General features: G+C 35.8%; 3 protein-coding genes across 3 annotated transcripts in view; all 3 read right to left on the bottom strand.

Moving 5' to 3' along the window:
• Positions 1-27,094: 27,094 nt before the first annotated feature.
• LOC145029766 (uncharacterized) lies at positions 27,095-27,586 on the bottom strand. The gene has a single exon (XM_078978233.1). It carries the CDS (start codon positions 27,584-27,586, stop codon positions 27,095-27,097), a length of 492 nt encoding a protein of 163 aa, XP_078834359.1.
• A 1,691-nt stretch (positions 27,587-29,277) lies between these two features.
• On the bottom strand, positions 29,278-29,937 carry LOC145029763 (uncharacterized). The gene has a single exon (XM_078978232.1). It carries the CDS (start codon positions 29,935-29,937, stop codon positions 29,278-29,280), a length of 660 nt encoding a protein of 219 aa, XP_078834358.1.
• Positions 29,938-69,162: 39,225 nt separating this feature from the next.
• The window catches only part of LOC145031023 (ABC transporter G family member 15-like), a 4,082-nt gene continuing 1,155 nt past the window's right edge, over positions 69,163-72,089 (bottom strand). Inside the window, exons 3-8 of the mRNA XM_078979474.1 lie at positions 71,885-72,089; positions 70,963-71,094; positions 70,589-70,873; positions 70,178-70,450; positions 69,977-70,084; positions 69,163-69,732 (exon numbers count right to left, since the gene is read on the bottom strand). The exon at positions 71,885-72,089 is cut by the window's right edge and continues 380 nt beyond it. Of these exons, the coding sequence (XP_078835600.1) occupies positions 69,382-69,732; positions 69,977-70,084; positions 70,178-70,450; positions 70,589-70,873; positions 70,963-71,094; positions 71,885-72,089 (1,354 nt within the window). The 3' untranslated portion in view covers positions 69,163-69,381. The remainder of the gene's footprint in view (positions 69,733-69,976; positions 70,085-70,177; positions 70,451-70,588; positions 70,874-70,962; positions 71,095-71,884) is intronic.

Below are 72,089 nucleotides of genomic sequence, written 5' to 3'. Positions count from 1 at the left end.
TGAGATTTGTCAGACAACATCCTCCATAAACACAACACATGAAATAAATTATGGATACCATCTAGTTAACTTACTAGTTAAAAGTGATATGCAGCCCTTCCAACTTTATGTAAAATTTCGAATGGTCTGATAAAACGGGGACTTAATTTTCCTATTTTCGCAAAACCGAATATACTTTTCCATGGGGATACTTTTAACATCACCATATCCCAACTTAGAGCTCTATTGATTTTTTGCATTAATTTGCATACTACTTTTGACAGTCTTGAGAAATTCTCATGTTTTCTTGAATCTTTTTAATCTATCTTTCTATTTCTGCCACAACATCAAGTTTGGAAAGTGGTTTCTCTCCAGATTCAGTTCAACTAGTGGGAGTCTTGATTAATAATCCATATAAAGCCTCATATGGTGCCATTTGAGTACTCGAATGGTAATTGTTATTATATGAAAATTCTACCAAAGTTAAGTGATCGTCCCAACTGCCTTAAAAATCTATTATAGATGTTCGCAACATATCCTTTAGCATCTGGATAGTTTTCTCACCTTGATTATGTGTTTTGTGGGTGGTATGCAGTACTCATCAACACTTTTGAGCCAATTTGTTCTTCAAAACTTTGCCAAAATTGTGATGTAAATATATTATCTATGTCTGAAATGTTAGAGATAGGAACTACGTGTTGTATAACTACTTCATCAATATACATTTTAGCTAATTTCTTTGTAGTATAACTAAAACCCAAATAGAATCATACCAATGCGAATTCAACTTCATAATGAAATCCATAGTAATATCATCCCATTTTCATCTTGGAATAGGTAGTGGTTTTACTTCACCTTAAGGCTTTTGATGACTTGACTTCGCTTGTAAACATGTCAAACATTGTTCCCCATACTTTTCTACTTCTATTTTCATTCTTGGTCACTGATACATAGATTTTAAAGTACAATATACTTTTGTACTCCCACGGTGAACCAAATACCAAGTACAATGTGCGTCATCTGGTAGCATCTTTCATACATCACTAAATTTAAGGACCAAAATTCTTCTGATAAATTTTCTCAAACCTCTTGCATCACTTTCTAGTATGAAAATATATCCCTTTACTTTTTTATCTTTTTATTTGTTTGGGGTTTTCAGCTTCCTTTTTGTCTTCTTGTATCGAATTGGTCACTTTACTAGAAATCCCTATTTGAGTAGGCTTTACTCGTATTTTTTCCTTTTTTTAGCTTAAAGCATCTGCTACTACATTGGCTTTTCTGAACTGATATAATCTTTCACATTCATAGTTTTTCAGTAATTCCATCCACCTTCGTTGTCTCATAATTATTGCTTTTGATCGAACATGTATTTTAAACTCTTATGGTCGGTAAATATTTTAAATTTGACACCATAAAGATAATGTGTCCATATTTTCAACACAAACACCACTACTGATATTTCTTAATCATGTATTGGATAAACCTTCTCTGCTAGTCTCAGTTTCCTTGAAGCATATGCAAAGAATCTTCCTCTTTTCATCAAAACACATCCTAACCTAATACATGAGGCATCATTATAAACAACAAAATCTTCTCCACCTAGTGGTATGGCTAATATCAGGGCTTCACACAATACTTTTTTGAGATGTATAAAGTCTTGTTGTTGCAATTTTGTCCTAAATAAAATTTTCAGTTTTTCATGTCAACTTCGTTAATAGAGTGGCTATACTATAAAAACCTTATATAAATCAACAATAGTATCCTACCAATCCCAAAAAGCTATGTGTTTATGTTGGGTTTTACACCTGTTCCTAGTCCATAATGACATTGATTTTTGTATGGTCTACTTTAACACCTCCTTCGTAAATAGCATGCTCGAGAAATTAAACCTCTTTCATCCAAAATTCACATTACAAAAGTTAGCATATAATTTCTCTTTTTGAAGAAGCACCAATATTTGTAGTAAATGAATCTTCTGATCATCTCAACTCTTTTCAAAAAATAAGAATATCATCTATAAATACGATAACGAAATTTTCTAAAATTGACGACATACTCTATTCACTAGATCCATGAAAGCAGCAAGTTCATTTGTCAATCGGCATGACACTACTAAAAATTCATAGTGGCCGTAAAGGGTATGAAAAGATGTTTTTGGTACATCACCTTCTTGTAATTTTAACTAATGATACCCTAATCGTCGATCAATTTGTGAAAGGTCGTCCCTTGTAATTGATCAAATGAGTCATCTAATCTCGCTAAAGTATAATGATTATGTATTATGATTTTGTTCTACTCTTGGTAGTTAATACACGTACTTATTTATCTATCTTTCTTCTTTACAAACAAAATGGGAGCACCACAAATAGATGAACTAGGTTGTAGAAACCCATGATCAACGAAAAACTCTACTTGTTATTCTTGTAATTGCATCTTTAACTTTCCCATTTCTGATAGGGCCAACTGATAACGCGTACGAGTTATAAGAGTTGCTTCGAGTATTAGATCAATGAAAAATTCTACTTGTCGGTCAGGCGGTACCCCCGATAACTCATCCATAAATACTTCTCGATATTCTTTTTACCACTTCCACTTTACATACTTTTTGTTTCTCTGAACTTAATTATATCACGTGTGTAAAATATAATGTCCTACCTTTACTAACATCATTTCAAACTTTTTCCATTGAAATCATAGGAATTATTTCACAATGTTATTCACCACGTATTATACTTTGCAAACCGTCCAGAGATTTAATAACCAAATCCTTTTGATCACAAAGAATATGTCCATGATTGTATGATTACCGATCCATTCCTACAATCAAATCAAATTCTCAGGTAGTGATCAATTTTAAATCAATAGGAAAAATGGTCCCATAAATTTCTAATTGACACATTTTAAAATTTTCTCTAATAATAACTTTATTCATATTTATCATTTCTTGTAGAAACTCTCAGTTAACAGAGTTAAAGAAGTAGCTAATTTTTGAACAATGCAAAAACGAAAAAGTTGTCCCTAAATCAAATAGTACAAGTACATATATCGAGTTCATAATGAATATACCTGACACAACATCCGGTTCCTCTTTTGCTTCCTCAAAATTCATTGGAAAATCATGGCTTCTTACAAGTCCTCCTTCATTTCTTCGTTCATCAAGAATATTTCCCTGACTAGCTCACCACCTACTACTTTGGTATTTAATTTTCACTTTTGCAACATGGGGGCTATTTGGGTGAATATATCCTTTAACTTTGCAATTAAAACAAGTAACGCCGATTTCAGGATAGTCCCTCACCATTTGCCTAGATTTTCCACACTGATAATATTTAAAACTCGTAACCTATGTAACACATTTTCCGGTATGATTTTTGCAACACTTTTCAAACCATTTCCACCTCCGTTTTTGTAAGTCTACATGGGACTGCAGCTTAAACCTTTTCTTATTACTTCTTCCTATCTTTCCCTGCTATTTTCTTTTAGATTGACCCTCACTTCTCTCAACTCCCCCAATTTCTCCTATCGGTATAACTCAATTTCTCATTTCACATATTCGGGTTCTCAATCCCCATAAGTAACAATCGATTTTCTTATATTCAATATCCACTTGATGATGTGCAAACCTTGCTTTCTAATTAAACCCAACTTTATATGCTTGATCTGACTTTGTTCCCTATTATGGATGCATAAATTCCTCCTCCATTTGTTTTATACTAAATTATAACAATAGTCTTTAGTGAATTTAACTTTAAATAGTTCCCAAGTTACCATTCGTGCCAAATTTTCTCCAAATGTACTACAAACCATCTCCACTAGAATTGAGCTTCTCCTTTAAAAAGATTTGTGGCATAGTTTACCATATCTCCCTCCAAACATTTACAGGTCAAACACATATTCTCATAATGTGTCGGTCAAGTCATGGCTATAACCGGATTAGTAGTTCCTAAAAATTCAATATCTTTACAGTCTATAAACTCTTTATAAGTGCATCCAATCTTCATTCTAGTAGACATACGCTATCCACCTCAAGATTCACCATGTCCTTTTGATGTGAACTTTATATACCTATCTACCTTTAAATTTATAAACCTAACTATTTATCTTAATTATGCACTTATAGGCAGTCTACCTAGTCATATTATAAAATCGCTTAGATAAGTCAATTGTTGATCACTAGAAGTGGGGGTTTTATCTGACTGTTCAAGTTCAGATTAACTTAATTAAAATACTAAACTAAACACTAAAGTAAACAACTAGAAAGACTATTTTAAATCAAGAATACATGTTACTTTCATTTAGCTTCAAACCCCTCTTGTTTTCTATGGTTGAATTCAAGACAAAGGATTAATTCTGTTAGTTTCCAAATAAAAGTTACTAGTCATCATGATTAGACTAACTAACATAAGACAATTCAATACTTTAACCCCAATGATCTTGCAAATTAAGGACACTAAATTGATTTTAAAGGTAATTTGGATTCTGAGTTATAGAATCTACATACTACTATTCTTTGGTCATGTATAGTATTCAAGCAAATATTATGATCAAATACTACTCTCTAACACAGTTAAGCAACAAACTTATCACCTATACTAGGATATGACTAATCAGTAGTTCTAACAATTTAATGATCATAAATAGCTAGGTAAATCAATTTCATGCAATTAACTGCAGTTTAACAACATAATCTTGAGACAAGGAAAAAAAGATAGAAACTTTAACAACCTAGGTTTTGATTTATAGAAAAACATCTAAAGAAAAAACCAACTTTAATCAAATAAGAAATCAACACAACATTTAGGAGTTCATTTAATCTAAATGATATCAAGGGTTATTAGCCCATAATCTCAAGTGGAAAACACATAAACAAAAGGAAAACTAAGCTAAACATGATTAAACTAGGAAAACCGAATGAATATATGTGAATCCTTGCTCCAATATCTTTATCCCTTGTTCTCTAATTGATTTCCACCTTCCAAGGGTTCTTGGAGGTTTTTTCTTCGTGAATAATCGTAGCCCTAAGGCTTCTACCCTCTTGGAATTGACCTAATGTTCAGAATATATATACTTGCTAAATTTTGGCCACCATGATGTGGTTAACTACCACTGCATCGCGGTCCTTGAGTTTAACTCATATTCTCCATGTCAATGTATTTGGTTAGGAACCTTCTTCCATCACATCACAGTAGGTTCATCACGATGTAGTCTTCTATCATCAAGCTTTCCTTTTCTTCTTTCCTATTTTAGCTCATCCATTCATGCTTCAAGCTTCCTCATTTGATTCCTTTTTGTCCCAAGCATGTTTTTGCTACTATAAAACATATTTCAAAAAAACTTCAAACATAATAAGCACATTTTCTACCATATTAAGCATAATTGTATCTAAAGGTATTATAAATATGCATGAATTATATGACTAAATATACACATATCACCCTCTATAATTAATGGTCGACCATGTATGACTTTAGCAGTTGCTTCTATCTGCGACCAATCACGGTAGCCAGTATTTCTCTTAAAGCTTTTGCCACTTCTTTAGCAATTGTTTGTCAGAGATCGGGTGGTTGTTTGGGTGGTCCTTCTTGTGTAGCTTGTCAAACTGAGCTTTCTGATATTGCTAAACCAACTCTCTGACCACCACCACCACCTCATATATTTCTAGTGTTCACCATCTTCAAAATAACCAAGTTAATTAATCCTTCTCTAGTATAATATACCTCAAGTATATAACTATATCTACTTAAAATTTATTTTATTACTTATAATCATACTTTATTCTAATGCATAAGGTTGTCAATATTTTGTCAAACATGGTTCAAGTCTAGAATCCATACTCAAGGATTTAGTTCACTTGAACTATATCTCTAATACCAACTTCTAACAACCAGAACTTTCTCAAATTCTTTAATTAAAATATGCCCAAAATTTTGAACTATTATCGAGCAAAACCATTGAGTATAGTTCAATATTTACAAACATAAGTAGGTATAAACAAATATATACTAAAACTACACCCAGGGTCTATTTGGCATCATAAAGTTTTATACAAAATATGCTAGTTATTTTAATGCCTTGTGTATTATAATTTATACAAAACATAAGTAGGTAAAAAAAATACACTCACAAAATAAGCATAAGCTTAATGACTAATCTAATTATAACATAATCTTATAACCATATTCTCCTTTTTTAAAATTTATATTCTACAAAGTATTTACGACCTATAACTCATTAGGATGCTTCCATCATATTTGAAATTATTCATAATACTCATACATGACTTCAAAAATATATGCACCATTCTTTTGGTATGCTTTTAATATAATAGATTTATACTCTTTATAAGCCATGCTATAATACTCATATCAATATCTCAATGTAACCATTTATAACAACATAGATACAATTATAAAATTCTAAATCATATAACACAATACATAATGTGACTTAAAGTTAAACTACTCACCTTGCCTTGGTTGAAAAGAACTTGTTCTAATTCTATAATGCCCACATTTCTCACTAGCCACTAGTTATAAAACACGTAGTTACATCAGTCGATGATTGTAACCTTTTTATTAACAAAATGAAAAAGATTTATTTGAATATATGTGATTTATGTGTATATAACATTTATATAATAAGCTAGTAAATAGGGATAAAATAAACGTTAAAAATAAAATATTTAATAGAATAAATAAACTTAATGAAAGTTGAAGTAGTTGTAATGATGATCTTGGGGATATAAAGAACGGTTGAATCAGACTTCGTATGAAAAAGTTATGATCCATTGAAGTTTCACGTTCAACCTATACAACAAAGTGTGTCACAAATAGTGAATTGGAGATAGATTTCTTATTAGTCTGATTAATCTAAACGGAAGTCATAGTAATCATAAAAGCGAAAGTGTTCATATAGAGAACGTCTGAATCTCACTTCATATGATGAAGTTATGATTTTTCTAAGTTTCAGAGCATCAGTATGGACACAGAAATCGAAAGTCAAATCGGTTGCTTGTTAGCCAACACAATCTAAACGAGAGTTAAAGATCTCATGAATAGTATTCCATCAGCATAAAGGCAGTCGAGAATGGAATTTGTATGAAAGGTTTATCATTTTTATATAGGTTTTAAAAGCTTAAGCTCTTTAAAAATATAAAATCAAAAATAAATTGAGAATTAGCCAACAACCTAAATGAAAGTAGTAGTTGTTGTCAATAACTACGCCTGTATATAAAGAACATCAAAAACGGAGCTCATATTAACCATTTTAAAATTTATATTCAACAAAATATGATCCACCTATAACTCATTAAGAGGCTTCCACCATATTTGAAATTTTTCATAATACTCATATATTACTTCAACAATATATGCACCATTCTCTTGGTATGTTTTTAACATAAGAGACATGTACACCTTATAACCCATGTTACAATACTCATATCAATATCTCCATGTTACCATTTACAACAACGTAGATATAATTAAAAAAAATCCTAAATCATATAACACAATATATAACGTGAGTTAAAGTTAAAGTATTCACTTTGACTTGGTTGAAAAGAACTTGTTCCGATTATGAAATGTCCATGTTTCTCGCTATCCATTAGTTACAAAATATGTAATTACGTCAGTTAATGATTTGTAACCGTTTTATGAATAAATAAAAAAGAATTATTTGAATATATATAATTTGTGTGTATAGCATTTATATAATATGTTAATAAATAGGGATTAAATAAAGGTAAAAAATAAAATCTTTATTAGGATAAATATACTTGATGAACGTTGAAGTAGTCGTGATGATGATCTCGAAGATATAGGTAACACTTGAATCTGACTTCGTATGAAGAAATTATGATCCATTGAACTTTTGTGTTCAACCCTATACGAAAAAGTGTTTCATAAATAGTGAATCGGAGATAGGTTGCTTATTAGTCTAAGAAATATAAATAAATTCATAGTAAGCATAAAAGTGAGAGCGTTCATATAGAGAACGCATTAGTCTGACTTCATATGAGTAAGTTATGAGTTTTTTGAAGTTTCAGTGCATTAGTACGGATACATAAATTGAAATTTAAATCAGTTGATTATTAGCTTAAACAAACAAACAAGACTTGGAGATCTCATAAATAGGATTTCATCGACATAAAGACAGTCAAGAACGCAATTTTTATGAAAGGATTATGATTTTTATATGGGTTTTAACAGTTTAATCCCTTTAAAAATAGAAAATAAAAAATAAAATGATAATTATCCGATGTAGTCTAAAAGAAAGTTATAGTACTAGTCGATAGCTATGCGTTGATATAAAGAACGTTGAAAACAAAGCTTGTATGAGAAAGATATGATTTTTTGAAGTTTTTTGGAAAGCACGGTGTAGGGTAGGTGGGCATGACACGCACTTTTAGTAGGGGCAATGCGGACCAGGGAAAACATAAAACATGGAAACATTCGAGAGGGTCAGTGTCACCATAGGGAGCATCGTACCTATAGAAATGACACGCCATGCCTCCTACTTCCCTTATATATATATATATATATATATATATATATATATATATATATATATATATATATTGTGACAACCCGATATTTCAACTACATGTAAACGACCTAAAAAGTCAAGTATTGTAACCACGTTAGTGTAATAAAAATTACTTCGAAAATAAAATATACAAAAATTACTAATTAAATTACCTTTGATGATAGATGTCATTAAACCATGATCGTATGTAAAAAGAACGCTCGAATCCGACTTCGTATAAGAAAGTTAGAAAATTTTCAAGTTCGGATTAACGGCAGACGACTAAAAACTCGAATCAGAGATCGAGCGACTTTTGGCCGGAATGACCTAAACAAGAATCGAAGGTCTCATCAATGGTATTTCAGCGGTAAAAAGTCTGGCAAAAACCGACGTCAGATAAAGGAGTTATGAATTTCTAAAGAAATTTACTTACCGCGACCTTTTAAAAATAAATAATAAAAATAATTTTGGAATTTGCCGACGGAATCTAAACGAAAGTTGTAGAGTATGGTCTCACCTTCGCGGGGATATAAAGAACGTCGAAAACGGAGTTCGTATGAAGAAGATATGAATTTTTGAAGTTTATTAAATAAACTATATATAAATTTAAATCAAAAATTCGGTATTATCCGAAGAGGGAGTCAGCGTGCTCATCCGAGTTACGCGCCGTGTAACCCCGTACGCCCCGCGTACGCGAAGGCCTTGGTCTCGGTTCGTCCACGTCGCCCCTATGCGAGCTGTCCGACCCGTCCCATCCGAAGCGAGGCAGTCGAGGACTCGGTCACGGGTGACGCACGAGTACGCCCCGCGTACCGAGGCTTCTCAGAACCCTATAAATAGAGATGTGAGGGTTCCGGGAAAAACACCCCATCTCTCTCATTTCTCTCACGATATTGCCTCGATTTCCGTGCCCGCACTACCCCAAAGCCCCGATTACTTTGCTCGAGTCCTGAAGGTCGTTCGTGCCCCCGAGATTCCCGAGAATCCCGAGGAAATCCACTTTCGCAAGCCGAAATTCTGTCCGGTTTTTCATCTCGCAACCTCCGATTTTACAAGTGAGTTCATACCCCTATAATTCACGTTTTTAAATGTTCTATGAGTACTTTTACATGCTTTTAAGGCGGGGAATACAAGTAAAACACTCGGTTATTATCGGGTGTTATATAAACTTTCACTTTACACGTTTTATCAAAGGAATCATATGTGATTTGAAACTATTAAAGGAAATTTTTTATATGCAAAGTATAACACGACAACATTTTATCTTTTGAAATGAGAAACGATTTAGGTATTTATATAAATCAGATACTTTGCTTATGTTACATTCGGTGTGTCGGTTTTGGCACTACAAAAACTACACTTTTCATAACAAGTGAACATTTTCACTAAGGGTTTATTTAACAAACGAAACACACTTCTAGGAAACTATAATAGGTATAGTTTTACGAGAATACTACGAACTTTACATACATGGAAATACTATTACAATAAGCTACTTTCATATACAATAACTAACGAACATTTTCACACGTAAATCTGTTTTATACTAAGTTTTGTGAGGCATTAACTTCACGTACGTTCGAGTACACATTTCAAGTCCTGTATTATATACCAGAATCCCTTGGAGGGGGAGCATGGTGTTTGTGTATAGATCTATACGGGCTTGACAACCCGCACCCTAACTGTTAGCCACAGTCCACCTTTTGGGGTGACAAACGTCAGAACATTCCAACGCCTGAAGAATGTTGTGTATAGGCATTCCTTGTCAATAGCATGGTTATAAAACTCACATGGGGTATTAAAAACACAATGATTTATGGAGTTTTTCAGACAAATTGAAATCTTTATACTTACATACATTTACTAGGAACAAGCATTTGTCGTGAAAGAAGGTTACAATTATACTAGTAGAAAATATAGGATTTTCTAGGAACATGCAAACAAAGAACAAAAACATTTCATTCCATACAAACATTGTCATTAAATACTTATGAAACTCACCAGCTTAAATGCTGATCTACTCTTTCAAAACTACTTGTATGTCCAGGGATTCAGTAATTACAGGTAACAAACGGATTTTGAAGAAGGGACATTGCGGTGCGAGTTTAATTTCATATTTTGACATCATTATGTAATTGATTTTGAACATGTACACTTTTAAACAATGTAAACTTTTAATTATATATATGATGGTTGTATTGCTTTCTTTACTATGTATTCATTTGTTACGTTACCACATGAAGTCATCCGCCCCCGAACATTTCCGCCGTTCTGGTTTGGGGGTGTGATAGATTGGTATCAGAGCAATGTTTATAGTGAACTAAGTATATCGAACCTCATAAGATATACAAACTATAAATGCTTAGGGAGTCAAAGTCTCTGACAAAAGTTTTTGTACCTAAAATTTTTATTTCACATAAATAGATTATTTTAGGTTATAAAAATCTGAAATACATGCATACAACGACACATTTTTATGATAACAACTATACAAAAAGTATTAAGACAAGTTGGACACTACGATTAGTTCTCGAGATATGTAATCAAATTTGGGACGAATATAGCCTGATCAACTAGGCTTATCTGAAATTTGACTAACGTATGTCAAGGAATGATCGTAGTGAGCAACAAGTCAAAACTTAACAAAATAGAAACTAGTATCTAACGTATAATTTAAATACTATAGGAGTATTTGGTGCATACATTAGAGTAATTAGTATTACATGTCTCAAGTTTTGTTCAAATCTTATAACCCTATTCTCGTATAGTCAAATGGCTAGATTTCACCTGAATGGAGACCCCTACTACCCACAACAAGGCAACAGAGGATGGATTGAAGAGGATCCGGAGGAGGACGAAGAGCCCATTGAGTTGGATGGAGGGGAAGACTCCGGGACAGACTCGGAACCGGAAATAATCAACCCTCCACCCATTAGGAGGAACTTTCTAGGACCGACTCCCGTTTGGGGAAGTCACCTCATCCACTGGAGCCAACAACAAGGGATACACTCTCCCTACGGTGTGTCGAGACTTCTACGACATCAGGGACGGAGGTTCAGCCGACCGAGCACTTCCAGCAATGGTAGGTAAACTGGCCAACCAGTCCTACCAATCGGGGGTTCAAGCAAACCGAATCCGAGAGGTCAACGTGGAAGTACAAGTCTACGCGGCCGATATCCGTCGCCTGGATATGTTGCAAAACGACGTCCACCTCCGCGCCGAAGCATTCCAAGCACAAGCGAATGCAGCCTTCGCAGAGTTGAGGGAACAACAAGCCGCCTTCGACAGGCATCTTATGGAGTCAAAGCAATCAGATGCAGAATCGAGCTCCAAGCGCAACACACGTCGCAAGTAGTACTTGCGAAAACCTCAAATTTTGTTATAAGATAGGACTTCGGCTAAAAGTTTTTACTTCCTTTAAATTCATGTAATCGGAGACCCGTTTAAGGGTCAAATTTTCGTGATCGTTGTATCATCTATTATATTAATATAATCCGCACGCTATTACTACTACGTTGAGTATCGCATTCAATCTTTAAAATACTATGGAAAAACAATACGCTTGTTCACATATTCGGATTTACGAAGAACCTTCGCTCTTCTATTTGTAAAACTCATACTATCATCTGTTGTTGAACTATAGCAATTTAGTTCATGAGACACATTCATTATTCACTTATTCTCATCCATATCATCATCTTTTAAACGTATAGTTAAAGATGCCGCCACGCAGGAATACCAGACGTAACCCTAACAACGAAACACCGATACCACCAGCACCTCCACCTCCTCAATTTGATGTTGTCATGTTCCAGGCAACAGTCACTGCAGCTGTGACAGTTGCCATGTCACAGATCAATACTCCTATTACTAGGGGTTCAGGAATTGGCATGCATCCTTCCAACCATGGCGATAGTCATGGACAATCCCCGGGAGTGCACCTACAAAGACTTCAAGAATGCTAATCCCCGGATGTTTAATGGAACGGGTGGTGTGAAGGTTTTAAGGCAGTGGATTGAAAGAACAGAATCAGTGTTTGAAATCTGCTCCTGACCCGAGCACAGCAAGGTCAAGTTCGCAACTTACACATTTACTGATAGGGCTTTAACTTGGTGGAATGGCCACGTTAAGGTACTTACCCTGATAGTGGCAAACTCGATAAGCTGGGAGAGCTTGAAAATCATGTTGATGAGGGAGTATTGTCCACGAGGAAAGATTCAAAAACTCGAGCACGAACTCTGGACTCTAGGAATGATTGGTACCGACATAGCAACTTATACCAATAGATTCTACGAGCTGGAAATCCTTTTCCCGGATATGATTGCTCCCGAGAGCAAGAAGATAGAGCGATACATTTGGGGACTGTCGCCCCAAATTCAGTCAAGCGTGTTAGCTTCCAAACCTGACACCTTTGAAAGTGTCAAAGAGCTGGCACAATCGCTCATTGATTACGGAAATCATCAACACTCAGCAACTTCTGCACCAGAACCACACAAGGGAAACAACAATAACAACAACAGGAAGAGAGGGTGGAATAAGGGGAAGGGTGGATCTTCCCAACAATCCTCGAAGAAACAACAACTGGTTGCCGTGAACGCTGCGACGGTACCTACTACCGTTCCTACAAGTCTCTACCCAACAAAGCCTTATGAAGGCAACCTCCCAAAGTGCACCAAGTGCAACTACCACCACCACGGACCATGTCGGGAAATGTAATGCTCCAACTACAAAAGAAAGGGGCACACTGCCCGTTTCTGCAAGGCCCCCGCAAAACCGATCACTCAAGTTCCCGGTGTTGGTGTAGGCCAAGCCTGCTACGGTTGTGGCGAGGTGGGCCACTACAAAATAAACTGCCCAAAGGCAGCAAATACTGGCGGAGTGGGACGGGTATTAGCTATTGGTCACGAGGAAGTCATAGCTGATCCTACAGTAGTTGCGGGTACATTTCTTCTTGATAATTCATATGCATGCATCCTATTCGATACCGGAGCGGAGAGAAGCTTTGTGAGCCAAAACTTTATTCACTTACTTACATGTAAACCTAGCATGTTAGAAGAATCATTCAGTGTAGAAATGACAAATGGGAAAACGGAAAACACTAATTGCATATACATGGGTTGTTGTGACACCCAAATTTTTTTTTTTGCAAAAATTTTAAACTTTTAAAACGCATCTTAAATTAAATTAAAACAACTGAAATAGTCATAACATAATGCATCAACTTAATAATCATATAAAATAAGTGCGGAAGTGATAATAATAATAAGGTCCCAACAAAATAACTAGTAGCGATGTCCCGATGCTCCATGTCAAGCCTTAGCCTTTTTAATCTTAACACCTGAAAAGTTATAAGGGAAAAACGTAAGCACGAAGCTTAGTGAATTCAAACACAGACATTGTACTAACATTCATATTTACTAGCCCTAATCCATTTTCCAATTATAATGATAAAGGCAAAGAACGAATCAATGTCTATATTACGAGAAGGACTTGTAGGTTTGAACCGCACCGGGAAGATCCCGTATCATTTGGCCCTAATCATCGCACCTCACGAAGAGTATTACGTTGGTGATCTTACCTACCCACCGCACCGGTAAATCCGTATCCTTTGGTGGTGTCCCCATATCCATAATTAGTTACATATAGTGCACATGTACGAATTAAAACAATACTTATATAGCATGCTTTTATAATAAATTCAAATAATCACACACGAGCTAACTAGCAAACACAATCATCAATACAACGGTGTGAGAGAACTCACCTTGAGTGAGTATTAAGGATGGATAACAATTAAATAATGCTACCAAGCTTGAGCAAACTTCAAAACCTCACCTAAGAAGGACTAAAGGTTAGAATGGAGAAGTAATGAAGCTATGAGTTGAGAAAAGAGTGATCACAGCAAGGTCTCTAAAACAGACCTGCTGTTCAAAACGGATTTACTCCAAAATATAAAACAGAAACATAGCTTTAACTAAATTTTATAGGAAACTATGATTGCCTAGGATTCCACAAATATAAACAACTCATTCTAACTCCAAAAGATGAATTAAATATGAATTTTACAAAATGGTGTATCACTTCTGTCTCCAACAATACAGTCAAGTGATGTTGGCCAATTCTACCCAACTTGTGACTAGAATTCGTCCAAAAAAAAATTATTAGAATTAAAGGACATACAAGTGAAAGTATCAGAGTTGGAATTGAATGAAAAGCATCTCTCAAACTCCAGATATAAAATTCACATTGTGGACAATCACAGCACTAGCAAAAGCTGGTGACTGCCCACTGACCTGGAGTGTGGATCCATTCTAACCAATTTATAATTGGAAATAACACCCCATATTCTCCAGATCTTAAACTAATAATATAAGGAACATATAGAAACTTGGAATCACTCTGGATCCTTTTCCAAAACTTAGAAATGATGAAAACAAAATGACATATCAGAACAGACCCGGATCAGACCTAACAGCAAAGATGCCATTATTTCACATAGATAAAGCCGTTATCAGTGAGGTTGGTCTGCTTAAGAAAGTTAGCCAACTCAATTTGTGAACTTTTGGAACTGGTTTGGGGTCCGTTTGAGTTATAGAGCTCCAGATATGATTTTTACAAAATGACTACAGATCTGATGGAAAACAGAATCGTAGCCACCTGTGATTCCTTTTTGGCTTATCCATCCTTCTCCTTTTGAAACACATTTTAAGATGTGTTCATCATCCCAATTCAGTCCCCATGATAATGGTGGTACTAAAAAGGGTTAGGGATCATTAGGATTTCATTTAGCCACACGGATATAATAATAATCAACATGAAAATAAACATAAGCACATAAAATCATCATTCTCCCTTTTAGGGTTTCCATGATCTTTTGCCACATGTAATCCCCTAGATCCATCATCCACCATATATGGGGTGAAGATAGGATCTTGAGATGATGTATAACATACAATTACAAATAAAATAAGAAGGAGAAGAAGTGAAGATGAAATCATAAAACTAGAACAAGGTTATGAATCAAGTTGTAAGAAAGGATAAGGAGGTTCATACCAATACGAATCCAGGCTGGAAATGAACAAGAATTAAGCTCCAAACAGCCCCTTGGCTGCTCTTGATCCCAAAGAGAGAGAGAGAGGGACGATTTTTGAGAGAGAGGGAGGGTTTAGAGTGTTTTCCTTGTGTGTGTTCCAAATGATTCAATTTACACATTAAGTACTATTTACTAGATGGACTTTACAAATAGGCCCATAGTCCATGGACTTCAATAAAAAGAGTTTACAAGATGATCAAAAGAGTCCAATAACATAAGAAATCAGACATTGGTTAAATAAATTAACCCAAGGTTACAAGGATAATTAAATTAAATTAATCAAACATACCGAGAAAACCCGGGGCGTTACAGTTGTACATTAACTTTAGACGGTCACTCTTTCACAATTAACCTTATGCCAGTCCACATAAAAAGTTTCGACGTTATAGTTGGCATGGATTGGTTAAGCCCTCTTCGCGCCGACATCATGTGCTTTGAAAAAGCCGTTCTGCTAAATCTTCCTAACCATGAAACAATAGTGATCTACGGTGACAAATCAAGTACAAACCTTCGCATCATTTCGTGCATCCAGGCTCGAAAGTGTTTGCGGAAGGATTATCAGGCATTTCTCGCACACATCATCGATACGAGTCAAGAGGTAACAGATATAAACAACATCCCAGAGGTACGGGATTTCCCCGATATCTTCCCAGAAGAACTACCGGGATTACCACCACAACGCCAAGTCGAGTTCAGAATCGACTTAATTCCAGGGGCTACCCCTGTAGCAAAATCGCCTTATCGTCTGGCACCAGCAGAGATGCAAGAACTTTCCAGTCATCTTAACGAACTACACTAAAAAGGATTCATCAGACCAAGTTTCTCACCTTGGGGAGCACCGGTCTTGTTTATAAAGAAGAAAGACGGATCGTTCCAGATGTGCATCGACTACCGAGAGCTGAACAAACTCACTGTCAAGAATCGTTACCCTCTACCCCGCATTGACGACCTATTTGATCAACTTCAAGGAGCGAGCTACTTCTCAAAGATAGATCTACAATCTGTATATCACCAATTACGAGTGCTAGAAGAAGACATTCCCAAGACAGCCTTCCGAACCCGTTATGGACACTACGAACTTGTAGTAATGCCGTTCGGATTAACCAACGCACCGGCAGTATTCATGGATCTAATGAATAGAGTGTTTCATCCTTACTTGGATCAATTTGTCATTGTATTCATTGATGATATACTTATCTACTCCCGAAGTAAGGAAGAACATAGTTAACACCTACGGAAGGTCTTAGAAACACTACGATCAGAGAAGCTCTATGCGAAGTTCTCTAAATGTAAATTTTGGATTCGAAGAGTCGAATTCTTGGGCCACGTTGTTAGCGAAAAAGGGATACATGTGGACCCCTCCAAAATTAAGGCCATTGAGAACTGTTCGGCACCAAAGACACCCACTGAGATTCGTCAATTTCTAGGTCTAGTTGGTTACTATCGCCGATTCATAAAGAACTTCTCTAGCACCGCGAAACCTCTTACTACGTTAACCCAGAAAGGCGTGCTCTTTGACTGGGAAACAAAACAAGAAAAGGCGTTCCAAACTCTGAAGCAAGCCTTATGCACCGCACCAATACTATCCCTCCCCGAAGGGATAGAGGATTTTGTGGTGTATTGCGATGCATCGAACCAAGGGCTTGGTTGTGTTCTTATGCAACGAGGGAAGGTTATTGCTTATGCCTCCGGTCAGCTTAAAACCCACGAAGTAAACTATACGATACACGATCTAGAGTTAGGAGCAGTGGTATTTGCTTTGAAGATCTGGAGACACTACCTGTATGGAACAAAGAGTACTATTTACACCGACCACAAGAGCCTTCAACACTTTTTCGATCAGAAGGAGCTCAACATGTGACAACGACGATGGTCGAGTTGCTCAATGATTACGAATGCGAGATTCGTTATCATCCTGGCAAGGCCAATGTAGAAGCTGACGCCCTCAATCGAAAAGAATACACTGGTCGGAGAGTCAAATCTCTGAATATGACCATCCATTCCCACTTATCCACACAAATTAAAGAGGCTCAACTGGAAGCTTTACAACCCGAGCATGTGACGGGTGAATCCTTGAGCGGAATGGAAAAGAATCTAGAAGTCAAGGGTGGCGGAGCCTATTATCTCATGGATCACATCTGGACCCCAAGACATGGTGGTTTCAGGGATGTGGTCATGACTGAAGTGCACAACACGAGGTATTCCGTTCACCCAGGTTCAGATAAAATGTATTTGGATCTTAAGAAACTGTATTGGTGGCCTAACATGAAAGGAGAGATTGATACCTTTGTAAGTAAATGTCTTACTTGCGCTAAGGTTAAGGTCGAATACCAGAAACCTTCAGGATTACTACAACAACCAGAGATACCGGAATGGAAATGGGAACGGATCACTATGGATTTCATAACCAAGTTGCCCAAGACAACGGGGGGACTTGATACCATATGGGTCATCGTCGACAGATTAACCAAATCCGCGCATTTTCTGCCAATCAAGGAGACTGACAAGATGGAAAGGCTTACAAGAACTTACATAAGGGAAATAGTACGATTGCATGGGGTTCCAATGTCCATTATCTCCAATAGAGATAGTAGATTTACATCAAGGTTCTGGCAGTCACTACAAATTTCCCTAGGGACTAAACGGGACATGAGTACAGCCTACCATCCACAAACAGACGGGCAAAGTGAGAGAACGATACAAACTTTGGAGGATATGTTGAGAGCCTGTGTGATTGACTTTGGAAAGGCATGGGATATCCACTTACCTCTTGTTGAATTCTCATACAACAATAGTTATCATACGAGCATAAAGGTTGCTCCATTCGAAGCCCTCTATGGCTGCAAGTGCAGATCCCCTCTGTGCTGGACCGAAGTTGGCGACACACAATTAGCTAAAGGATGAGATACTGAAAGCACTCTCACCAATCAGGAAATCATACGAGAAACAACAGAGAAGATCGTTCAGATTCGTGAACGGATGAAAGCATCTAGAGACCGACAGAAAAGCTACGCTGATCAGCGGAGAAAACCTTTGGAATTCCAAGTAGGAGACCATGTTCTATTGAAAGTCTCGCCATGGAAAGGCTTGATACGCTTTGGAAAGCATGGAAAGCTAAACCCAAGGTACATAGGACCTTTCGAGATTCTTGCCAGAATCGGCCCTGTAGCTTACAAACTTAATCTACCAAGTGAACTTAGTCACATACACCCAACCTTCCACGTATCGAATTTGAAAAGTGTCTGTCCGATAAGACTCTTATTATCCCACTCGACGAGATCGAGATCAACGAGAGCCTAAACTTCGTGGAAGAACCAGTAGAAATCATGGACCGAGAGGTCAAACAAACAAAACAAAGTCGCATACCCATTGTGAAAGTCCGCTGGAACGCCAAGCGAGGACTTGAATTCACATGGGAACGCAAGGATCAGATGAAACAAAAGTACCTGCATCTTTTTCTACGATTCACTTGTATCTTTCTTGCTTTAAATTTCGGGATGAAATTCCCTCTAACGGGGGGATGATGTGACAACCCGATATTTCAACTACATGTAAAGACCTAAAAAGTCAAGTATTGTAACCACGTTAGTGTAATAAAAATTACTTCGAAAATAAAATATCCAAAAATCACTAATTAAATTACCTTTTATGATAGATGTCATTAAACCATGATCGTATGTAAAAAGAACGCTCGAATCCGACTTCGTATAAGAAAGTTAGGAATTTTTCAAGTTCGGATTAACGGCAGACGACTAAAAACTCGAATCAGAGATCGAGTGACTTTTGACCGGAATGACCTAAATGAGAATCGAAGGTCTCATCAATGGTATTTCAGCGTCAAAAAGTCTGGCAAAAACCGACATCAGATAAAGGAGTTATGAATTTCTAAAGAAATTTTCTTACCGCGAACTTTTAAAAATAAATAATACAAATAATTTCGGAATTTTCCGATGGAATCTAAACGAAAGTTGTTGAGTATGGTCTCACCTTCGCGAGGATATAAAGAACGTCGAAAACGGAGTTCGTATGAAGAAGATATGAATTTTTGAAGTTTATTAAATAAATTATATATAAATTTAAATCAAAAATCCGGTATTATCCGAAGAGGGAGTCAGCGCTGTGTAACCCCGTACGCCCCGCGTACGCGAAGGCCTTGGTCTCGGTTCGTCCACGTCGCCCCTATGCGAGCTGTCCGACCCGTCCCATCCGAAACGAGGCAGTCGAGGACTCGGTCACGGGTGACGCACGAGTACGCCCCGCGTACCGAGGCTTCTCAGAACCCTATAAATAGAGATGTGAGGGTTCCGGGAAAAACACCCCATCTCTCTCATTTCTCTCACGATATTGCCTCGATTTCCGTGCCCGCACTACCCCGAAGCCCCGATCACTTTGCTCGAGTCCTGAAGGTCGTTCGTGCCCCCGAGATTCCCGAGAATCCCGAGGAAATCCACTTTCGCCAGCCGAAATTCTATCCAGTTTTTCATCTCACAACCTCCGATTTTACAAGTGAGTTGATACCCCTATAATTCACGTTTATAAATGTTTTATGAGTACTTTTACATGCTTTTAAGGGGGGGGGGGGGAATACAAGTAAAACACTCGGTTATTATCGAGTGTTATATAAACTTTCACTTTACGTGTTTTATCAAAGGAATCATATGTGATGTGAAACTATCAAAGGAAATCTTTTATATGCAAAGTATAACACGACAACATTTTATCTTTTGAAATGAGAAATGATTTAGGTATTTATATAAATCAGATACTTTGCTTATGTTACATTCGGTGTGCCGGTCTTGGCACTACAAAAACTACACTTTTCATAACAAGTGAACATTTTCACTAAGGGTTTATTTAACAAACGAAACACACTTCTAGGAAACTATAATAGGTATAGTTTTACGAGAATACTACGAACTTTACATACATGGAAATACTATTACAATAAGCTACTTTCATATACAATAACTAACGAACATTTTCACACGTAAATCTGTTTTATACTAAGTTTTGTGAGGCATTAACTTCACGTACGTTCGAGTACACATTTCAAGTCCTGTATTATATACCAGAATCCCTTGGAGGGGGAGCATGGTGTTTGTGTATAGATCTATACGGGCTTGACAACCCGCGCCCTGACTGTTAGCTACAGTCCACCTTTTGGGGTGACAAACGTCAGAACATTCCAACGCCTGAAGAACGTTGTGTATAGGCATTCCTTGTCAATATCATGGTTATAAAACTCACATGGAGTATTAAAAACACAATGATTTACGGAGTTTTTCAAACAAATTGAAATCTTTATAATTACATACATTTACTAGAAACAAGCATTTGTCGTGAAAGAAGGTTACAATTATACTAGTAGAAAATATAGGATTTTCTAGGAACACGCAAACAAAGAACAAAAACATTTCATTCCATACAAACATTGTCATTAAATACTTATGAAACTGACCAGCTTAAATGCTGATCTACTCTTTCAAAACTACTTGTATGTCCCAGGGATTCAGTAATTACAGGTAACAAACGGATTTTGAAGAAGGGATGTTGTTGCGCCAGTTTAATTTCATATTGTGACATCATTATGTAATTGATTTTGAACATGTACCTTTTAAACAATGTAAACTTTCAATTATATATATGACGGTTGTATTGCTTTCTTTACTATGTATTCATTTGTTATGTTACCACATGAAGTCATCCGCCCCCCAACGTTTCCACCGTTCCGGTTTAGGGGTGTGACATATATCCAAATTCAGCCATTTTCTCATAAACGAATCCCCCCCCCCCCCCCACACACACACTCTCTCTCTCTCCCTCTCTCTCTCTCTCTAAGCTTTAAACCCTCTTGAGTCTAATTTTCCCTATATTTTAGGAGTAATTTAGTAAGAATCTAAGGCCTCTATGATCCATGACAAGTAGAAGTTATCAGGTTGAAGCGCTGCCTATGAACTTTATGGACTTTCTATCAGGAAACTCTATAAGTTAAGTTGTACTTATTTTATTTCAAGTGTAAGTTATGTTTATGTTTATAGTCGTTGTGTATGAATCTACAAATAAGATTTACTAGTGATTCCATATCTTAATACTGATTGATTTACTTACGTGGGTAATGTCTAGGCTAGTTTTAGTAAGGTGTTTAAAGGGGGATTTTTCCAAACAGTGTACTCTATATACCAAATGGATCCCAAGTCTGCTGTGATCTTACATAGTTATTCCTTATAAACTATACATTAGTATTCATTGGGATTATTAAGTAATCTAGACTAACGTTATTATATTCATGAAAATTATAAAACAATGACTTTGTGATATTTATACCTAGGTCAAATCAAAGGTAAAGTATTACGCGAAGCTCTGCCTAAATCTCAAATCATCCACTATAAAAAGTGATTGCGTAGTTACTTTCATCTTACACATAAATATTTGTATCTAGATAATTATGATATCTTTGTTAGATGAAATAACTTATTTTACTTGATTTTACTGTATATATGCATTTTCATACTTATAATATATAGGGTGGTGAAGGATTATGAAGGATGAAAATGATGATGAGAGGCGATGACTAATTTAGTACTAGTGTAATGATGAACCAATCATCTAGCAGAGTATAGATGACGAACGCATACTATTCTAGACAATCTAATAGAATGTTGGTAGGCTCCCAAATGGTAGGTGTGAATGACCTATCTATCCATTTGATGTAATCAATCCCCCCATGATTTCCATATTGACATATATTTCTAAGGAGTCCCCGAAGCGGTATTATCTACTCATTACTTACAATGATCCTTAGGAAAGGTCCCTTGACATTAGTATTTTAGGATAAGATAGTGAGTATAAAAGGAATGGGTAATCGGTTGAATTATTTGATGTGAAATATATTATTAAAGAACTTAATTATTGTGGGTTAAAAACCCTATGTGCTCACCAGACTCTCCAGCCTAACCTACTCAGTTTCCTTGTATCACAGGTGGCGGTATGAAGGTATAGGGACAGTGACATTTGTATCTAATGAGATATTCGAGGAGATTTAGGCCATCCATATAATAAGATGATTTAAAATGTGTTAAGACAAGTTTATGGTTTTGTTTTGTATCAGTCATGATATCCCAAGTTTTTATATATTAATGAAAATCATTTTTTTGGAAATGCTTTATTATATCACATTAAAAATGTTTTGGGAATAATTCCACAATAAAAAAGACACTTATAATTTAATAAGCATAAAGAAAAAGTTTTTTTTTCGGACCGCAAAAATGGGGATGTCATAGTTGGTATCAGATCATTAATTTAAGCAAACTAGGAATTTTGAGGATTTCTAGAATTAAACTTGCAATGCTAAGCGACGATCATGAGATGTGTGTTGTATACCTGAGTTTAAGGAAGCACTAACTTACTTTTGAATAGGATGCCTAGTTTTCTATTATGTGCTAAATGATTTATATTATAACATACTTTAGGTTTCCTACCTAAGCTTTGACCCCTCTTAAGTCTGATTTTCCTTATCTTTTAGAACTATTTTAGCTAGGCTCTTAGGCCTATGAGATCCCAAAAAGTAGAAGCTTTCAGGTCAAAGTTTTCCTAAAGAATTTTCCAGACTTCCTATTAAGAAACTTTTTAAGTTAAGTTTATTTTATTTCAAGTGTAACGGCTATTTATATTCATGGTTATTGTATTGAATCTATAAATAATATTTATTAGTGATTCTATGTCATAATACTAATTGATCTGCTTACGAGGGTAATGTCTAGGCTAGATTTAGTGAGGTGTTTAAAGTGGGATTTCCAAATGGTATACTCTGTATACCAAATGGACCCTACCCCTAATATGATCTTACCTAGTTATTCCTTATCAGCTATAGACCAGTATTTATTGGGACTATTAAGGAATCTAGATTATAATTCTTGGGTCATGAAGGGTTATGAAAAATGAAAATGATGATAAAAGACCATAAAAAATATAGTACTAGTGTACTGACGAACCAATCATCTAGCAGAGTATAGGTGATGATTTTAGACTATTGTAGACACTCCAATGGAACATTGGTAGGTTCGCAACATGTAGGTGTTAATGAACTATTTGTTTATTTGATGTACTCTATCCCTGATGGTTTCCATATTTACATATATTGCTAAGGAATCCTCGAAGTGGTATTTTCTACTCATTGCTTACAATGATATACTTTGGATAGGTCCCTTAAGATCAATATTTTAGGATAAGAAGGTGCTAATAACAGGACTGGATAATTGGGTGAATTATTTGATGTGAAATATATAATTATAGAACATAATTAATGTGGGTTGAAAACCTTATGTGCTCACGAGGCTTCCAATCCAGACTCACTCAGTTTCCTTGTATCAGAAGTAGCAGTACGAAGGTACGGGTGCAGTGATGTTTGGATCTAATGAGAGATTCGAGGAGAGTTAGGCCATTAGTATACTAAGATGTATTAAAGCATGTTAAGACAAGTTTATGCTTATGTTTTGTATCAGTTATGAGATCCCATGTTTTTATATATGAATGAAAATCATTTCTTTTGAAATGATTTATTATATGACATTACAAATGTTTTGGGAACAAATTTTACAAGAATAAGATACTTTTAATTTAACAAGCATAGAGAAAAAAAATTAGACTATGAAGATAGGAATGTCACATATTCCATGAGACCTTTTCAACTTTTGCTTCACCAAAACCTAATTCATAACACATCCCTTGAGTGTTATGACTCTTTTAGAAGTTTCTCATAAATATAAAAAAATACCAACAAATCAATCCATAATACTGAAATATGTAATAACACTAATTTCAGTTACTCAATTTACTCATATTATTTGAATTAATCATCTATATATCTTCACTAGACATAATATGAACTTAATTATTCGAAAACCGCTTACAATTTTAGGGCTCATAACAATTCATCATGAATTTCAAGTAATTTGTTATTATTATAATTTCATATAATTTAAGTCGTGTAAATATCACTTCTATTTTCTATTACACATACAAATTTCAACATAAAATTTGATTGGTAAGATTAGGGTTATAAAACCCCAAACTCATTTATGGACCTAATTCATCCATTAGTTAACATAAGGTACTTACCCTTCATTATAGAAGTAGAAATTGATGCTTTTGGTAATCCATTTTCAAATCTTCTTTTGTTTCTCCTTAATGTTGGGTCGAATCTACCCTCCTTCGTGTATCCTCTGCTCTGAATGAAAGTGTATGTAATGAGAGTCATATGGACTTTTTTTTCATGTATTAGATTTTTAATTCATCAGCATCACCACGTCGTGGTGATATTCCAGCCATGCCATGTCACATAAGGTCGCATCATCAACTTACCACGTCGTCATTTTCGAATTTTTTATGACACTTTTGTTCCGTCAATAAAATATTCTTCACGAAAGAACATAACATCCTACTTTCAACCATGTCATGGTTTAGCCTTCTCCACATCATTGTGGATCAAAGTAAATTGCCTTCACTATTCATTTTATGACAACCATTTTAACGCCTCCAGCATCGTGTTAGTGTAACTCTTACCACGTCGTAGTCACTATAGTTTACTCATTCTTCATGATTTTTCTGATTTTACCCTTGCCTACAATATCCCAGTCATTTTTTCATCAAGCCCTTTTTATTAAGAACTTATTTGCTTGGTTACACTCTCCAACTTGGTTATTTCTCTAATATGATATTAATAAGTTTACTTAAATTCATGAATTACACAAAATGACAAAAAAATACCATTTTTGGCCTAATACTTTTATTATAACATTTCTTAACTCATTAACATATGAACTTGTATATTTTCCAATATTACTACATTATGTATTATAATTTAAACAAAATTAAGCAAGTTTTACAACATTGTTCGAAGCTTGGGATCAATACAAGACTATGTTACTAAACTGTCCACAGCATGACCTTAATGCACACCAAGAGATACAAACACAAGGAAATCTTTTGATTCGTAAGGTCTGATTACAAAGAGAAATGTAGTAGCACGCAAAGAAATTATTGAGAACTTCGATAACATTATCGTGAATGGCAGTCACCGAGATATGGGGAGTTTAAATAAGAGCAATATGAGACAAATCCAATGTATTAGCATCCTTAAATGCAAACCTCAACACCATGGATCTAAGTATCAAGAAAATTAAACATTCTATCCATTCTATTCAAGTTGGTTGTGATAATTATGGTGGATCTCACTTAACAAAGGATTGTGATCTTGATGGAAATTGAAGAAAGAACGTAGAAGTTTGTTACTCTAGTGGTGAAACATATGATCACGACTGGAGGCAAAACAAAAGAGAATGGAAACCTTATAGAGACTACATAAAGGAAAGAAAAGATAAGTACAAGTAAAAAGATGGAGGACTTTATCAAAAAGAGCAACTAACTCAAGAAAAGAATATTGATTTAGAGTTATGAGAAACACAATAATATTATATGACATGAATCCACCACTATGAAGCACAATGAAAAAACTAGTGTTGTTGTCCCAACGATGCTTTGTCAACCGTGAATAAAGAAAGAAACTAAGAAGTTATTGTCTGCTTTGTTTTGTAAGACGAATGTTGTAGCTAGCAACCACAGACGATGGTGTCCAACCGTATACATCTATACACAATGTTCTCCTCTCTTAAGAATTAACGGTTATTAGAGAGGTCTTTTACAAAGTTTGTGTTCTTAGTTTGATGAATAACAAAACTCGAATAGAGATCCCAAGTTGGTTACAATATTACAATTGCTTATGTATGGAAACTTTTACTTTGTAAGATTTAATAACTTTATGTGTGAAATTATTAAAGTAACCTACCGAAAATCGTGCAACATAATGGCCGCATTTTGACTAAAAACTAGATTTCAACTCAAGTGAAATCAACCAAAATCAAACAATCTAAACCTATAAAATACTATTAGTTTAAACAAGTACGAGAAAATAAAGCAGTTTAAACATGTACATAAGCAAAGCAAACAATATAACGAACACATATAACAATTATTTTGATGTTCTTTTGATATATATATATATATATATATATATATATATATATATATATATATATCAAAAGATCATCAAAATAATTGTTATATGTGTTCGTTATATTGTTTGCTTTGCTTATGTACACGTTTAAACTGCTTTATTTTCTCGTACTTGTTTAAACTAATAGTATTTTATAGGTTTAGATTGTTTGATATATATATATATATATATATATATATATATATATATATATATATATATATATATATATATAACGTGTTTTTATATAAAATATAATAACTTTAAGTAATAAGATAACATAAAATGATATATATATATATATATATATATATATATATATATATATATATATATATATATAAACAGACATCGAGCAAGTAACTAGAAGCTGCAAAATGAGTACAAGTAGAAGCATTAAAACTGACAGATTACAAACATGAAAATGGATTACTACACCAATCATGTCACACCATATTAGAGTTGTCCTTCCTGTTTTTCATCCATAGGAACAATGTGGACTGAATGATATCATCACATTTAGCTGGGGGTGTCTTAGAATCATTAAACACTTTATCATTCCTTTGTTTCCAAATACCCCACAGAACACCATAACAAATCCACAAGAGCAACCTCCTTTTACTTTGATTATTCGACCAATTGTTGACAAAATCCAGCAACTCGACCACGGTTCTTATTGGGGGCATTATCACACCGCACCATTTAAAGATCCAGCTCAGTACTTTAGTTGTATATTTACACCCAACCAAAACATGATCGGAATCTTCTTCCCATTCATCACAAAGACTACATTTTATATCTCCCACGGAGACCCCCCGTTTTACTAGTGCTAACTTTGTTGGACTTTTTCCCAGCCATGCCCTCCATATAAAGCAAACCACCTTTACTGGAATTTCACGAATCCATTCGAATTTCCTCCCAGAAATAGGTAAGCTCATGTCTCAAATTTTCCGTAGCGCATTGACAACATAAATGCCATCCGAAATCAGCCTACAGGTCCAAGATTCAAACGTAGAATTTATTCTTTTACATAAAATGTCCTCAGATGCTATGTTCTTTTTTCTCTGCTCTTTACATACCCCGACAATATTTTTCCAAGTACCTGGTAGTCGATTATTAGCATAATAGTCATCTGGTTTTGAGTTCAAATTATGTATACCCTTAATAACTGCAGCCCAAATTGTTGATGCTCCAGTCCTCAATTTCCACAACCACTTAACCATTAAGGAGATATTCAAAGATTTGATCGTTCCCATGCCTAGACCCCCAGCCTCTTTAGATGCAGTGACGATATCCCATGCGACCCAGTGGATCTTCTTTTTATCTCCAGAATTTCCCCACAGAAACTGCCTTCTTATGCTTTTGAGTTTGTCAATAACCCCTTGAGGTGCAACAAATAAAGAAAGAAAATATGTGGGCAAATTCCCCAACACCGATTGTACCAAGGTCAGCCGGCCCCCGAATGAGAGAGTTTTGTACTTCCATTTCGATAGTTTCGCATGAAACTTGTCAATAACGGGACTCCAATGTTTAATAAGATTCATGTTTGCCCCTACGGGTACCCCCAAATAGTTGAAGGGTAGTTTTGCCGGTTCACACCCGAGAGGTCTTGCACGCCTTTGTAACCTCTTGTGTGCTTACACCAACTCCAAATACTCATGATTTATTGAAATTCACCTTCAAGCCCGATGCAACATGAAAGCAATGAAGAATTCTCGACAAATTTTTATATTATCCTCCGACCACTCACCAAGAAATAACGCATCATCCGCGTATAGTATGTGAGATATGACCGGCCCTCCATTTGGAATTTTAATTCCATTAAAAACACCTCTTTCACAAGCTGCCCTCATAGATACCGATAGTCCCTCCATAGCAATGATGAAAAGAAATGGGGAAAGCGGGTCTCCTTGTCGGACACCCTTTGTGATGGGGAATTCATCCGTCGGGCAACCATTGATGAGTATTGATGATTTTGCAGATTCCAAACACTCCTTAATCCATCCTCTCTAAATGTCTCCAAAGCCCATTGATTTCATATTTGCATCCAAAAACCCCCCAATTAATAGAATCAAACGCTTTGTTAAAGTCGTCCTTGAATAGAAACACCTTGTTCTTCGTCGCCTTGGCCCACGAGCACACCTCATTGACAACAAGCAGACCATCAAGTATATTCCGCCCCTCCACATAAGCAGATTGTACCTCATGTATACAATTTCCCAGTACCATCTTAAGCCTGCTTGCTAGAAGCTTGGAAATGATTATATATATGGAGCCTATGAGACTTATGGGTCGATAGTCACTGAGAAAGGATGGGTCTTTATTTTAGGAACTAGGGATATAAAAGAGGAATTACACGATTGAACAATCCTCCCATGCCTCTCAAAATGTTTTACCACTGCAGCTATGTCACCAAACAGTACATCCCAATATTTTTTATAGAATTTGAACGAAAAGCCATCTGGTCCCGGGGCCTTCTCATTACCACAAGCCCAGACCGCTTCTTTTATTTCTTGGAGGGTAAAAGGGGTTTCAAGCAGCTCGTTGTCAGTCGGAAGGATCTGCTTGAAATGTCTGCTAACAATTTTAGGTCTGGAAGGCCATCTCAAGGAAACAGGGGCTGTGAAATTTAATACCATCTATCAGTACACCAGTTCCCATTTATCATAATACCATCGATCCCGTTTTTCCTGTTGTTGCTGTTCACATACCCATGAAAATATCTGGTGTTCTCATCACCATCCACAGCCCATTTGATTCGTGATTTCTGTTTGATGTCTAACGCCTTCAATTTCTCTATTTCCGCCACCTTCTTAAAGCTATATCTTCTTTGCTCAAGCTCCACTTCTGTAAGGTTTCTCTTTTCTGCCTCATGATCTAATCTTTCGACAACGAGTTTATGATTATGTAGATTTGCTTCCTCTTTTGGATGGTTAGCAGCCCTGCATTCCTTAATACCCTTCTTGACATGTTTTAGCTTGGTAGCTAGGTATTGGTCTGGAGTACCAAAACCCACAAAGCTATTCCAACTGGTGATGAACGCCTTTTCAAATCCGTCTCTAAGCATCCAAGAACTGAACAATTTAAACGGAGGACTGCCAAAGTTACGTCTACAGTTCGATAGAAGAATCGGACAATGGTCTGATAGTTCTCTAGGTAATGCTGTGACAGTGACATTAGTGGCAATGTCAAGGAAACAGGGGTTGTGAAGGAAGCGATCCAGCTTACTTAGCTTTGCATCGGCGTCCCTAAAACAGGTGAATTGAAATCCTCCCATCTTTGGCTCCATTATCGTAAACGTAAATGAGTATCTAAAAGAATACGTAAATAAATGTGTGTAACCGAAAACGTAAATAAATGTGTAAATGTAAACGAGAATGTAAATAAATGCGTAAATGTAAATTAAAACGTAAATAAATGCATAAATGTAAACGTAAATGTGAATAAGTGCTCAAATGTAAATGAGAATGTAAATAAATACGTAAACTTAAACGAAAACATAAATAATTGTGAAAAACATATAGGTAAATGTAATTTAAAGTACTAATAAATGTAAGACATAACACAAACATAAAGTTGTGTGTATACTCCCTCGAAATATTTAAAAGATAAAAAAGGTCCTAGAAACTCTATGAGTAAGTTCAATTTGTTAGGAATTGGTTCATTTCTATGAAGTTTCACATGAGAAACTGCAAATTACACTTTCTTGAGCCAAAATAAACCATCAGGACCGTTTTGTAATATTTTAAACTAAATGGTTCGTTTGCATAGTGATTTAAATCAAAAGTTATTATTTTAAATTTTGTAAAATGGATGGAAGGGCTGTTGTGTAATTTCACTAACTCAAGGAACAATTTTTGTGAGCAATCAAATCCAAAAGGGATTATTTTGTAATTAATTGAACAAAACGGACCTGATTTGATTAAATATCTCAACAAGGACTCTTTTGATATAAAAATATAAAACAAGTGCTGCTTTTTATCATTTAATAAAAATGAGGGGCTGATCTGGTCAAAGTGATAAAAACAATCGGGGGTGGAGGTGTGAAGGGGTCTTTGTCTTTGCGTTTGATCGGAGACAGGGCCGGTCCAGACGGTGGGCAACCCGGGCGACCGCCCAGGGCCCACGTCACCAGGGGCTCAAAATTTATGGGCTATGTAATGATATATATAAAAGAAATATTACCTAAATGATTTTTAGGGCTTAAAGTTGGTTCAAAATCAAACTAGGTCAAAAGATAAACAATTTAATATGTTTTTTATTGCTAATTGAACGCGTTTATAGTGAAAAATAAATGATATTTTTTTGAATTTTTATTATATTTGTCTTTAAGGGGCCTTTTTTGTTTTTCGCCCCGGACCCCATATACGTTTGGACCGGCCCTGATCGGAGAAAAAAAAAAAGAAACACGAACGGGAAGCAACAAATGGTCCAGTGGTGATTGATCTGTCATGAAAACGGGGTGTACCACTGGTGCTTGGCTTGTTCAGAGAAGAATAACGATGGGCACAGTAAGAGACAAGGGACCACTATGGAGAAATTTTAAACTTAAGGATATGATGTGTTTATTTTAGAAGAGACAAGGGACCACTAATATAATATGGAGGATATGTTATGTCAATAGCATATGAGGTGAAGGATAAAACTTGTAAATATGGATCAAATAACTTGTGAATGTGCAATGTCATGAAGAGGTGGATGGTAAACTTTTATTTAATACATGAGTAAATTACACGAATGGTCACTATGGTTTGGGGTAATTTGCACGTCTGGTCTCTAACTTACTTTTTTAACTCGGAAGGTCTTTACTGTTTGTTTTTGTTACGTGTTTGGTCCCTTCTATTTGTTTTTGTTATGCGTTTGGTCCCTATCTTACCTAAAAAGACTATTATTTGATTAAGGAAAGATGATGGGATAGGTAGGGTAAGGTGAGTGGAGTGGGGTTAGGAGTGTGTTTATTTAAATAAATTAAAAAATCAAGGGCAAAATAGACTTTTTAGGTAAGATAGGGACCAAGCGTGTAACAAAAACAAACAGTAGGGACCTTCCGAGTTAAAAAAATAAGTTAGGGACCAAACGTGCAAATTACCCTAAACCATAGGGACCATTCGTGTAATTTACTCTTAATACATCCCACGTGTTGGTAAATTAGGAAGTTACATGTCTAGTGAAACTGCTACATATCCATGTGCAGTCGATAACTTTCTTTGTTCTAGCTCGTCAATTCCGTTTCATTTTTTATGTGACAAAAGAAATAGAGAGAGGCAAATAGGACAGTAAACACTCCATCTCCTAGTTCAAATTGAAAGGTGGGATACAATCAAGATTTATTGTTTTCTACTTAAGCTAAAGGATTGAAGGAACGGATTGCTCAACAGCACGATAATAAAAGTTAATCAACCTAGCTTTCTTTAAGGTGAGTTATAAAACCTAGTGAAGTAGGAATATATGGCTTGTATGTTGTGTTTCATGAAATAAGTGTTTATTAAATTTCTTGGCACTTAGAATGTATTGTTCAGTTGATTATATAGTTGTATTGTGTTGTTACATAAATATTAAGTAACCTAAGAAAAGATAAAGAAAAAAGATATTGCAAGCTTGCCCAAGGGTCCTTATGGACTAAGACGGGACCATTTGGATGATTTGTTCTCGAGTATGAATAGCCGTGAATTATTGATAGGACCATAATATGGATAGCCGTAAATTATTATCACGGGGATAATATGGATAGTCGTAGTTATTGATGAGACTATATTTCGATCGTTATGGTTTATAGTAATTTAATTATTGTATTAAATTATAACTCACCAGACATTTTGTCTGATAACTCTTATGAACCATGTGTTCCACGTTCAGGTACAAAACCTTAGTACGAGTAATGATAGTGGCAGCAAGAGTATGGACTGGATATAGATTTTGTACATAGTAATCTTGTTGCTTTAATTATGATTTTGATATGGTTGTACACCCGCTAACTTTCTGGAAAAAAATGTTATATGGTTTTTGGAAACTCTGGTTTTTAAATGATGTTATACAATACTCTGATAAATTTCCATAAAATAACATTATAATATATGTAAAAAAATTTGGATGTTACACTTTGGATGGTGCTTCTTCAATAGGATGAGGGGTCATTTCCTCCACTTTGATAACCGGAAATACCATCTTCGGTGGTGGGTTTCACCTGAGAGAGAGAGAGAGAGAGAGAGAGAGAGAGAGAGAGAGAGAGAGAGAGAGAGAGAGAGAGAGAGAGAGAGAGAGAGAGAGAGAGAGAGAGAGAGAGAGAGAGAGAGAGAGAGAGAGAGAGAGAGAGAGAGAGAAGTTAGAGAGAGAAAGAGGGTAGTGAGGGAAAAAGAGTGTATTTTAATGAAAATGTTTGCATATTCTCATGTACTTGCATGATGTCATGGTGGTGACATCATCATGATGTCATCACCACCTTTGTCTCGATTTGTGTGTCAAGCAAACCCGACTTCGTAAAATATTTGGAAAGTGCTTGTCGATTTTCTTGGATATGGTTATTTAAAAATGCAGACGAAATTCAATTTCGATATACTGAACGTCATTAAGTAGCGTTTAATGTTTCGCGATTAATTGGATCAGTTTCGATGGATTTTACGAATCTAATTTTTGGTCGAGGCTAAAATGTCATAAAAATGAAATAAAATAATAGACAATAGTCTGAATTCAAAAACATGCTCAACAATAATTTAAAAGGTTTGTAACTATTTCCAACGAAGCAGTGCATGATTGGTTTTAGGAAAATCAGTTAAATGTTGATTTTATAACTTGAAATGGGCGTAACTACCTCATATGATTTCCGTTTTGGATGTTACATATATCTGTGGAATCAGAAGAACATAATCTATTCAACTTTCTTATCTATAGCTTTTAGTTATACTTAAAGAAAAAAATTTCTTTTTAGGGTATAAATCAACTCTCATTTTGTGAAATGTTTTCAAGTAAGGTATTCCTTATGAAATTTCAAGTAAAATGACTTCAAATTCACTCAAAACCTAGGAATACTACACAATAGGACTTTTTCTAGTGATGTTCGTGTCAGTTTGACCGAAAAATTTTGACCTATTTTTACATGTTGTTACATTATCCGCCTGTTGAAATGAATTTCGTTCTGAAATTCAACATGTAGATAAAATATTAAAAAACAATTAGTGGTGTTTTGTTTTATTTGATCCACACAAGATCCTTCTATAGTTGTTTTAAGTAACATAAATCGAGATTAGATACTTGGTTGAATATATGGCTCTATCATATGCCCACAAAAAGAAAGGAATAGGGAATAAGACTGAACCAGGTATTTTAAAGGTGGTAAAGTCTTTTATATATATATATATATATATATATATATATATATATATATATATATATATATATATATATATATATATATATATATATATATATACAATTCTAATGTGTATACTTTTGCAAATATGAAACATTAGCATGATGTCCTAGTACACTTCATTGAGAAAGATAGAAAGCTTGTCATCAGATAAACATTCATTGATATTTGTTTGTGTCATAAGTTTAACATGCCTCGTTCTCAAAGTCGTATAATTCCTCTAATAAATAAAACAATGAATGCTACATAGTCTCCAACTTGGATGTCGAGATGCTTGCATCTTGTTTTCACATAACTACATCCTAAAATATTTCTTAGTTTTACACAATCTTTTATGTGATCTCATGTGTGATTCATATCCTAGAATGTAGTGTATCACTTTCATGTTCTTTGTTTATTTTCGCATCTCCTATCATTATTCAGCATGTCGAGGATTGACACTCTTGTTCATAAAAAGTCTCAAATGGTGAAGCCTTTATGCTGGTGTGATATCTATTGTTGTAGGAAAAACTCAATTAATGGAAATGAGTACTTCATGTAATTTCCAAAGTCTACAATGTATATTCAGAGCATTTCTCCTAAAGTTTAGACAATTTTGACCATTGGGAATGGTAAGTTGTGCTTATTCTTAAGTGCATCCCTAAGGATTAAAATGAAAAATTTTCAAGTTGAATATACTATCTTAGTGAGAGATGATAAAGATCGACACCCCGTGCAGTCTAACTAATTCCTTGGCATAAGTCCTTATCAGCTTTTCTATTTCATCCATTTCTTTAACTAGCAAGGAATGGGCAGATTTAGTTAATCTCTGTATGACTACAAAAATAAAATTGATACCACTAGGTTCTTTAGGTAGCTTTGGTATGAAGTCCATTGACGTTGGTTTCGACTTTACTCAGATGTTTTTTATTGTTACACTATCCCTGAGTATTTATGATATTTTGTCTTTGGTATATGTTTAATATTTCCCCACTAAAATGGTAATCACGGATTGGTGTATGCTCACCTTTTTTATTCTCTTTGAATCTAAGTATATTTGGTTAGAGCCTGAATGGATTGGTCACTTTAATCTGTGAGGTTCGTCCAAAACTATGCTATCATGTTTATTGTACTTATGTGTATAGATTTGGTTCATAAAGTATTGTGTCCCTTCATCCCTAAGCTTCACTTGTTCATCTATTCTTCATAGAGCTTCACTCGCAAAGATTTTTTCCTCCCAGAATCTCGAGTTAAACTTCTTGAACTTTATATGTAAGGTTTGAATGGATTTTCATAGTTAGTACTCATACTCAGTCGATTTTGGTACATTCTTTTCTACTCAAGATGTTTTGCTACTATGTTAGCCACATTATAATGTTAACAAATCTCACATGTCATGATGACAACAAATTTCTCATTTATGTGATTCAACCAGTCTCAGTTCATCTATATACACATTAATCCTTTACGTACATGTCGTCATACAATCAAGTTCTATATTCTTTTCGGAAAGGTAGGATTGTTGCATTACACAATAGTTGTCCCAACTTCTGGAAGGTAAGTTATTGCTTATTTTTCTAGTTGGACTTTGTTTTTTGTTGGTATCTTTACAGTTGGCGGTTGGGGTACTTGGAGAAGTTCCTGATGGATCTCTGGTGGTAGCCGACATAAACTCATTTGTTGGTAAAATTCTAGTGTTCATCTCTCGATAAGAAGTCTTCACTTAAATTTCTACATTTGATCAAATCTTTCATATTTTATTAAATTCATCACACTTGAACAAATCCTTCACATTCGATCAAATCCTTCACAATGTGTGTAAGTTCACACCTGATGATCTGACGAGTCAAACACTCTACACACTATTTGTCAGCGTATGTGTCTACATCACTGTCAGTGTCAGCTTATCAAGTTTGTCATCGTTAGTGAGTAGTATAATTATTCTATGAAATCTTTTGTATGTTAGGTAATGATATAGATAAGTGTAAAATAGGTTGCAGATCTGATATTTTTGTGTTGAGGATTGGTTATTAGTATAGATTAGATATAATCCCTTCAATCAAGGATATACTTGTATAGATTAGTATATAAGCAACATTAGGGTAAACCCTAATGTTAAGTTACTCTTGGTGTCCATCTTTGTGAAAAATTGTCTTCTTGGTGAAGACAAACCCTTTCTTGGTGAAAGACAATTCGGAGAACTCATCGTGTTATTTACTTTTTGTTATTTGTTTACTTAGATTAGTTTGTTTTTATTCTTTATACTTGAAGTGTATCCTTTCGATACAAACATTCAATTGGTATCGGAGTAGGTTTTGGATACACTCAAGTAATCATGTCGACTTCCAATAATCCTAAATCCTTTGGTCTCAACAAAATTCCTCCTTTCGATGAACAAAATTGCGCCTTGCAGAAAACTAAGGCCATGGTTGTTCTTGAAAACATGGACTAGAAGATGCGTAAAGTTGTTGAAAAAGGTCCTCAAATTCTTATGTACCAACCCATGTCCAACAATACTCCAGTTGGTCCCCTAAAGCAAAAACCAGAGACCAAATATTACGATGATGACAAGAGGTTGATTAATCTTGATGTAAAAGCCAGAGCAATGATAGGAAACTATGTCCCCTATCACATATATCATCTTGTGCAGAATTATGACTCAGCCTAAGAGATGATGGAAACAATGAAAATGGGTTATGAAGGTACTATGGAAGTTCATGCCACAACCATCAACAACCTCAATCAAAGATATGAGCTTTTCTTTGCTCAACAAGGTGAGTCCTTAACCCAAACCTTTAATAGTTTTAACTATTTGGTTAATGATATGCACAGGATAGGAATCATCAAGCATTCCTCTTAGTTGGTTCTAAATTTCTGCATACTCTTAGGAAAAGCTGGAACATCATGTTGATGTCCTTAAGAACGGTGAAAAGATCAATGACATGGATCTGAAATCCTTGTTTGGAAATCTACGAAATTATGAAGATACCAAATCTCTTTGTGAAGAAAGCATGAAGGACTCAAGCAAGGAAAAGTTTGTAGCCTTGGCTTCTCAAAAGGAACCAATGAAGCACATCAATGATTCAGACAACTCAGATCAGGGAAAAGAGAGTGATGAAGATCTCATTGATGAACTTGTAGCTACTATTGCACATATTCTCAAATGTTACGAAGAATCAGATCAAATGGGGCGCGAAAAGCTTGGTTTAAGGGAGGCAATTTATCAAGGAGATCCTCTTCGGAAAAGAAAATCTCAAGTAATTTTTTTAAGTGTGGTCGCCCAGACCATTTTGCTATGGATTGCAAATAGAAGAGAGAAGCTTAAAGTCCTGAGAGCTATGAAGTTTTGTTCAAGAAGCATGTGGCCTACATGAAGAAGAAGAACATTTCTTTTCCAAAAGCTTTCATTGCAAAAGAAGAGGATCATGAAGAATGATTGGAAGAAGAGGGACTAAATTTTAAGGGTCTATTGGTTCTTATCAATGATTCCCCTAGTGGTAATCTTAACATGTGTGATGTTGATGATTCTCACGCTGTCAAAGGATCAAGTCTAAATGTAGGACAAACTTGGTACCTAGATACTAGAAGCTCTAAACACATGAATGGTTTCAGGTACCTCTTAATAAACTTTGTAGAGAAGGATGGTCCAATGGTAGTCTTTGGTGACAATAGTGGAAGAGTTGTTACGGGTGTTGGAACTTTTGAATGCAGGATAATATTCAAGCTGAAGGATGAGTTTTATGTCGAGGGTATAAAATTCAATCTCATCTCCATCAGTCAACTTTTTCATGCTAGTTATTAAGTTCTTTTCAATTGCCATGAGGGAAAGGTGTTTGATTCAGAGAACAAAATTATTCTTACTGCACTCAGGAACAATGACATTTATATGGTTTGATTTTTATTGCTTAGATATTGATACTTTATTTGTTGCTTCGATACTTTTAAATTTCACAACATAAGTTGCTATAGTTTTAGTTTATTTTTGATATTGTGCATTAAAAGATTTCCTTTAACTTTTGATTTTACCAAAGAAACATATATTGTACAATTTTCTACTAACATTTCCTACATGTTCTTCTCTATCGATAATGACCATATCTGACTAGTCTTCTTTGAAGGGATCAACATGTCATTCCTTGAATGCATCACCCTCCTTGTAGATATAGTTGACGCTAAGGTGCTGTTTGATTTTCTGAAGCAAAAATTCAAGAAGTCTGCGGACCACCTCTGCAACCCTCTGCAGTAGAAAAGGTGGACCAAACGGCTGCAGACTATAATCAAATGCGTGTTTGTTTTTTTAACGTCTGCATACTGCTGCAGATATTAAAAAATTAAAATAAACTAATTTTATAAACCAAAAATAACTTTTTAATACGTAAACTTTAATAATGTATAACATTTCGGTAAAAATTAATGATATTCAGTAAAAAAGAATGATATTTCAACAAAAAATAAAGATATTTTAGTAAAAAAAATAATGATATTTCATCAAGAAATTATCATTATTGAATATAAAAAACTGAAAAATAACTTTAATAAGAATAAACGAAAAAAATGTGAAATAAAACTTTAATAACATATAATCAAAATTTCAGCAATAAAAAAAGAAGAAGAAGAGGTTGGAAAAGGTTGGAAGAGGCAGTACAAGTGTTGCGCCAAACAGAGCACGCGCAGAGGTTTTTGACTCAGAAGACTTCTAAAAAACAAACAACTGCGAGATGAAAAGTGTTGCGCATGTGCTGCGCCGCGCAGCAATAAGAGGTTTGAAGAGGTTTTTTCCAAAAAACAAACAGCACCTAACTCTACGTCTTTTCGTCAGCACTAACTGCTCTCTCACTAACACTGATGCCCAAGTTTATTTACTAGTTCATGTTGTTGAGACCATATCGGAGAGAATTATGCCACTAAGTGCTCTTCTGGGCACATATCTCTTCCTTCTTTAAGAACCTATCTCTATTTCAAAGGGATGAAGTGAAGTTAGCTGATATAGCACGTCTAATTTCTATTGATGTTGCCACTACCACACCATCACCTCAAAGATCCAAAGGCAGACAATGATCTGATCTTCTCTTCCTTCATGCATAGCAACGAGTGGAACCTTTGAGTTTGGTCTTGGTGAATCTTATAACTCAAAGATTACAAAGATTGGATCCTCTTAACTCGTTGGTTATAGAGACTGGTTCATGCTCATTTCTTGTTCTTGGTGAACATGAAGCTTGGAATCAATTTGCAATATCTCAACGATTAAAGGCATTCTCTCTCTTTATCTACTATGAATTGTGTTTTTTCTGTTTGATATGGTTGATCTTGTTTGCTTTCTTTTATAGCAAGAATTCAAGGGGTAGATATCTCGAAAAATGGAAGTTCATTTATAGCCATTCAATTTAAAATATTTGATGGACGAAGTCTTTATCACCATTCTGATAAAGCTTTCCATATTTCACTTTTAGAATATTTCCTTGTTTGACTAACTCTCTTGTTTGTATTCTTATATTATTTATTATTTCTTACCATTTTTTAAAGGATATGATAATGGCAATTCTTAGCTAAGTATGTAAATTTTGACAAATCATTGTCCCTAGAAGCATGTTGTTGTATGTGACTAAATCTCTCTAAGTCTCTCATCAGCGAGATCATCTGCTGAGAATATTGAGTCACCACCTCATGCAAATTGCTTAGAACTATCTTAATTTTCTAAGCAAGATTGTCTAGTCCAAATATAAAAAAATGATAGAAAGGATTGGATGTTTATTCTTAGTTAACTATTATACCGGACTTCATCCCTAGAAGCATGCTTGATGTATGCATCAAGTCTCGTGTTTTGCTTAAACATTGAGCATAACCCAATGGCTTACCCTGACTACACAATAATCAACATAAGAGATACTTGTATGGTCCTTAAGTGACAAAGGGTTGTTCAAGTATACCTCTTAGACTGAGGTATGGCCTGGTACTAGTAAATTAATTTATGGTGAACTTTATAGTTCTCTATTGCAACTTAAATCCATGATATGGAAGATAAACTACTTCTTGTTGATGATTTAACGCCATTTATGATTCACACTGATTCCACCTTAGTGTGACAGAAACAATCCATTAGTTCCTTTATCTTCTTAATAAAACCTAATGATTCACAGTGATATACCACACACTAATAAAACTTTAAAACTCTATGCCGATGGTTAGTCTATATACCATAGGTTATCACACGTACCAACCCATTCTTGCCCTTATTGTAACGCCCGTCTCTCAAGGTATTAATTATTTAAATTTTTATTAAATTATTGTTGGGCTTATTATGGAAGGAAAAGAATATTGTTTTGGGTTTATGCATTTGGGCAAGTATTGGGCAGCCCATAAGCCGTACGTTGGGCGTAGCCTAGACGTACGCAGGGCATAACGGTCTATGATGCAAGCGGTGACGCGCACATTTACGCGCAGCGTACCACTAGGTACGCGCAGTGTAAGTGAGCATATAAGAAAACCCTAATTTAAGGGTTTAAGACCTATATAAACCCCATGATAGACTCCCTGTGGATTCTTACCAACCTCTTCACCCCCAAAGAAACCCTAGTAAGTCCTTACCTTCTCTTTTGTGTGATTTTGCTCCTTGTAAGGGTTTTAGTGAGCAAGCAGTTTTGAAGAAGGAAAGCAAAGGTTGGAGAAGAAGCTTGAGCTCACGGATCCGGTCTAGACTCACTCTTTGTCACCAAAAGAAGGTATAAAGTACTGAACTTTCTTCCTCATATGCTAGATCTAGAGTTATTGATGTTTTGGACCTTTTTAGGTCTAAAAGGTTGGACCTTGATCATGGAGTTTCGTTTTTTACCTTGGGATTTCTATCCTTTGGGCTCAAAGCACCTCATTAGCAATAAAGTTTAGATCTTGGAGGTTTGCATGAGGCCATGCAAGAGATCTAGTAATTTCTTTGGATTTAGGATATTGCTTTTTGAAGTTTGAGCCTTTATGAGTTACCCAAGCCATCAAGTAAGCAACTTTATGGCTTAGGAAAGAGAATAAGATATGGATCTGAATTTTTAGCTTTTGAATCAAAGGATTAAGCACTTAATAAAAAGATGGCTTAAATGGGTTGTTCGTTGGGCGTACAAGGAGGTATGCACGGCGTACAAGCCAGCAATCAGTACGCCCAACGTACCTTGGGGTACGCCCCGCGTATGCGATCAGTTTCGGCTTCGAGCTTTTGGGCCTCGATGTGGGCTGTGTTTTGGACTTAGAGTCTTTGGTGTTGGTTTTGGTCATAAGACATCCTATGTGCTCATACAAACCCTAATGCTTGGATCTAGGTTTCTCTATTGTACATGCAAGTTATCCAAGACTATAAACCCTAATTCTAGCATTCAAGTGATCATATTAACATAAGAATAGGTTTATAATGTTACCTTGATTGTTATGTAGCAATAACAATCCCAAATCTCCTTGTATTGACTTTGGAAGGCTTAGAGTCACAATTGTCACTCCTCTAATGGCTTACAAACACCAAGAGCAAATGGAGAAGATATGAGGAGAGAGAGGAGGTATTGAATTCGTCCCTAAGAAGCCTTGGGAAGGTCTTACACGAATTCATGAGCCAAGGGGGTTTATATACGTGTATAGATAGGGTTTCAGTCATTATCCTTATCTAGTTGCTTGCTTACCAAGCAACCCATAAGATAATCCTTGAATCCTTATCATAGTCAAATTCTAAGGTATTATCACCTTAAATTCGTCCATCCTATACTTAGGATAATCCTTACCTTATTTTGTAACTATCACATAATTACAATTCAGCCCCTCTAGTTTAATTAATTACACTTGATCACAAAATTAATTCCTAATTAATTATTGACCAATATTAATTAAAAAAATATGATTTCTCCTTTAATATATTATGCTTATAACATATTAATAAATCATAATAACCTCTCTCTCTCTCTCTCTATTTATTACTCTAATCAAGTTGCTTTGGTGAAGGCAACCCAAAAGGACCATGCACCATCGGGTCATCTACATACCAAAATAGTTATGGACTTAGACACTAATCCAACAGTCTCCCACTTAGATAAGTCTAATAACTATTCTGTGTATGACTTCAGATCTTGATCTGCAATCGTAGCTTTCCAAAGCCGTTGTCAACTCTGATCCCATCAGATACGCGTGTCCTTAGATAAGGGATCATATATTCCTCCATTCTAGATATCGTATGAGATATGATTTCTAATCATTCTCTTTGTACTATTTCTCGATTCCCGATTTATGACGACTGACTAATTGAACAAATCAACTTAGCCCAAGCCCGGCAGAGCATTTACGTTTGTCATCACTAAATCATCGAGGGGCCCAAAGATATCGATTTTATCCTTCTTTGGATAAAAGGAACGGATAAACTTTGATACAATGTTCGCTTGCACTTACTCACCGCATCACACACAATAATATGTTTTATAACACCAAGTTACTAGTGCGTTTTCATATTATCAATATGCAACCGATTAGCAAGATACAACTCACACATCTCGGTTTCAAGAATATAAGATGTTATCGTCTCACCAATCACTCGTGATACAATTCATGGAGTGATCCAAGTGAGCATGGGTTTAATCCAATGCTCAAATTCATATTCATAAGCACTCATGAACATTGCAGCAAACATTTGCTTATGTCTAATACTCTTTTAGACAATCCACACACCAATTCACGACAGTCTTCATTCATATCTACTTCCAACATATGAACGACTGTGGCCCGTTTGAATAATTTGATTATTCTTAATAAACTCAATTATTCTGGAAGTCAAAAACATGCAAAGTGAAACACAAGAATAATACTAATCCCATATGGCCTCAACCCTTTGAGTATAAATAAAACTCCTTTTATTTATCACCATATCGATTACTCATTATTTGTCGTTTCAGTTAATCAACTTCTTACTTGAATTACAACACTTATCCCATGCTCCTAGCATGCACACAATAATCACCTATGGTTCTTACGTTGTGAAATAGATCACATTGAACACATTTCCAATCATTCTCATTTCACAACTCCAAATCCTTTTTCATAAGTGAAAGAATATCAAATTCTTGCTACTTATAGAATATGCTAGATTCTAACATTCTATGCAATGATTCTTTCGTAATGTCACTGCACCAAAGTCACAAAGCCTATTGCCAATGATATTACAAAGTTCTCTATCGGATATTGTTACAAGACAATTCCTTAGATACGATGTCTCTCACTCAAAGTACATTCCTTTGAACATCCTTTTGCATAAAGGTTTCTAATCTAGTTATAGATTTTTCAATATTCAATTTCCAATATGGACACGCTTCCATATTTTCCATATGATAACTTATTCTTAATAGAATCTTATCTATTCATAATAATATCAATATGGTCCTTTCAATACCATGCTTGCAACTACTCACAAGAAACCAATCCTCGTCGAACTTTGGATGGTCCTTTGATAGTTGTTTAATTATTTTAGTCAAAACCAATTCTAGTCCCTTTTTCCTCTAAATGCGCTAGACATTTGGAAAATTTTAGAATGGTCAAATATTAAAGCATTTGCAATTGATCCTATACCCGAAGCGTATGGGACACGACGCATAATGTTTTATTTGCTATGTTCTCAAAAATCTAATTGTGAAGAGGAATGTCGTAATCATAATCGAAATTTTAAGAACACACTATGTACCTTTGACTAAATTTATTAACATTTCTCAACCTAAGCCTTTAGATTTGAAATGAAGCATAATATTCTCTCCCTTAATTATAGCAAAACAACTATTCCATCCTTACAACTTTGCAAAGAATGACTCTTGTTTTCTATAATTAATATTGCCAACTTGCAATACTTGCCTTAATAATCATACAATCATAACATTTATGCTCCCATTATCATGATGATTATTATAAAACATAACACTTATGCTCCCACTAGCTTCGACATGTATTCATAAACATCTTAACTTTCAGAAAACAATACCTATTGAATTTCTTAATTCAATGTTTCTAATACTTAGTACTTTGATAATCCTTTATCAAAGCTCCTTGAACTTATACACCTTTGCCTTAGATAGTTCATATGTGTGTCTAAACAATTAAGACTAATTATCAAACCTCACAATTCAAATTATGGAAAGGGATACCGTAACCATAATCAAATTTGAAAATGCAATTTTAGAATCACTATCTTCTTAAAATCTTTCTTAGTGAAAGCATTTCCTCACAATCATTTTCATGAAGGAGGAAATCTTATGACACTTAGATTTAAAACGGTGTATTTGTTCCTATCCATGTGAATTTGTTTAAACCAGAGTTTACGACAAATTCAAACTCATATGGACCGAACTTTCTTAATCTTGATTTCTTGCCTTATGGTAGCACAACTTCCCACCACGTCTTCTAAGTAGTTAAGCAGCTCACCTTTTCCTATCAATGTACCTTCCATTGATTAAGATGCTTTGCCTTTTATGCGTTCAAAATGAGAACTCATAGGACTCACATGCATAATTAACTCAAATGGAACAGCACAAAATCAAAATATTGTCAACACGATTGGTTGTAAACCTCAACTCATGTGCTAGTGATGATCGATAAGGTTTATTCGATTTGTTCTTGAAATCTTTCAAGACCATTAAGACTCCCACTGACTCATTGACATATAAGATTCTCTTGGCAATAAACAATTCTTGACAAACAAATATTCAAGAGTTAGTGTAGTTTTTATCAAAACATTTCATAAATTGGTCCTAGTTGGCCTTTGTCTTATCCAAGACATCACAACTTTCCATATTTGATGAATGTTATAAACCTTCTTAATACTTTTCACTCATTGTCACAATCTTAACTTTAAGACTTATTATTGGAATGAAGTATGATTGACCTTTTGATTTAACCATTTCTTCAATTCTTGATTCCTCTTCTTAAACATACAATTGTACTAAGACTCACTTAGAGGATCAATTGGGATATGGTTCTTAATCATAAAGACCTATCATAAAGCATAAAAGGTACTCTCCCTTCTTCTCACAATGGAGAAACTTTTATCTTTCTGCCTACTTGATTTTTATTCGTTTTGCTTTTGATTTAAACTTTTTCAATCAATTCAGAATTATACTTAATCTTATGAGTATAATCATATTTACTAAACCTTTAGTAAATTATGACGAATATCTTTGTTACTTTTATGGTGGACTTGATCAACACAAAACTTTGTGTGCTCGATCTCCTAGTCCTTTCACTTGACACTTTATTAACGAATTAGTCAAATTTCCAAATATGAAATTTCTCATTCATCATGCAACGAAGTTGTGTGATTCCAAATTTCTGTCCAATTGAAATTTGGGTGATGAGAAACTCTCCCTATTTGGTAATTCTCGACTTTTTCCATAAGAATCATATCCACTTGTTGAAATAAATATTCAAACATCAATTTTCATAACAATTTCATCGCAAGGAAGTAAATAAATAAATAAGTCAAATCAAAATTTATTTTATTTATAAAAGCAACGGAAAACATTTGTCCTTACAATGCAAAATTCATTGAAAACTATGTATTTCAAAATGAAAATTTCTAACAACTCTATTATAACTATCTAAGCTCAAAATCTAATCTTCAAGTCCATGCGATCAACATCCATTTCTTGTGATTAGATTCATCTTGCTCTTTCACCAATCTTCCTTTCTTTTCACCGATCCTGCAAAACATTCAAATGAAATCTTATCACATCATGTATTTGAATCAATGAATAGGAACTTAACGAAGTTAGATAGTGGATTTTACCTGAAGCGCAGTCATACTCTTTGACTTTCCCATCTTTGGAATTTTCAAGCTCTTGGATCAGACTTCTATCCAACGCCCTTTCTCTTGGCAGCAAACGCAGATCGGTTCTCCTAGAACGTCCTTGGAAGCATGGTCGGTTGACTTTCCCAACAAATATGCTCCATTGCTTCGCCAAATCATTCTGATTCAGCAGCAATGAGCATGTAAGTTAGGTCAATGAGGTTGTCGTCATGATCCATCATATAATACTTTCTTTTGAACTCATTATATGATTCAGGGAGTGATTGTAGAACCCAGTTCACAGCCAACTCATCGGGAAATGACACACCCAACATAATCAACCTATCGATGTGTGATTTCATTCCTAGAATGTGGGCACACACGGATTTACCATCTTCATGTTTCATTTCCAGTAGGGCTTTAGTGATATTGAACCTTTCAATTCTTCGATCTTGTGGTTTAGGGAGAACAATTGGAGGAGGTGGAGGAAGTGAAGCATAATTTCTTGTTCCTCGATCGAATCGTGGAATACCATCTTCATGTGGAATGCTTGTTCCACGGGATTTGGGAAGACCATGGTTGTCGAACTTTAACATCTACAAAATGGGAGAAAACAAATTCAACTTAGTTGATCGATTGAATACTTAGTAAATCACCCAAATGAGATACTAAGGCTAGGACCCAACACAATACGCTACAACCTAGAAAAGGGATGCCGTAATCTAGTTGCAAAATATTTGAAGGTAAGTGAATGACGATTCACTAATTTCCACCATGAAAAACGAAAAAGAAATTTAAGTTTTAAATCTATGAAAACTCCTAGATCCTTTGAGATTCATTGAACATTTCAATGGCATGTTTAAATCTCGATATGCCCCTCTTGTTTGTGACTGGGATGCCGAGGATCACAAAGCGGGTGTGAATAACCATGCAAACTTACATGGTGTCCTCACATGTTACAGTCATCTATTCGATGTGCCGGTAAACCACACACGCTCCACCGAACTATGACAAACATTGAGTCACCCTTTGCTACCTTTGCTTAGAACCATTTATTGTGCCGGTAAACCACACACGCTCCACTAACGTCTTCGCAAGGGCACAAAGTGTAATTTCATGGAATTGCATCAATTCACTTTGCCTAAGTAACTAAGATTGAGAAATTGTAAAAACATTTAGTTACTTTTGTATTTCATTATACTTATAATGGAAGATTTCGTCCTATCCTACCCGTTCGGCTAACGACCCTCCACTAGTCAAGAGTGCGGTGCGTAAGAGTAGATACCCATTCAATCGCCATATTATAGGCAATTTCCTTAAACACCCCTTATAGACCAGCTTCGTGAATGAGGTTTACTAACGGTAAGACTGACTTTTACTCATACATATATATAATGTTAGAATTTTAATGTTATATATAGTATAGGGTGCATTTTACACTTTTAAAATATTAGGTGATCAAATTTAACAATTATACTTTTAATTCAATTAAATTGTAAACCTAAACTTTTATGGATTTATTAAACTTCTTTTAATTATACACCTTAATTAATTAATAAAACCATAAGGGTGTTATTTGAACTTTTCAAAACATTACTATGGTTTTAGAATTTAACATTCCTAATTAAACTTTTAATCAACTTTTAAATTCCAAAACTTGAGGGCAAGTTTTGAAACATTTCAAAACATTAGGGTTTAGAATTTAAATATATATCACAATTAAACATTTAATGAGAATTTAAATTTCAAAACTTGAGGGCAAGTTTTGAAACCTTTTTCAAAACATTAGGGTTTTAACTATTTAAATTTCAAAACTTCAAAACTTTTGGGTTCAAATTTAAACTATAAAACCTAAAGGGGAAAATATGAAACTTTTCATAACAACAAGGAACAAATAGCAAATAATTCAAATTAACATTTAATCACATAATTATCCATATTTGATTTATTTAATGATTTCTTGCAAAACAATTTATCAATTTACTCAAAATAATTAATCAATTATCACATAAGGAAACAATTATCTTATTAATTGATAAATATCTTCAATTAGATCAAAATTATAGTCAAATATATCATATAATCGGATTAATATTGATCTAACATGATAAGGTAACTATCCATAAGCAAAAACAACAAGAAAACCTGAGATACCCTCCATCTGACAAGTTGACTCGTCGAGTCAGGCTTGGACTCGTCGAGTCTGCATGGACTCGGCAAGTTCAGCTATGGACTCGGTGAGTCCAGCCTCCAAAACACCAAAAAACGAATTTTTTTGAACATCTAATGCATTAATACAATTGAAACCAAGCTAGGATCTGATACCACTGTTGGGTTTTGGTCATAAGACATCCTATGTGCTCATACAAACCCTAATGCTTGGATCTAGGTTTCTCTATTGTACATGCAAGTTATCCAAGACTATAAACCCTAATTCTAGCATTCAAGTGATCATATTAACATAAGAATAGGTTTATAATGTTACCTTGATTGTTATGTAGCAATAACAATCCCAAATCTCCTTGTATTGACTTTGGAAGGCATAGAGTCACAATTGTCACTCCTCTAATGGCTTACAAACACCAAGAGCAAATGGAGAAGATATGAGGAGAGAGAGGAGGTATTGAATTCATCCCTAAGAAGCCTTGGGAAGGTCTTACACGAATTCATGAGCCAAGTGGGTTTATATAGGTGTACAGATAGGGTTTCAGTCATTATCCTTATCTAGTTGCTTGCTTACCAAGCAACCCATAAGATAATCCTTGAATCCTTATCATAGTCGAATTCTAAGGTATTATCACCTTAAATTCGTCCATCCTATACTTAGGATAATCCTTACCTTATTTTGTAACTATCACATAATTACAATTCAGCCCCTCTAGTTTAATTAATTACACTTTATCACAAAATTAATTCCTAATTAATTATTGACCAATATTAATTAAACAAATATGATTTCTCCTTTAATATATTATTCTTATAACATATTAATAAATCATAATAACCTCTCTCTCTCTATTTATTTCTCCAATCAAGTTGCTTTGATGAAGGCAACCCAAAAGGACCATACACCATTGGGTCAAGTACATACCAAAATAGTTAGGGACTTCGACACTAATCCAACATTTGGGGCCTTAGGAGTCATCAGAAGTCTGTGAATATGGGCCTTGTTTAGGTGTTGGGCCTAAACTAAGTCCCAATAAAGAGATTTAGGCCCAATGTAGAAACTGGGTGCCATTAGTGGGTCATTGGAGGACTTAGAATGAGTTGAGGGTTTGGGCCATGTTTGTGACCCACACCATAACAGGGGTAAAATGGTCATTTTACCCTGAGGTTTGTTATCAGTATTTGATTTTGTATTTATGGGATTTGTAGCCGAGGAGTTTCGGAGCGGCAGTCAGACAGTTTCAGATTTAGCATCTCAGTAGCCAGTGTTACGAGGTGACTTTTCCTTCCAGTAGGAACGGGTCTACGACCACAATGCCGACTCATTTAGTTAGTAGTAGTTCCAGACTGTAGTCCTATGCAGTAGTTAGAGTGCTTGATGTCTTTGTGATTCAAGCATGTTTTGTGTATGCGTTCCGGACTTTGGTCCGATGCAGTATGCAGTATATGTGCTCATGCTAGTTGATATGTTTATGTTATGCTATGTTCAGTTAGATTCTAGACTTCGGTCCGATGCAAGGGATAAGGTCCCAGTCAGTTTCGGACTTCGGTCCGATGCAGAGGGCAAGACCCTGGTCAGTTCCGGACTTTGGTCCAATGCAGTTTCCAGACTTCGGTCCGATGCAGAGGGAAAGGCCCTGGTTAGTTTCGGACTTCGGTCTGATGCAGTTTCCGGACTTCTGGCCGATGCACTTTCTGGACTTTGGGCCGATGCAGTGAGCAAGGCCCAATAGTTGTTTATTTGTTATTGTATGGTATGTGGTAGTTTGGGGGAGCTCACTAAGCTTTGTGCTTACAGTTTCAGTTTTGGTTTCAGGTACTTCCATAAGCAAAGGGAAGAGCTCGGATTGATGGCATCGCACACACCGCAGCTTCAGTTTTATCCTGGGTGTTTTATTCAGATATTTTGATATGATTGATACAGTTTGTTATGACATAGTTACTATGACTTTTGAGTTATTAATTCCATGGTTTTTATTATATATGACATTCGATGATGTGATTTTTAGTAATATCAAAACGAAAATTTTTGGGTCGTATTTTGGGTCATTACAAGTTGGTATCAGAGCCTTGATTTGAGGGATTTGGGCACACTTTCGGGTGTGTCTGAACTCAAACTATGGAAATGGTAAGATATTTTCAAAAGAGAAACATTTTCAAAAAGAATTTTTGAAAAAGAACTTAGAAAGAAAAAGAGTTTTCTTAAAAGGAGAAAAGGGTGTGGTGCATGCGATCAGTCAAGCTCAAGTAAGTACTCCCAAATTACCCATACAATTTTATGTTATGATTATCAGTTTCAGTTTCCGTAGAACAGCATGCTAGAATAGGACTAAGGGTCTAGGAATGATGCTTTATGTTCCTGCTTTATGTGTTTCAGCTTTATGAGAATTGCATGCTAGTATTGAGTAGACAGAAGTAGGATAGCCTATTTAGGTTATGTCTGATAGTATGAGCTTAACATTGTATGCTAGTACAGTTTCTCGTTATGAGAATAGGTTTGCTGAGTAGTTCCTGTGTCCAAATGCTGCTTGCTTTGTGCTTTGTGGGAATCTGAGTGATGAGAGTTAGCCATTAGGTGAATATGTCACGTCACATGTGATCAGGGTTGAATAATATCAGAGTGCTGGATTTGGCCTTATTGCGCAGCTCTCGTTTGAGTCTAACCGTTATGGGGACTAGTCTTTTACTCGAAGGATTATCTGAGCCTCGTCACATGTGATGGTATTCGGTGATGACTAATTGGCATTACAATGAGGCCTTCAGCAACTGAGGACTGGTTTGGGTCAGAGATTTCCCCTAGGGTAAGCCTGGGATGAGAGTAGCAGAGATTTGTAGTAGAAGAAGTGACTTGGTGAGTCGAGGCAGTTCTTGAGGAAAGTACGGATAGATGTGGAAGGTAGTATGAGCCCATACTACTGAAAGCAGAGGATTTGTACTTGAATCAAGGAAGGCTGAGGCAAGACCAGGAAACCTATAGTAATAGCGATCCCTCGAGATATATCTATATTTCTGACGTTTTGATGTGATGTGTTTTCAGAATGGTGGTTTTACGCCCTAGACCAGCAGGCGGCAGTTCACGTGCCGGTGAGGGATCAGGATCAGGCTCGAGGGTCGAGCACTTGGATGAGCAGGCGAGGGAGTTTCTCTCCTCAGATATTACTCGTATCATACTTGAGCAGACTCCTGTGATCTTTGGTTCGATCAAGGAGGGTGTTTTGGAGCTGATGGATGACAGGTTGAACACATTCCAGGCTGAGGTGGCGACCATGATGGGGTCGCGCACACTCACTTTCTGGGAGTTTAGAGCTTGTGGAGCTCCTGACTACCATGGTGCGCGAGACCCCATTGCAAGTACTATATGGTTGGAAGATGTCACCAATGCATTCCGCACCAGCAGATGTCTCGAGGGGGACAAGGTTAGATTAGCATCCTGTCTTCTGAAGGACTGGGCACGCGCTTTGGTGGGAAGAGATTGGGCATGTCATCGGGGATGATGCAAAACTTGATGCGATGAGTTGGGCTGATTTTACTACTAGGTTCAGAAACGAGTTTGCACCAGTTATTGAGGTGCAACAGTTAGCCAGGGAGTTTTAGGATCTTACTCAGACTATAGAGACAGTGGCGAAGATTACCGCCAAGTTCAGGGAGAGGGCCCTTCTTGTTCTTCTTGTTCCTCAGTACGCAGTTGATGATGAAATGAAGAAGGCCCGTTATCATGAGATGTTGCGGAGTGATATCCGCTAGTTTGTGAGTCGGTCCAGCTGTAAAACGCTGGATGGCATGATTGCTAGGGAGAGAGAGAGAGAGAGAGAGAGAGAGAGAGAGAGAAAGAGAGATTGATTTAGAGATGGAGAAGAAGAGGAAGCCAGAGGCGGCATCTGGTTTTGGGAGTTCGGGCAAAAAGCCCAAGGTATCCAATCATATATCCAAGGGACAGCAGAGCCACAGTCGGTGTGGTAAGTGTGGGAGATTGCATGATGGGGCGTGCAAGGCAAGTAGTGTCGTGCGGCCGGACCGGGCATATGAGTAGAGATTGTACAACTACTACTACCAACACAGCATCTGAATTGATTTGCTTCCATTACAATCAGATGGGACATAAAAAGTCCAAGTGTCTGATTTTGACAGTCGAAGGGAAAGTGGTAGCACCTACCCCTGCAACATTGAGGATTACAGACGGCCTTCAGGGCCGAAGTGAGGCACCAGTGGCGAAGAGTAGAGCTTTTCAGATGACAGCAGAGAGGCGCGAGTGACTCCTGATGTGGTGACGGGTATGTATCTTCCTTTTCATCTCTTTATTTGTTATGAATTGTTTCTTATGGTTATATGTTTTATATATGGTCGTTCTTAGGGAACGCCATTTCAGCTACAGTCTTTTTTGATTCGAGGGCTACCTGATCATTTGTTTCGTTTTCACTTAGCTAGAGGTTTAGCAGAGCTCTGGGGGAGTTGGATTGCCCACTTGAGGTTGAGATAGCTAATGACAGGACTGTCAGGGTCACGAGAGTGCATAAGGGGTGTTCTCTTCGGTTATTCGATGAGCAGTTTTCGGTAGACCTGGTTCCTATTCCTCTGCGAGGGAACAAGGTTATAGTAGGTATGGATTGGCTGAGCCCCAATGGGGCAGTGATTGATTGTGAACTGCAGTTAGTGAGGGTTCGCATTCCCAATGGGGGAGAGTTGGTGATTCAGGGAGAGAGGCCACAACACGGACCGATTCTTTGTTCAGCAGTGAGAGCAAGGAAAACTATCTGACACATGATCTAGAGTTGGGGGCGGTGGTGTTTACCCTCAATATTTGGAGACATTACCTCTATAGGGTCCGTTGTAGCATTTACACGGATCACAAAAGTCTGAGGTGATGGGTTTTGAGCATTCTAACACTTCCTAAGTGTACATGCAACCCTAATAACCTTGGATCTATGTTTGTCTAATTATCATGCAAAGTTGATTTCCAAGGTTATGAACCTATCTAGCATACATGGGGTACAATTTTCTTTGTATAAAAGATAGAACTACATACCTTTGAAAGTGTTCCTTGAAACCTTGTGAGCCTAGCACCTCAAGTGTGATGCCTCAAATGCTTCACACAACACCAAATGCAAAGAATAAACTTGAGAGAATACTCTAACACATGCAAAATCGGCCAAGCCCTCTTCTTTCTTAGTGTTTCCGATTTTGGGGAGAGTTACATTTCTTATATAGTGTGTTACATTAGGTAAACCCTAATATTCCATGACTCTTCATTCTTGATCCATGGGTTAACTCCATGGAGCATCCTATGGGTGGAACCCAACTTGACAATCCATGGAGCCTCTAAGCGCACTATATAAGATATGGAAGATTTACTTAATCTACCCATATATCTAATTAGTTATCTTTTGATCACTTAATTAATTCTAAATTAATTCTTGATCAAAACTAATTAAATAATATTATTAATATATTAGAACTTATAATATATTAATAATCCATATGTGTTATTTCTCTCATTTAGTTTATTCAATTGCATGGTGCCATGCAACCCAAATGGACCATGCCGGGTCGGGTCAAGTATTTACCAGAAATAGTTATGGACTTAGACACCTTATCCAACATGAGGTACATCATGGATCAGCCGAATTTGAACATGAGGCAGCGTAGATGGTTAGACGTGGTAAAGGATTATGATTGTGAGATCCTCTACCACTCGGGTAAGGCCAATGTGGTGGCTGACGCCCTGAGCCACAAGGCGGTAGCAGCCCCGATCAAAGATATTTGTTTGACGATAACAGTGATTACTCCCTTGTTGGAGCAGATTAGAGAGGCACAGGTTGAGGGCTTGAAGGAGGAGATGTAGAAGTTTGAGAGGATTGTGGTCCGAGTGGCTTCCATTGACTATGACAGTCGAGGATTGTTGACCCTTCATGGGAGAGTATGGGTACCGTACTGAGGTGGAGTACGGTAGGTGTTGATGGATGAAGCTCATAAGTCTCGTTTCTCCATCCACCTAGGGGCAACGAAGATGTACATATATCTTCGACCTGATTAATGGTAGACCTGCATGAAGAGAGACGTAGCTTGGTAAGTGGAGAGATGCCTAACCTGCAGGAAGTTCAAGGCGGAGCACCAGAGGCCCCATGGCAAGATGCATCCATTATACATTACCGTGTGGAAATAAGAGGATATCACTATTGACTTCATTACTAAGCTCCCCAGGACCGCACGTAGAGTGGATTCGATTTGGGTCGTAGTGGATCGGCTGACCAAGAGCGCGCATTTCATACCGATCCAGGAGAGTATATCAGCTAAGAAGCTAGCCGATATTTATGTGCGCGAGGTAGTGGCACAGCATGGAGTGCCTGTATCAATAATATCAGATCGAGACGTCCGGTTCACTTCCAGGTTCTAGAAGCGGTTTCATGACGAGATGGGGACTCGTCTTCATTTTAGCACCGCTTTCCACCCTCAGACGGACTGGCAGAGCGAGAGGACGATTCAGACCCTCGAGGACATGCTTCGGGCATGCGTCCTAGATTTCGGTGGCAGTTGGGATACGTATCTTCCGTTAGCGGAATTTTCGTATAACAACAATTACCATGCTAGCATTGATCGCCCTTCCTTCGAGATGCTCTACGAGAGGAAATGTAGGACCCCGATATGTTGGGGCAAGGTTGGTTAGAGAATCATCGGGAGTACTAAGGTGGTGCTCAAGACCACAGAGTTTATCCAGCAGGTCCGTAGCAGACTACAGACTGCGCAAAGTCGGCAGAAGAGTTACGCTGACAAGAGGCGTTCGGACCTAGAGTTTCAGGTGGGCGATATGGTCCTCCTGAAGGTATCACCCTGGACGGGTGTCATCAGATTCCGGAAGCGGGGCAAGTTGGGCCCCATATTCATTGGTCCGTTTAGGGTTTTGGCCCGGGTGGGCCGGGTTGCTTACCGTTTGGACCTTCCAGCAGAGCTCAGCCAGATCCACAACACTTTTCATGTTTCTTAGTTGCGAAAGTGTTTGGTGGACGATTCAGCAGTTGTACCATTGGAGGATATTCAGGTTGATAGTAGCCTGAATTACATCGAGAGTCCCATTGCGATTTTGGATCGGAAGACGAAGGCCTTGAGGAACAAGGTGGTTCAGCTAGTGAAGGTGCAGTGGCAACACCGGAAGGGTTCAGAGTGGACGTGGGAGTCCGAGGAGGAAATGCGGAAGCATTATCCAGCGTTGTTTTCAGATGCGGTAGCAGCAGACTTCGAGGATGAAGTCTGATTCAAGTGGGGGTGAATTGTAACTCCCGTCTCTCGAGGTATTAATTATTTAAATTTTTCTTAAATTATTGTTGGGCTTATTATGGAAGGAAAAGAATATTGTTTTGGGTTTATGCATTTGGGCCAAGTATTGGGCAGCCCATAAGACGTAAGTTGGGCGTAGCCTGGACGTACGCGGGGAGTAATGGTCTATGATGGAAGCGGGGACGCGCACACTTACGCGCAACATATCACTAGGTACGCGCAACGTAACTAAGCAGATAAGAAAACCCTAATTTAATGGTTTAAGACATATATAAAACCCATGATAGCCTCCCTATGGATTCTTACCAGGCTCCTCACCCCCAAAGAAACCCTAATACGTCCTTACCTTCTTTTTTGTGTGATTTTGCTCCTTGTAAGGGTTTTAGTGAGAAAGAAGTTGTAGAGAATGAAAGCAAAGGTTGAAGAAGAAGCTTGAGCTCAGGGATCCGGTCTAGACTCACTCTTTGTCACCAAAAGAAGGTATAATGTACTGAACTTTCTTCCTCATATGCTAGATCTAGAGTTATTGAAGTTTTGGACCTTTTTAGGTCCAATGGTTGGACCTTGATAATGGAGTTTCATTTTTGAGCTTGGGATTGCCATCCGTTAGGCTCAAAGCACCTCATTAGCAATAAAGTTTCGATCTTGGAGGTTTTCATGAGGCCATGCAAGAGATCTAGTCATTTCTTTGGATTTAGGATATTGTTTTTTGAAGTTTGAACCTTTATGAGTTACCCAAGCCATCAAGTAAGCAACTTTATGGCTTAGGACAGAGAATAAGATATGGATCTGAATTTGTAGCTTCTGAATCAAAGCATTAAGAACTTAATAAGAAGGTGGCTTAAATGGGTTGTACGCTGGGCATACAAGGAGGTACGCACGGCGTACAAGCCAGCAGCCAGTACGCCCAGCGTACCTTGGGGTACCCCCCGCGTATGCGATCAGTTTGGGCTTCTAGCTTTTGGGCCTCAGTGTGGGCTGTGTTTTGGACTTAGAATCTTTAGGGCCTTAGGAGTCTTCAGAAGTCTATGAATATGGGCCTTGTTTAGGTGTTGGGCCTAGAGTAAGACCCAATAAAGAGATTTAGGCCCAATATAGAAAATGGCTACCATTAGTGGGGCTTTAGTGGGCTATTGGAGGACTTAGAAAGAGTTGAGGGTTTGGGCCATGTTTGTGACCCACACCATAGCAGGGGTAAAATGGTCATTTTACCCTAAGGTTTGTTATCAGTATTTTATTTTGTATTTATGGGATTTGTAGCCGAGGAGTTTCGGAGCGGCAGTCAGACAGTTTCAGATTTAGCATCTCAGCAGCCAACGTTACGAGGTGACTTTTCCTTCTAGTAGGAACGGGTCTATAGCCACAATGCCAACCCGTTTAGTTAGTAGTAGTTCCAGACTGTAGTCTGATGCAGTAGTTAGAGTGCTTGATGTCTTTGTGATTCAAGCTTGTTTTGTGTATGTGTTCCGGACTCTGGTCCGATACAGTATGCAATATATGTGTTCATGCTAGTTGATATGTTTATGCTATGCTATGTTCAGTCAGTTTCCGGACTTCGGTCTGATGCAGGGGACAAGGTGTCAGTCAGTTCCGGACTTCGGTCCGATGCAGTTTTCGGACTTCGGTCCGATGCAGAGTGCAAGGCCCTTGTTAGTTTCGGACTTCGGTCCGATGCAGTTTCCGGACTTCGGTCCGATGCAGTGTCTGGACTTTGGTCCGATGCAGTGGGCAAGGCCCAGTTGTTGCTTATTTGTTATTGTATTGTATGTTGTAGTTTGGGGGAGCTCACTAAGCTTTGTGCTTACAGTTTTAGTTTTTGTTTCAGGTACTTCCGCAAGCAAAGGGAAGAGCTCGGATTGATGGCATCGCACACACCACGGCTTCAGTTTTATCCTGGGTGTTTTATTCTGATATTTTGATATGATTGATACAGTTTGTTTTGACATAGTTACTATGACTTTTGAGCTATTCATTCCATGGTTTTTATTATATATGACATTCGATGATGTGATTTTTAGTAATATTAAAACAAACATTTTGGGTCGTATTTTGGGTTGTTACACTTATATTCCTCTTTAAAGCTTTATCATTTAGCGTAATGTATCATATTCTCATGAGATCTTGGCAAATCTATGTTTATGGTTAAGCTAAAACACTACAACTTATCACACACATCGTACCACTCTTGCTCTTTTTCCTCTAATAAAATTGATTAATAAATCATCATATGAAACAACACGCTCATGAAATCTCGCAATACTATGTCAATGAATGGTAGTTTAAGCCTACACTATTAAGAGACATAAAAAACTTACTATCTATCACAAGCAACACACTGATCACTTTTGCTTATGTTTATTGCCGATGATGCCATATTTCACTTATGCAATTTCCTTATCTCAACGGCAACTTTTTGGATTATGATTAAAAGATTTATCAATATCTTGGGATAAAAGATCTTTACAACACATATATCTTCTATCATGATTATGTAAAAAGGAAGGAACATTTTAGTAAAAATTAGGAATACTCCTTCCTAGGTCAATTGTACAAGCTATTCAAGTAATTATCTCTCTCTCTCTCTCTCTCTCTCTCTCTCTCTCTCTCTCTTCAAAAAGGGCTCTCTCAACCATCATCTTCCTCAAGCTTTAACCATGATGAAATCATTGTATGAGATTGTTCCCAGTATCTTTGTCGTCAAAGGTCCTCATACCCCTTATTCTCCTATCATCATTCAATCGAACAATGTGGCATTCTCTGATGACATCCCAAAGTAATTTTTTATCTCAAGAATCAATGATTTTGTCGACTATGTCAAGATCTGTCCTCTTTGATATGCATTATATGGCTTCCTAGACCCACTCTACCCTAAACAAGTATGTGAGTTCTACTATTCATGCTTTGTTGATTTTGATGCTCGAACCATTACTGGAACCACTCGAAATGGTCAGCATAGGGTTACTATTGATGTGGAAGCTTTTTGAACTATTGTTCATCTTCCTCGATTGCAAATTACTTTGAAACTCCCTCAGAAGAAAGTTACAAGTCCGTTTGTGAAAAATTAGGGTATAATCTCAATCTTCAGGGCATCACTTGTGATCCATACAAAAACACTCTTCGTCGGTGTTTTCATGTAGGATGGAAGTATTTAAAAAGTGTAATTTGCAAGTGTCTTGCACACAAGACTGATAATTTAGATCAACTGGATTTATTTGAGTAAAGGATATTATTTTATATTGTGTACAAAAAAATTTTGGATTTTGCTTAAATTTTTCTTGATCTAGTGATTGATTGCATTACTGGAAACAAGAAGCCAATGTATGTTCCCTATCCTAGATGGATAGGACTAATCTAAACTCTTGAGGAAGGTTATGTTGAAAGTCATGGGCTTATTATTTCAATTCCTTCCCTTTCCTCAAAGATTATTAATGCCGCTACACCTGAAGGTGACTTGCTTATTACTGAAAGATTCAAAAATGGATTAAAAAACCTTATGTGGTTGAATCCTCTGACTCTGAAGAAGAGAATGATCAGAATAATGAAGGGGGTGATGAAGAGGAAGACACTGAGATTGAACTGGATGAACCTGTCATCATGTAAATGACTCTGTTCAAGGAATGAACTCGCATCCAAGGATGAACAAGCACATTCGATTATCCTCTACTTCTTCATCCACTCCATCTACAGGTGATGTTTCACAACATGGATCAACCTCACCTTTTGCGGTAACTACTGAGCCACTGATTCAAAATGTGGTATCTCCATGACTAGCATTTCTTTCTTCTCAAACTGAGAATGTTCCTCCGATGCCAACCCCTATTCCGACTGCTACTGTTTATCAGGGGGAATCTAGCTCTAACTTTGAAACAACTATACTTTCTCAACTTTCTCAACCGGTGAAAATAACTCGGTTTTTGGGAAGAAGATTATCTAAAGTTGAAAAAGATGTTGTTGAGATGAAGCGATTTATGGCATTAGTTGATGATGATGATGATGACGATATGGTTGTTGACAATACCCCACCAAAATCTCCATGTAACCCTCCACCACCATCATCAAATCCTCCTCTGCCACCTCCTCTACCATCTCATCCTCCTCCTTACACTCCTTCATCACCTTTTGGTTCTCCTCCCCAATATAATGTTGCCAAAAAGGGGGAGAATCATCAAGGGTTTCCTGATCAATAAATGAAAATGGTGGTAATTGCATCAACTCCATCTCAGCTTGAGATGCCTAAATCTAGAAGAGCACAAGAGCTGGACCACTGGATCATCGATTGACCTTGTGGCTGTTCCCATTGATGGGTTTTGGTCATAAGACACCTATGTGCTCATACAAACCCTAATGCTTGGATCTAGGTTTCTCTATTGTACATGCTTTGAATCCAAGACTTCAAACCCTAATTCTAGTATATGAAATTGATATTAACATATAATTAGGTTTAAGATATTACCTTGATTGTTATGTAGTAATAACAATCCTAATTCCTCCTTGAATTGACTTTGGAATGCTTAGAGTCACAAGTGTCACTCCTCTAATGGCTTACAAACACCAAGAGCAAATGGAGAAGGTATAAAGAGAGAGGAGAGAGGTTAGAATTCATCCTTAGGACTCCTTGGGAAGGGATACACGAATTCATGAGCCAAGGGGTGTTTATACAGGTGTAGAGATAGGGTTTCAGTCATTATCCTTATCTGGTTGCTTATCCACAAAGCAACCCATAAGATAATCCTTGAATCCTTATCATAGTCGAATTCTAAGGCCTTATCACCTCAAATTCGTTCACCCTATATTTAAGATAATCCTTACCTTATTTTGTAACTATCACATAATTACAAATCAGCCCCTCTAGTTTAATTAATTACACTTGATCACAAAATTAATTCCTAATTAATTATTGACCAATATTAATTAAACAAATATGATTTCTCCTTTAACATATTATTCTTATAACATATTAATAAATCATATTATCCTCTCTCTCTATATATATTTCTCCAATCAAGTTGCTTTGGTGAAGGCAACCCAAAAGGACCATGCACCATCGGGTCAAGTACATACCAAAATAGTTATGGACTTAGACACTAATCCAACAATCTCCCACTTGGATAAGTCTAATAACTATTCTGCGTATGACTTCAGATCCTGATCTGCAATCGTAGCTTTCCAAAGCCGCTGTCAACTCTGATCCTATCAGATACGCGTGTCCTTAGATAAGGGATCATATATTCCTCCATTCAAGATATCATATGAGATATAATTTCTAACCATTCTCTTTGTACTATTTCTCGATTTCTGATTTATGACGACTGACTAATTGAACAAATCAAATTAGCCCTAGCCCGGCCAAGGATTTACATTTGTCATCACTAAACCATTGGGGGGCCCAAAAGATATCGCTTTTATTCTTTGAATAAAAGGAACGAATAAACTTTGATACAATGCTTGCTTGCACTCACTCACCGAATCACACACAACAATATGTTTTATAACACCAAGTTACTAGTGCGTTTACATATTATCAATGTGCAACCGATTCGCAAGATACAACTCACACATCTCGGTTTCAAGAATATAAGATGTTATCGTCTCACCAATCACTCGTGATACAATTCATGGAGTGATCCAAGTGAGCGTGGGTTTAATCCAATGCTCAAATTCATATGCATAAGCACTCATGAATGTTGCAGCAAACATTTGCTTATGTCTAATACTCTTTTAGACAATCCACACACCAATTCACGACAGTCTTCATTCATATTTACTTCCAACATATGAACGACTGTGGCCCGTTTGAATAATTCGATTATTCTTCATAAACTCAATTATTCTGGAAGTCAAAACATGCAAAGTGAAACACAAGAATAATACTAATCCCATATGGCCTCAACCCTTTGAGGATAAATAAAACACCTTTTATTTATCACCATATCGATTACTCATTATTTGTCGTTTCGGGTAATCAACTTCTTACTTGAATTATTACACTTGTCCCATGCTCCTAGCATGCACACAATGTTTAACTATGGTTCTTACTTTGTGAAATAGATCACATTGAACACATTTCCAATCATTCTCATTTTACAACTCCAAATCCTTTTTCATAAGTGTAAGAATATCAAATTCTTGATACTTATAGAATATGCTAGATTCTAACACTTTATGCAACGATCCTTTAGTAATGTCACTGCACCAAAGTCACAAAGACTATTGCCAATGATAATACAAAGTCCTCTATCGGAGATTGTTACAAGACAATTCCTTAGATATGATGTCTCTCTCTCAAAGTACATTCCTTTGAACATCCTTTTGCATAAAAGTTTCTAATCTAGTCATAGATTTTTTTAATATTTAATTCCCAATATGGACACACTTCCATATTTTCCATATGACAACTCATTCTTAATAGAATCTTATCTATTCATAATGATGTCTATATGGTCCATCCAATATGAGAACATTTCCATATCCTCCAATACTATACTTCCAACTACTCACAAGCGACCAATCCTCGTCGAAATTTGGATTGTCCTTTGATAGTTGTTTAATTATTTTAGTCAAAACCAATTCTAGTCCCTTTTCCCTCTAAATGCGCTAGACATTTGGAAAATTTTAGAATGGTCAAACATTAAATCATTTGCAATGGATCCTATACCCGAAGCGTATGGGACACGATGCACAATGTTTTATTTGCTATGTTCTCAAAATTCGAATTGTGAAGAGGAATGCCGTAATCATAATCGAAATTTTAAGAACACACTATGTACCCTTGACTAAGTTTATTAACATTTCTCAACCTAATCCTTTAGATTTGAAATGAAGCATAATATTCTCTCCCTTAATTATAGCAAAACAACTATACAACCCTTACGACTTTGCAAGGTATAACTCTTGTTTTTCTATAATTAATATTGCCAACTTGCAAAACTTTCCATAATAATCATACAATCATAACTTTTATGCTCCCACTATCATGATGATTACTATAAAACATAACACTTATGCTCCCACTAGCTTCGACATGTATTCATAAACATCGTAACTTTCAGAAAGACAATACTTATTGAATTTCTTAAGTCCATGTTTCTAATACTTAGTGCTTTGATAATCTTTTATCAAGGCTTCTTGAACTTATACACCTTTGCCTTTAGATAGTTCATATGTGTGTCTCAACAATTAAGACTAATTGCCAAACCTCACAATTCAAATTATGGAAAGGGATACCGTAACCATGATTGAATTCGAGAATGCAATTTTACAATCACTATCTTCTTAAAATCTTTCTTAGTGAAAGCATTTCCTCACAATCATTTTCATGAAGGAGGAAATCTTATGACACTTAGATTTAAAGCAGTGTATTCGTTCCTATCCATGTGAATTTGTTAAAAACAGAGTTTACGACAAATTCAAACTCATATGGATCGAACTTTCTTAATCTTGATTTCTTTCCTTATGGTAGCACAGCTGCCCACCACGTCTTCCAAGTAGTTAAGCATCTCACATTTTTCCTATCAATGTACCTTTCATTGATCAAGGTGCCTTGCCTTTTATGCGTTCAAAATGAGAACTCATAGAACTCACATGCATAATTAACTCAATTGGAATGGCATAGAAACAAAATAACGTCAACACGATAGGTTGTAAACCTCAACTCGTGTGCTAGTGATGATCAATAAGGTTTATTTGATTTGTTCTTGAAACTTTTCAAGACTATAAAGACTCCCACTGACTCCTTGACATATACGATTCTTTTGTCAATAAACATTTCTTGATAAACAAATATTCAAGAGTTAGTGTAGTTTTTATCAAAACACTTCATAAATTGGTCCTAGTCGATCTTTGTCTTATTCAAGACATCACAACTTTCCACATTTGATGAATGTTATAAACCTTTAATACTTTTCACTCATTGTCACAATCTTAACTTTAAGACTTGTTATTGGAACGAAGTATGATAGACTTCTTGATCTAACCATTTCTTCAATCCTTGATTCCTCTTCTTAAACATACAATTGTACTAAGACTCACTTAGAGGATCAATTGAGATATGGTTCTTAATCATTAAGACTTATCATAAAACATAAAAGCTACTCTCGCTTCTTCTTAGAATGGAGAAACTCTTATCTTTCTGCCTACTTGATTCTTCTTATTCGTTCTACTATTGATCTAAACCCTTTAATCAATTCAGAATTACACTTAATCTTGTAAGTGTAATCATATTTACTAAGCCTTTAGTAAATCATGACGAATATCTTTGTTACTCTTATGGTGAACTTGATCAACACACAACTTTGTGTACTCGATCTCCTAGTCCTTCACTTAACACTTTGTCAACGAATTTGTCTAATTTCCAAATATGCAATTTCTCATTCATCATGCAACCAAGTTGCGTGATTCCAAATTTCAGTCCAATTGAAACTTTGGGCAATGAGAAACTCTCCCTATTTGGTAAATTCTCGACATTCCCATAAATAACATAACTAAGAATCATATCCATTCGTTGTAGAAATATGCAAACATCAATTTTCATAACGATTTCATTGCAAGGAAGTAAACAAATAAATATGTCAAAATTTATTTTATTTATAAAAGTAGCGGAAAAACATTTGTCCTTACATTGCAAAATCTATTGAAAACTATGTAAAAAGAAAATTTCTAACAACTCTATCATAACTATCTAAGCTCAAAATCCAATCTTCAAGTCCATGCGATCAAGATCCATCTCTTGTGATTAGATTCATCTTGCTCTCTTATCAAGCTTTCTTTCTTTTCACCGATCCTTCAAAACATTCAAATTCAATCTTATCACATCATGTATTAAGAATCAATGAATAGGAACTTAACGGAGTTAGATAGTGGATTTTACCTGAAGCGTAGTCATACTTTTGACTCTCCCATCTCTTAGATCTCTTAGGTAAATAAGGCAACTTCGTCTCCAATGCCCCTTCTCTTAGCAATAAAAGCAAATTGACTCCTTTTGGAACAACACATGGAACTACTTCAGACATCGCCTTTCTCTTATGATCAAACTTTTTGATCATTTCATATCTTTCATTTCCATTGTCTATATCCATAGAGGTCTCGAAGGCAGATTCACCAATCAACTTTGCTTTTCTATTGCGCCAAACCATTGCTGATTCAGCAGCAATAAGCATATAGGTGAGATCTATAAGGGTCACGTCGCGGTTCATCATATAGTACTCTCTTACGAACTCACTATATGAGTTAGGAAGTGACTGAAGAACCCAATCAACAGCCATTTCCTCGGATCCCAACATTCTTAACCTATCAATGTGTGACTTCATCCCTAGGACGTGTGCACACACCGACTTTCCTTCTTTATGTTCATTTGCCAAAAGGGCTTGAGTGATCTTGAACTTTTCAAGCCTTTGAACTTGTGGACTAGGGAGAATAATTGGAGGAGGAGGAGGAGGAAGTGAAGCATGATTTCTTGTTCCTCGATCAAATCATGGAATTTCATCTTCATCTGGAATGCTTGTTCCACAGGATTTGGGAAGACCATAGTTGTCGAACTTTGACATCTATAAAACGGGAGAAAACGAATTCAAGTTAGTTGATTGATTGAGTCCTTAGTAAATCACCCAAATGAGATACTATGGCTAGGACCCAACACAATACGCTACATCTCGGGAGAGGGATGCCGTAACCCTAATTGAAGAATATTTGAAGGTAAGTGAATGACGATTCACTAATTTCCACCATGAAAAACGAAAAAGAAATTTAAGTTTTAAATCTATGAAAACTCCTAGATCCTTTGAGATTCATTGAACTTTCAATGGCATGTTTAAATCTCGATATGCCCCTCGTGTTTGTGACTGGGATGCCGAGGATCACAGAGCGGGTGTGAATAACCATGCAAAATTACATGGTGCCCTCACATGTTACAGTCACCTATTCGATGTGCCGGTAAACCACATACGCTCCACCGAACTATGACAAACATTAGGTCACCCTTTGCTACCTTTGCTTAGAACCATTTAGTGTGTCGGTAAACCACACACGCTCCACTAACGTCTTCGCAAGGGCACAAAGTGTAATTTCATGGAATTACATCAATTCACTTTTGCCTAAGTAACTAAGATTGGGAATTTGAAAAACATTTAGTTACTTTGTATTTCATTATACTTATAATGGAAGGTTTCGTCCTATCCTACCCGTTCGGCTAACGACCCTTCACTAGTCAAGAGTGCGGTGGGTAAGAGTGGATACCCATTCACTCGCCATATTATAGGCAATTTCCTTAAACACCCCTTATAGACCAGCTTCGTGAATGAGGCCTACTAACGGTAAGACTGACTTTTACTCATACATATATATAATATTAGACTTTTAATGTTATATATAGTATAGGGTGCATTTTACACTTTTAAAATATTAGGTGATCAAATTTAACAATTATACTTTTTATTCAATTAAATTGTAAACCTAAACTTTTATGGATTTATTAAACTTCTTTTAATTATACACCTTAATTGATTAATAAACCATAAGGGTGTGATTTGAACTTTTCAAAACATTATTAGGGTTTTAGAATTTAACATTCCTAATTAAACTTTTAATCAACTTTTAAATTCCAAAACTTGAGGGAAAGTTTTGAAACATTTCAAAACAATTTAGTTTTAATATATCTTAAAATTTCGAATTTATGACATTTAAATTAAAATTTTAAATATTAAAACTCTTGATTTAATAATTATCTTGAATTATTCTATTAATTTAATTATTAAATCATAAGGGATTATCTAAATAATGAGGATAATTACCATTTAGACATTTAAGTTATCCTAATCCCTTAAATATCTATATAGATTTCGAAAATATGGATGGATAATGCAAGATCTTGAATTACCATATATAACAATTAAAGGATAATTACAAGATATGGGATAATCCAAATCCCTAAAAATTAGGACCTTATCTTGGGGAGGAGGCAAATTTCGAAAATCAAGGGATTATAACAAACCCTAGATTTTGAAATTTAAGGGTTTAAGGAAAGGATTTGAAGATCTTATTCAAACTCTTGCAAATTAGGGTTTGCAAACCCTAATCTCGAAAAACCCTAGCCTCTTAGGGTTTATTGGCAATAAACCCTAATATATCAAGTTCATACAATTGAAACCAAACCAATGGCTCTGATACCACTGATGGGTTTTGGTCATAAGACATCCTATGTGCTCATACAAACCCTAATGCTTGGATCTAGGTTTCTCTATTGTACATGCTTTGAATCCAAGACTTCAAACCCTAATTCTAGTATATGAAATTGATATTAATATATAATTAGGTTTAAGATATTACCTTGATTGTTATGTAGTAATAACAATCCCAATTCCTCATTGAATTGACTTTGGAATGCTTAGAGTCACAAGTGTCACTCCTCTAATGGCTTACAAACACCAAGAGCAAATGGAGAAGGTATAAAGAGAGAGAAGACAGGTTAGAATTCATCCTTAGGACTCCTTGGGAAGGGATACACGAATTCATGAGCCAAGGGGTGTTTATATAGGTGTAGAGATAGGGTTTCAGTCATTATCCTTATCTTGTTGCTTATCTACAAAGCAACGCATAAGATAATCCTTGAATCCTTATCATAGTCGAATTCTAAGGCCTTATCACCTCAAATTCGTTCACCCTATATTTAAGATAATCCTTACCTTATTTTGTAACTATCACATAATTACAAATCAGCCCCTCTAGTTTAATTAATTACACTTGATCACAAAATTAATTCCTAATTAATTATTGACCAATATTAATTAAACAAATATGATTTCTCCTTTAACATATTATTCTTATAACATATTAATAAATCATATTATCCTCTCTCTCTATATATATTTCTCCAATCAAGTTGCTTTGGTGAAGGCAACCCAAAAGGACCATGCACCATCGGGTCAAGTACATACCAAAATAGTTATGGACTTAGACACTAATCCAACACCCATTCGTATTTCTTTTTCTCCATCGGACGAGCATCTTCATAATTTTGTGTATTTGTGTATGTGTGTGTGTTTAAGAAGATGAAGTTAAAGAACCCAGATGATTTAGTGTGTGTATGTGTGTGTGTGACAGAGAGGGGGGATGGTGGTGGGTTTTTTTATTTTGAATAAAAATTGATAATAAAAAAATGGAAAAGCAAATTATAAGGGCATAATGGTCTTTTTAAATAGATAGGGACCAAAAACAATAGAAAAATCCAATTTTGAACTAATGGTGAACCAAAATTTCATTTTGGAACAAAGCACATAAAATTGACAACCACATGGACCATTTTTGCAATTTTATCTTTAATGAAACTCTTCGCACATTCTCATGTACTTGCATGATGTCATGGTATGACATCATCATGATGTCATCACCACCTTTTGTTTCGATTTGCATGCCAATCAATCCCGACTTCGTAAAAATATTTTAAAAGTTCCTGCTAATTTTCTCAGATGTGATGATTTCAAAAATGCAGACAGAATTCAATTCCGATAAACAGAACTCCATGAAATAGCGTATAAGGTTTCGCAATTAATTGGATCTTATTTGATAGATTTTACGAATTTGATTTTTGGCCGAGACTAAAAATGTCATTAAATGAAATAAAATAATAGACAATAGTCTGAGTTTAAAACGTGCTCTAAAACAATTTACGAGGTTCGTAACTATTTAAAACGAAGCAGTACATGGTTCGTTTCAGCAAAATCAAATAAATACTGATTTTATGACTGGAAATGGACGTGGCAGACGGAATTCAATTCCGATAAACGAAACTCCGTGAAATAGAGTTTAAAGTTTCGCAATTAATTGGATCTGATTCGACAGATTTTACGAATCTGATTTTTGGCCGAGACTAAAAATATCATAAAAATGAAATAAAATAATACACAGTAGTTTTAGTTCAAAACATGCTCCAAAACAGTTTACGAGATTCGTTACTATTTCAAACGAAGTAGTGCAAATATTGATTTTATAACTTGAAATTTGCATAACTTCATCATACGATCTTCGTTTTAGAAGTTATTTTTATCCACGAAATCAGGAGAACATAATCTATTCATATTGTTACCTATAGTTCTTAAGTATATTTAATGCAGAAATTTAGGGTATTAATCAATACTAATTTTGTGAAATGTTTTTCAATTGTTAACGACATTTAGTTTTGGGAAGTTTCAAGGTATTTCTTATTCATTTTCAAGTATAATGACTTCAATTGCACTCAAGAACTAGGAATAGTGTATAATAGGTCTTTTTACAGTGATGTTCGTGATCGTTTGACCGATGAATTTTGACATATTTTTACCAATTGTTACATGTTGTTTCGTATATCACTAGTTGGCATGTTCTTTATCAATATTTTTCTTTCAAGATCCAAACTTCTATCATCATCGTCATCAATTTTCAACATCACAATAAATTTAATCCATGGACCAAATTCACATTCATTGATCAAGCTCCAGATAATAAGAAATTGAATTAAATGACAAATCAAAACTAATTTCCAGATTAGCTTCAAATTGACTCATGAGATAAAGCAGAAAAGGATTCAATCGATAAACCATGATCTAACAATCAGAAAATCAAGATTGAAATCGATTGATAAACTAGAACTCGACCACATTAAGAATAATAGAATCTGTTGAAGTTGTTTGGTGTTTGATTGGGTATGTCATTGTAAAAAGCTATGACAATTAGCTTACACCTAGAGAAGTTTGAAACAAAATTTCCTTTCAAAAATACCTTCAAGTTTCAGGATAGATAGGAGTGTGAGTGAACAATTTTAGAGGAAAATCATGGTGTTCAGTTCATATTCCAGATCACATTCCAAAAATAATGATCTTTTAAAACTTACAATTGAAATTTATGCTCTTCTGATTCTGATGCCAAAAAAAAAAAAGATGGATTTTTTAAAACAAAAATGATAAGTTGTTTGTGCTACAAAATTAGGTTATAAATTTATAAACATTGCCAAAAATTTTATAATTTTTCACTCAAATGTTCCATAATCGTTCTCACCCCTAACCTATTACATATACATACGGAATTACTTATGTCAAAATACAAATTAAGCATACAATCAAAGATTTTTTATTTGGAAAATTCAAGAACCAAAACAAAAACAAATCGTATAATATAATAATAATAAAGTATATCTTGTGAAGCTAAGGAAGCGGAGAACTAAGGCCCTCTTGTGAAGACAACGATCGAAGATTATGGTTTCGCCTAGAAGACGAGAATCGCTTAAACGATGCTCTCTTGTTTAAACGATCAAGTGTTCTTTTTGTATACATCGATTGGAAAAACGGCGACGCACTCTCCTTCAATTTCAAAACGATGAAGAATAAGATGCGATAAGCAACCAAAATTGCAAATATCGCCAACAAATCCCACCATTTTGAGTGATCTAATGGTAATCGATACATTTTCCTAATCACATCTTCTCCTGTCATTTTTGGGTCCCCTGGTGATAACCCATCAAACACCAACCCTATCATGTCGTTTTTGTATGCTCCCTGCATTTTTAAATCCAATTTTACATCTAATACAAGTAGAACACATAATAGAAAGTATTCCATTTTTAATTCAAATAATCACGTACCAATAATAGCAACATATTTATATTTTTTATCCAATATACAATATGTATAAACTAAAAATTATGACTAGAATTTGAAAATTCTAGGTTAAGCTGGAATTTACCCAAATTCTAGGTTAACCTGGAATTTGAAAATTCTCATAATTTTTAGTTTGAATTACCTGAAGGGACCATGATCCATAGTTTATATATGAAATGGGATAGCGCCAAAAGATTTTTGGAAGATCGGGTAGTTGGCGAAAGAAACCGGAAGTCATCATCATAACACCCTACATCGAATTCACATAATTACTCATTTAGTTATATTGTGTATATTTTTCAAAGTGTAATGTTGTAATAGAATGTGGTGTTTAGATTCTTACAATGACTCCGGCTCCGGTTACTATTCCCATAAGGAAATTGGGAACTAATGATGCAACAACCATCATGCAGCTTTCGACAACTGCAATTGAGGCGAAGAGATTGAGGCAATAGTACGCATATCGGGAGAAGCCGTTGCGGAATTTGACCATGTTCCACGTGATTGTCCCGGTGACTAATGAAATCGCGAGCATGAATGGTAAAGATGAAAGGAAGTTTGCGAGTATGAATACGGATACCCCGTAGTACCCGTTGAGTCGTTCTCGTGTGAAAATCTGTAATAATGTTGATTAGTAGAGCCAAAGAAATGGTAATGTACTTTTCTTGCATATAATCCTTAAGAATAAGATTGAAACTAAATGCTTTAAATGAGGTTTTATTAAATGAAAATACATTGCTACTATTGCTAGTACCTTCATATCTTCGATGAAAGACGGGAAGCTACCAATGGACATAAAAACCATGAATCCGGTTATAAAACCGCCACATGCACCGCGTGCTAGGATCGCAGTGTAACCCGTACCAACATCAAAAAAGATTGTACCAACACATATTGATACAATCGAGTAAATAATTACGCGTAGCCAATAATATCCAATATCTCGTGACATGTTTATAAACGAGCGTCTAGTCAATGTTGTGAGTTGCTTCCACCATCCCGCTTGGCTTTTTGTAATCGTGCTTGTTTGTGGTCCATGCTTCATTAATAAAAAGGTAGTAATTTAGTAAATGGAAGTATGTTGCTATTTTTTGAATTTGTGAGGGGGTTTGATTTTGGAAAACTTACTAATGTGGATGTTTGTTTTATCTTTGATTGAGCTTTCTTGGCATATTTTGACCATTTGTATTTATCGACTAGTGTGGCTTTTATCTCGGAGGTTGTGAACTTCATGTATGTGTCTAATCCTTTCGGTTCTTCCTAAAACGCATCAAATCAAAAAGATTAGTGTTGCATTCATGTTGATATATTAGAGGGTTGAATGTAAGAAATAACAATATACTATGATTGATTTGTTTATTTATATTAGAAGTTAGAACAATATACTTTGAAAATCATACGACATTATAGCAATGTCATTCAAATTCTAAGTAATTTTCCTTGTTATAAATTGTGTGGAAATTTTAAAGTATATTGTCTTGATCAAGCAAAAAGTTGAAAGTGCAATGCTATGAGTGCGTTGATAATTTAGAGTGAATGTCTTGATAAGAAAAAAAACAGATAGTAAAGTGTAGTAGAGAAAGAATGGCTAATGCAAAAACATAACAAGTTTTTCTTAGGAAGATATTGTAATTTGAAAAATATACGTATTTAGAAAATTGTACTTTCAATTTCTAGGACATTGTAATTTGGAAAATCTAACTAGTGGTACATATCGTTTTGTATTTAGATGATTATTAATGTTAAAAATTAAAATGATAAGGTTTTTTATTATTTATTAGTAAATAATAATATTTGCCGTTGATATATATATATATATATATATATATATATATATATATATATATATATATATATATATATATATATATATATATATATATATATAATAACGACATATAAAAACCCAAAAAAAAAAAAAAAAAAAAAAATCCTAAAGTCAAAAGAGAAAAAAACAGTCTTTGGTTAGGTAATAATAATACAATAATAAATAAATAAATAAATAATCTATTTCTTGCACTAGATTCGAAAGTAACTCAGAGAAACTTACGTAATTTCTTTGTGATCCTTTCAAGGTCGCTGTCACGACGTCAAAATCCGAATTGATACACCGCAAAAAATGATCGGAGGGATTCCTCTTCGTCGGACATGGAAACCCAGTCTCTGCAAAAAACTTAATCGCATCTTTCGCTTCTCCAAAATACACCATTTCACCTCCAGACAACAAAAAAAGATCATCAAACAACGCAAAAACT

Source organism: Lactuca saligna, chromosome 2 (assembly GCF_052625555.1).
Source record: "Lactuca saligna cultivar CGN05327 chromosome 2, ASM5262555v1, whole genome shotgun sequence".
Taxonomy (NCBI): domain Eukaryota; kingdom Viridiplantae; phylum Streptophyta; class Magnoliopsida; order Asterales; family Asteraceae; genus Lactuca; species Lactuca saligna.
The sequence above is the reverse complement of the archived record's forward strand: the minus strand, read 5'-3'. Positions and strand labels throughout refer to the sequence as shown.

Bases quoted from the DNA above. Each gene is read 5' to 3' on its own strand.
- LOC145029763 (XM_078978232.1), bottom strand. From the start codon at position 29,937: ATGGAGCCAAAGATGGGAGGATTTCAATTCACCTGTTTTAGGGACGCC.
- LOC145029766 (XM_078978233.1), bottom strand. From the start codon at position 27,586: ATGAGCTTACCTATTTCTGGGAGGAAATTCGAATGGATTCGTGAAATT.